General features: G+C 39.4%; 2 protein-coding genes across 3 annotated transcripts; one reads left to right on the forward strand and one right to left on the reverse strand.

Annotated features, from left to right (window-relative positions):
* The first annotated feature begins 8,541 nt into the window (after positions 1-8,541).
* HIBCH (3-hydroxyisobutyryl-CoA hydrolase) lies at positions 8,542-54,953 on the forward strand. Of its 2 annotated transcripts, XM_074145422.1 has the most exons (15): positions 8,542-8,616; positions 9,297-9,365; positions 9,560-9,602; positions 10,361-10,501; positions 13,051-13,135; positions 14,034-14,114; positions 16,223-16,275; positions 30,802-30,880; positions 35,890-36,035; positions 36,932-37,018; positions 39,003-39,061; positions 40,380-40,461; positions 46,096-46,215; positions 47,188-47,221; positions 52,279-54,953. In XM_074145422.1, exons 4-15 carry the CDS (start codon positions 10,364-10,366, stop codon positions 52,392-52,394), a joined length of 1,080 nt encoding a protein of 359 aa, XP_074001523.1. In that variant the 5' UTR covers positions 8,542-8,616; positions 9,297-9,365; positions 9,560-9,602; positions 10,361-10,363; the 3' UTR covers positions 52,395-54,953. The 2 variants fall into 2 exon arrangements, with proteins under 2 accessions (XP_074001523.1, XP_074001522.1); XM_074145421.1 differs by lacking the exon at positions 9,297-9,365 and having other exon boundaries at positions 8,549-8,616.
* A 3,127-nt stretch (positions 54,954-58,080) lies between these two features.
* On the reverse strand, positions 58,081-58,344 carry C3H2orf88 (chromosome 3 C2orf88 homolog). The gene has a single exon (XM_074145423.1). It carries the CDS (start codon positions 58,342-58,344, stop codon positions 58,081-58,083), a length of 264 nt encoding a protein of 87 aa, XP_074001524.1.
* Positions 58,345-72,089: the final 13,745 nt, after the last annotated feature.

Genomic DNA, 72,089 nt, shown 5'->3' on the forward strand with positions numbered 1-72,089 from the left:
AATATTCCAAAAGGCTTGCAAGAGCTACAGGGATTCTAATGGTGGCACATGAAAAGGAATGCACAGTCCAAATGTGTTTCATGATTCTCCTGCTCAATTGCTCAGTTGGGGCCGGGGAGGAGGGAAAGATTGTCATTAACATTTCAGATTGAAAATGGATTTTTCTTTATTTTTTTTTTTTAGACAAAGTCTCTGCTTTCTTAGAAAATTGTTAACTTTAGCATAAACCAAACAAAATATGTTTCTTCTAGCTGCTGGCCAGAACTTTCTCTTCTTTAATTTTTTTTTAGGCTACAAATGTCAATAAAATTACTTTTCAAAGTGTCTTAAATTTACAAAATAATGTCCCAGGCTAATTCTACATGGTGCTACATCTCCTAGGCAGAAGCACAGTCTTTAATTCAAGCAACAGATTTGTGTGCTTTAATATCTTGGCAGGTCCCAGATTGAAACCCTGCTGTTAACTCCTGCAGTTAACCATACAATAAAGCATCTTCTCACTCCTAGAGCCTGAAAAAGTGTTTTTAGCAACAGTTCTATAAGGTAGTGCCTGCATTTTTCTTGGCAGACAGAGGTGTGTCAAAGTATGACTAAATCACACCAAGTTGCATGTTATTTCTGAAATAATTATATATTCCCATATACTGCTCTTAGCAGTGTGAACCTCTGTCCCAGGCTGCTATCGCAGAGACAGAGAGTGAGCAAGAGAGGAGAGACTGCCCAGGTCTGGACAGAAGAACCAGTGACATCATGAAATCCACAGGGCAGACAGAAAATTGAGGTTACAGAGCAGAAGTAATGACACCAGAGACCGTGTATTTCCTTGTGAACAACGTAGATCTGTACAGTGCCCTGCCACAGCTGCCACTGCCTTTCTTCACCAAGCAGTATATCCCTGGGGAAGTATATCCACTGAATGAGGGCTCCAGGAACTAAGTACTCTGTCCCTGTTACTACAATTCCAGGCCTGTTTATGATCCAGATGACCATACTCCTTTTTAAAAAAACAAAGAAACAAACACACACTTTCCCTTCTGACTTGCTACACATCCTCTCCGCTGGGTTAATAATTATACACAATTCTGGTAAATGGAGTTGCATTGAACCTAGCACTTGCTCACAGCTACCCCATATTGGAGGCTGGTAATTTATACTTACAAACAGAATATATCTGCAGCAACGAATGATATATGCTTATATTTTAATAGCTTAAAGGCCTCTATTTATTCTTCTGATCTATTTTTTTCCTGATTTTTATTTTCTCCAATCTGCTCTGCTGTCCTTTGCATCATTTGTGGCATTAAATGAGATTTCTTTCCCTAGGCAATGTTCTTCAAAGGCATTATTTTATGAACAGTTTTAGTTGTATTCCAGAATTAAATAAAACAGTCATTTTGAAAAATATTCTTAATATTGATTTTTAAAATCAACTGTAGATCTTTTCAAGTGAAAATTAATACCTGTGTAAGGTGTCAGATGAGGAACATGGAAAGGTTTGAATACACACACATCCATTTAATAAGATACTGACTGTCAATGCTGTCAGCCAAACTGCCCTGCTGAAGAGCCTCACTTTGATTTAAAGCAACAAATTCTTAAAATAAACATCTGAGATGCTCTCTGTACTCATCAAATCCCTGGACTATCAGAAAGCTACTAATTAGCATCAAATGCTTTTGTGCTTATTTCACTATGATTTTGACTGAAACAAAATGAGGTAACTAGGCATTCACTGTGACCCCCGAGAAGGAACGGTTTGATACCAGATGGTTCAAGACCAGAGCGTGTCACATTCCAGCCAGAAAACAGATAAAACAGGGAAGCCAACAGGAATGTTACATACAGCACTGAGCTCCTAAAATAGATTTTTAATGATTCTTAATGTTTGGGTGGGGTTTTTGTGGGTGTTTTGTTGTTTTTTTGGGTTTTTTTTGGTGTGTTTTTTTTTTTACTGCTTCTTGAATAATATCATTCCACCACAATAGATCATATAAGGAAAATTTTAGGCTAACAGTAGTTGGCACGATAAGCATATAATCTGCATTTAAAATCTGATGTACATTCATTGATATAAAAGGTATGAAAAGCACTACCTTTAAAGTTAACTGAATCAATGCTAAATGCGAGACAGAATTACAAGCGGGCCAATAGTGCCTCAAAATGCTACTGACAAAGGAACTACTGCAATGTTTTAAAGTAAATCAGTCAAGTGACATAACTTACTACTTGGAATATTGTTCCTCCTCAGGGTGGGTATGTAATTCCAGTAGATTATAATTATGAGTTACATAAGGTTCAGTGGAAGATTATAAGGATATATTTAAAATATTAATCACCATTCAGAAGTAAGACTTTTAAAACATCGGGATAATTAGTTCCATTAAGGTGACATCTCTATTGATACTGCTCTAGCTCTTGCTAACATAAGTCCATCAGCTGATCTTTCTGTTGTGTCACATGCAAATGTGTTAATTAGGCTTATTCACAACTTCCTTTGTTTCTGCGCTGATTAGTGTAAGGAGTTATGCCTACATTTTTCATTCCCGCTCTAGGGTGGAATCTCCAGAGCTACATGAGATGGGCTGGCAGGGGGGGAGGCACTGAAGCCCAGTGAACTGAGCCCAGTTCCCTACTGCATTGTACCTGTGCAGTCCTGGCCTGTGAAATGAGTCTGACAAACTGCTGTATCTTGACTGGAAGATAAGTTGCCTTGTGACAGGATTCACATTCCAGTTCTTTTCCATGAAGAAAGCTACTTCACAGGCCTAAAATCATTCAAATATGAGGTTTGAGGTTTCTACTCACTAGGAGAATATTATATGCCCTATGCAATATTTCTTAAAAATCTCCTATTCTTTGAGAGTCAAATTTCATTAACTGGCTGTTATTGCATCTCTTTGAATCATTACAGACCACAGCCTGATATAAGATTCTGCATCAGTAATATATATGAGAAGTCTGATGCTGGTGAGAAATCTAGTCAAATTTATGGGTAGAGTTTTGGATTGAGAAGAATGCAATTAACTAACTCAAGTTAGGACAAATTTGATTAGGATCACATATTGTAAAACCTGTATTCCAGATAGCTAAGTCAAACCAAGTCAGAACCTGAAAGCTGTTCTGTACCCTTGGTTCTTGGAGTCTATCAGAGGTGTTTCTTAAGAAACAGCAGTACCACTTTGCACTCTATACCACAACTCTTACTCTGTTTTCCTGTACTAGTTTCACTGCTATTTTCATGTAATAGAAGCAAAGCACCTCAAATAACATCCTGTTAACATAAATAAGCTTGAATTTAATTCCTTACAGAAGCACAAATTTAGAGTAAATCTTGAATTAACTGATATTCTGGGATAGTGCTATTTCAAGAGGTCCAACAGGGATGGTATTTTGAAATACAGACCCACACTGTGTGAAAACCACATGCCTTTTTCTCTTCCTACATACAGGCAGCTCTGACTCTCACAGAATCAAGCACATACATCATGAGCAGAACAAGAGACATGATGACACAACAGGATGCAATACAAATATCATTTGCTATGCAGACTCCTGAAGTCTTCTAGGCAAGTTTCCCTGAGTGAGGAGTGCTGGCTGCCACCAAAACATCACCTGCACTAACAGGAAAAAAGAAACTTAGTTTCATTCTTTCCAGACCTGGGATACTGAGCCTTAAGAACTAATTAGGCACCCAAAGACAGCCCCAGCAGTAAAATATCCTTGGGGGATTTTTTTTTTTTTTTTTTTTTTTTGGTCCACTAGAAGTAACTGTCCTATCAACAGAAAATTCACTTTCCCCTGGCCCCATTCCCACACACACTCCCTACAGCTATTTCCGCCCACGCTACAGCTCTTTTTAACTGTGTTTAAAAAGCTGAGAGAGAGAAATGTGCTGCTGCTGCTGCTGCTAGTGCTCCTCCTCCTCAGGTGGGCGGATTGGTAGCTGGTCAGTTTTCTGCAGCATTTCTCATTGCTGGATGCGTGGGAGGCCGAGAGCAGGAAGGGAAGGAAGCAGTCCTCTGAGGAGGGGAGGCATATCAAAGCAAGTGGGAAGCAAATAGCCCCTTCCCACCTGCACATATGCAATTATATGCAAATGAAAAACTAACACAATAGATCGGCAAGCAGAGCTTTCCAAGATGTGGCCCTAAAAGGTATGAAACAGCTTGGGTCTCAAAGCCAAATTCAGGGGTGACCGGATCTGTGGGAAATTCGCATTTTTCACCCACGAAGAAGAACAGACATGTGGGAAGGGAAGAGAGAAAGGGGGAGGGAAGCAGGCGTTCCTTACAGTTATGGTTTTGTACGTAGGTGGAGGGTGGTTGGAGGGGGGGAGTGACAGATTGCTTGTGGCAGCAGGGAAGAAAGATGTAGGAGGGTGTTTGCTCGGGGTCCTGTCTAACCCAGGGGGTACTGGCAGCAGGGTGGATGCAGCGTGAGTGGTTTGTCTAAGCCGAGGTGGTGGGAGGGGAGGAACCCACTGGTGGATGGACCTTGCCTGGGGCCTCTCTCCCAGCCTCATCCACAGGGCAGCGTCTGCAGCAGCACCCAGCCACCCCCACACTTTCCCCAGCGCCCTCTGAGGCCAAAAGCAAATGGAAACTACTTCACTCACGCAGTTTCATTATGGATTTGCTTTCATCCTTTTCCAAACACTTTTAGTTCCCCACTGATAAGATGCAAATTAACTAGTGGGGAAAAAAAAGGGAAAAAAGAAAAAAAGGTTGGTTTCCTTTTGCCCTTTCACACACTTTCTTGTTACAGAAGAAATTCACCACTGCATGCCATTAGCTGTGCCCTCATCCCAGATCTATCAGACGTTATATGGATGCATTATCTGAGAAGTGTCCAACTAAAAGCCCTGGGGAAGGCACTCTATTCCCATGGGATTGCTCACGTTACAGACAAAAACAAAAATTTGCTTCTCCATATTAAATATGTGTTTTCTGTGTTTCAGTCCTTCCCTGTCCTGCCCTATTGTTAGAGAGTGGAGAAACAGATTGATTTTCCACTTATTTTAAGTCTCCTTCTACTCTCACTGACATCAATGGAAGACTCTCCACTGCCATAGTAGATGTCCACGACGGACCAATGAAATTTGAACTTGTGTCACCTGTGGAGGTGTTTTAGAATATTGTCACCTGAAGCTGGACTCAGAAAAAACAATCCGACGATTGCTTGTCTGTATAGTAATAACCAGTTAGCAGGGATGAACTGGAAATTTTCCCATTCTATACCTCAAGCCTTCACAGACTAATTTTTCCTTACCTTCATACACTGTAAGGATGCACTTACTACCCACACATTGAGAAATTAGATGCTAGCTGTTAGACCAGCAGAGGAAAAGATTAAATTTACAGCAAGCCTCGATGCAGGAGCACTGGACATGATGAAGTACCTGTAACATTTAGTATCTGTCGTGCTGAACTACACTGGGAGCTCTCAGAGGCAAGTAAGTGAGAGGTAAAAATTAATGATTAATTAGGGGTATATAGGTGGCATACAGAACACAGCTGAGCGGCTCTTTGAATCTTTGGGAGCAAGAGCTCCCACATCATGAAGTTATATGTTGTTCTGGAAGAGAAACAAAAAAACCCCAGAAACAAAACCCCAAAACATCTGCTCAACTCTAAAGTCCTCCTACAGTCTGCAATTTGTTTTCTCTTTTCAAACCTGCTGAATATACTGCCAGGAAATTTCTCCAACGGGAGGAATTACAACCTGCCTATCCTTCTGGCTATTGTACTTATACTTCCTGAGTTCCTGGCTTGTTTACTAGGGATGCTGCTCACCCCTAGTATATCCAGTCTCCTGCAGCCCTCTTTGCTAATAGTAGTATCATCCATAAACTCCAGGGTTAAAGGTCATCTCATTCCACTTATTCTCATGCAACTCCATTATTTTTACTCTTTTTCCTATTTCTACTTATAGAAGTCTTTCATTTACTTGCTAGAAAGCACTTTCACTTTGATATTCCAGTCTGCAGAAAATGGGACGTGCAGGAGGACTACTAAAAACCAGGGTGATATCTGAATTACTCTTTCGACTGGCTTTTAGTCACTAAATGTCTGGCAGTGAGAAAATTGCGATTTTCTAACACCTACCACCCTCCCCTTCAAATTATAGGTAAATTCAAGCCATCACCAGCATGTTTTAAAATGAAGTAGAATGTTAGGCTCAAGGAAGATGGCTCTTCTGTCACCACCCCTTCTTCTTGAAACCAATTGAAAAAAAAAAGGGGGAAAGAATTTAAACATTAGGCATAAACTCAGCATCAGCACAGTGGGAAAAAAATCAGTAGCTGTTGCAATACAATACTTGCTGTTACTTCATTGTTTACAAACAAGCAGGCCCCACTCTTGTTCTAAATCAAACATACAGCTGGAAGACAACAAAGAAAGGGTCTACACCATTATTCATACCGAAGCTGGGGTGCAAATACATGGAGGGAACAGATTAAAATCAGCATAAGTAAAAGAGGAATCAGACCATTGACTTCTATTTTGCACTCTAGAAACAGACATCCTGTGTAATCATGTCCTGATCACAACCTTGCCCATGCACACCAGGTGCAGGTAGAATATATTAAGAGATTTTTAGGGGTTTCAAACAGGCTTCACCTGCTCTTACTCAAGGTTGGCTTCCACACACTGATTTCTTCCTTCGCACAACACTAACAAAAAGATTACCCTATAGAAAGGTTTTGTTTGTATTTGTCTGTGAAATATATAGTCTTTCAGACGTAGGATATGAAGTACAAAAATGTTACCTGCTTATCAAACTCACGGTAATTTGGTTATGCCTGGATGAGAGATGCAGAGTTACCTCATCCTCATAAATAATTTTAAAAATACAAAGAAAGGTTCCAATTTGGCAACTGTGATAATTTGGTGTCATTTAGGCTGGTTTAGATTTAATTGCATGGTACTTGCTCTAAAACAGCATATATGGCTGTATATACTCAAGATGACATTAACAGGCTGCATCTTGATGATCATATAATCTGTAGGTAAAAGTTCAAATAGTCTGGATTGCCTAATGAATTCTGCAATTAATTAGTTCACAGTAGGCAGTCTCCCAATGCCTGCAGAAGCACCTCATATCCTGTTCTCATTTTTTGTTCACAGCGTACAAGACAGAAAATTGAGACTGCATAATACAGAAATGTTCTGTGTCTTTTTTTGTGCCCATTTAGTTTGATTAAGATTTTTACAACGAAATTTAATATACCCTGAGAGTTACTGCAATGGAAATGCCAATACAGATGAGACTGCCGTAAGCAGGGGCTGAATCGTTTCTTGAAATGAAGAGCAAGGTTGCCCTCTGGGGACTTCTCTAGACGTGCTTCTGAGGTCTGGGATTTTTTTGTTCCAGCACAATAATTTTGCTACAAGCCTTTAAGGTTGTTTTGGTTTTGTTTTATGGTTGTTTTTTTTTTTTTTAATACATATGTGAATCAAGACAGCCACTGCAAAGAACTTCCTACATTGAGAGATGATGAACCTGTATTTCTACCCAATGCACTCTATTGTCATTTACTCTGTGGCTCATTACACTTTTCAGTATCAGTCTCATGCTGGTATGTGGCAACCTAAAAAAACCCGGTCTGACGTAGTTACTGAAATAAAAGTGAATTTATATTATGAACTCCTACTATGATGTCCATAAATTCTCAAATGCCTTAATCTTTTGGTTTTGTTTTTTTTTTTAAATGGCAGTTTTCGTGGTTGCTATTTCTATTACACCGAACATACGCTGTGTTTGAGCTCACAGTTCAGTCCCTAGCTACTGTCGGAGCAGTAACCACCTTAGTTGCTTAATCGCCGTATTTACCTTTTAGGATAACCAGTTTTTTGGTGGGATGCTATGCTAGAGCAGGTCTTTAATCCTAGCTCACCGATCTGTGTGCCAGTAGCCAAGAGGGCAGCACAGGTATGGTACAGGGTGTGAAAGGATGAGGAGAAACGGGCACGTCAGAAATCAAGAAACCGGTTTTGCTGCTGAAAACAATACACCACCGAAATGCGGCTTTGGTCTGCAGAGTTCGGCTCTGAAGGGTAATTTAGCCACAGGGCTTCTTCTCCGCCGTGGGCAGCAGCCACCCTGCTTTGCGCTATTGCTACATACGGCATCGCCTGCTTCACCGACAAGAGGAACGGCCTCACCTCATGTCCTCACACCTGATCCCGGGCCGGGGAGCAGCCCAAATCCTGTCAAGGTAAGGAAAAACCTTCATATAACAACAGAACAAGGGGCCTAGCTGCCTCCTACCTCTGACAGTCCATATGCTGACTGGAAAAGGGCTATTTAAGGGGGGCGCGGGTAGACCGCCCGCCTCCGGGTCCCCTTCCCGCTCTCCCTCCCGCCCTCACGTACATGAGGGCGGGAGGGAGAGCGGGAAGGGGACCCAGAGGCGGGCGAGCGGCCACCCGCCCCTCAGTGCCACCTGCTTACCACAGAAAGAGCGAAAACAGCTCTGAGGGGAACGGAGCCCGTCCCCCGCGCTTCCTTCGCCCCCGCGCATGCGCCCTACCCCGCCGTACCCTTTACCTCATGACGGCGATCGGCCGCGCCGCCTGCCGACATGGCGGCCCGGGTGCTGAGGCCGCTGCCCAGGTAACGGGAAAGCGGTGGTGCTGGCCGCCCTGAGGCGCGGAGAAGCTCCCCCGCCCCGTCACGCCTGAGGGGGTTTAAATGGCGGCGGGCCGGCGGTGCCTTGCGGCAGGGAGCGATGGGCCGGGAAGGCCTCTAGCGCTGCGGATTGGTAACTCCCTGAAGCGCTATAAAAATATAATTTAGGCCGAGATGAGCCAGGCCTGGGTTAACTTTCACATTGTAAAACGAGCGTGTACGTCAAAACTAGGGTCGGACGCCAGGAGTTTTGTGCTTTTAAGTAACTGAAAGATACAAGCGGCGCGTTAACATTGGTGCGAGGCTGGTGTCCGAAATCCAGCAAATGCCCTTCTTAACTGTGTCCCTCAATATAATACAAGGGCAATTAACATGTAACCTCCTCATTGCTTAAGTAATGTGTTTCACGGAGTGGGTATCTGTTGTCAGCAACAGAAACACAAGCCATGTTCAAGCTGTTTAAACCCAACCTACGCGTGCAAACACGAGGAGGTGAGGGCAGGTGTGGTGTGATGGAGGCTTTGGAAATGCGCAGGTTTTTAACAAGACCGTTTTTAAAACACTGCTAGTATTTAAACATCTGGAAAAGGGCTATAAATCTCTAAAAGACATACACAGCGAAGCATAAAACATGTCCCCCAAACTCTTTGTCTTATTATTTCCAGGTTCATCTTCTAACTTGAACACATCGAAAACATTAGTAGTTGGCACTGGTATCTGCTACCTATTTACTAGTAAGCAAAGAAGTTTCCAACTGTTTTGATACCGAAATTGTACTCTAATTTTACTTGATTTTGAAAAGGAGAATGTAAAACAATTGTGTTCAGAAATGTTTCTGACAAAGCTTTGCTTAACTCAGCAGTCATATATTTGCGGATTGTGTAGCTGGTTTGTGGTTTTAGCTATCTTTTTAATATTTCTTTTTCAGGCTGAAGCCATTCAACAGGCTGCAAGTAATATTACAACATTTGGTAAGAACAGCTCTTGTTTAACTGAGTTGGAAGCTTTTAGGACTCTTAACCTCCCTGACACAGCACATCCAACTTTTAATGTGTCTGCTCACAATGGTTATGAATGCCATAATTTATTGCTCAGACATAATGTCGTCCACATCTTTGAGTACTTTGTTACAAGTTTCTATTATAGTGTAAATTCAATCTTAATTATTTTGGCCTTATCTGTTTTTACAGTTAGTTTTTAAGTTAGCTTCTCTGTATTCGTTACGTATCATTCAACTGCAAGTTTGAAATCAATTGTCAAAATAATTTAGTTATTGGTTCTCTACTGTTAAAAGTTACTTACAGACAAAGCAATGTGTATGTTTGGTTTTGCAGTGTCAAACTGCCGGTAGGGACACATGGAACTCTCATTGTTGTAATTGTTGCAGGTATTTTCAAAACGTCAGTCTTAAAGAACCATGTTTTTGTTTTGTGAGTTTTTTTAATGAACTCAAATGTCGTTGTCAAAGACTGTGTGGCTCAAAAACTTGTCTGAGGTTTATTACTCTGAAAGACTCAAACATAAAGTGGTTTCAAAAGAACTGTTTAGGAAATGCAAATAATTCTTGAAGTACAGTGGGAAAGCCTTAGCATACAATTCTGAAATGCATGATTTATGATCTTAAATAGTGCATTTCGAGAATATATTTCCATAAACACTCTTGTAAGCATGTTACTCAAAGTATCTAACTGATTACATTCGCTTTATTTATTTGTTTTTGCATGTACAGAAGATGTCTAAACATACAGATTCGACAGCTGAAGTGTTGTTGGAAAAGAGAGGAGGTGCAGGAATAATAACTTTGAATAGGCCCAAGGCTCTCAATGCACTAAATCTTTCTATGATCCGACAAATTTATCCACAAATAAAGGTTAGTAGCTCTGCTTCTACCCATCCAGTATACATTCGTTATCCAAAACCAATTTTAAAATTCAGTCTAACACTTCTTAGTGTACTGATTTGAAGAATGAAAGTCTGTATGTGTGCATTGGCCAGTGAGCTCAGATTTATAGGATGGGAAAGAACAGACAGTTTCAAGTAAGTTAGAGAAGACAAGAGAAACAAGCTGTCAGACAAAGTTAAATTTCGCATCTGGATAGATAAGAGACACCCATATTAGAAGTAGAACTGAACTAAGAGCAAGCAGTGTTTATATGTTCCTTTTGGCAACACCCAGCTGGTCAGTCAGCATGCATGAATCCTAGGCTATGAAGTGGTGCTGCCTCTTGATTGGGTGCATGTTTTGGGGGGAGGCTGCATGGCTGAAATAAAAGATACAAATCATTATGAAGCAAGGTGCTGTGACTGTCATTCCTTAAAGAACTTCTTTATGGTTTTACAGGTGCTGTTTCTACAAGCCAGTGAAGTAATGTGAAATTTTAAGCATGCAAACGGTCTTTTTAAATTTAATGATATTATTTATCATATGCCCAGTCAAACTTATTAGATAACAGTGTTTGTTGGATAGTTGCTCACCTTTTGGTATTTTGGTAGGCAGTTGTGTTGCAAATTTATGCATTCTTTGAAGAACATTGAAAGAAATAAATATTAGATCTGTAGTGCTGACTACTGAGCTTTATTTGAAGCACAACCTTGGAAGGTGGCATAATTTTAAGTACTGTTGCCAGTATACAGAAATGTCTTGTCTCTCTTACCTGGGTACACCTACTTGAATAAGGGATATATAAGTGTAGTTTAAGGTTGGGGGGGGGGGGGGGCCGCACGGGGCACCTGTAAAAGGGATCTTTTTCTCAATACAATTGCGCCACTGCTGAAGTCTTGCACCGTCATGTTTAATTAAAAAAGCAAAACCAAACTAAAATGACAGTCTTTGTACCTAACAAGACATCAAGCATCGACTGGATCAAATCAATTTGTGCACAGATTAGCATTGACTGCAGTCATTTTGACAAAATCTATCAACAATTCAGTGATTCAACAATCTCGGTGGATTGAGAACTGGCTGTGTGACAGGACCCAAAGGGTAATGGTTAATGGAACAGGTTCAAGCTGGAGGCCTGTAACCAGTGGTGTCCCCCAGGGGTCAATACTTGGTCCAGTCCTGTTCAACATATTCATCAATGACCTGGACGAGGGGACAGAGTGTATCCTCAGCAAGTTTGCTGATGATACCAAGTTGGGTGGGGTGGCTGACACCCCGGAGGGCCGTGCTGCCATCCAGAGAGACCTAGACAGGCTGGAGAGCTGGGCAAGGAAGAACCTCATGAGGTTCAACAGGGAAAAGTGTAGGGTCCTGCACCTGGGTAAGAAGGTCAGGCACCAATACAGGTTAGGTGTGGACCTGCTGGAGACAAGCTCCAAAGAGAAAGATCTGGGAGTCCTGGTAGACAGCAAAATGACAATGAGCAAGCAATGTGCTCTTGTGGCCAGGAAGGCCAACGGAATCCTGGGCTGCATAGGGAAGAGTGTGGCTAGTAGGTCGAGGGAAGTCATTCTCCCCCTCTACTCTGCACTGGTGAGGCCACAACTGGAATACTGCATCCAGTTCTGGGCTCCCCAATTCAAGAGGGATAGGGAAGTACTGGAAAGAGTCCAGCGAAGGGCAACAAAGATGATTAAGGGATTGGAGCATCTCCCTTATGAAGAAAGGCTAAGAGAGCTGGGACTCTTTAGTCTGGAGAAGAGAAGGCTGAGGGGAGACCTTATTAATGCCTATAAGTATCTCAAGGGTGGGTTGAAGGAGGAGGGAGCCAGACTCTTTTCAGTGGTTCCCAGTGACAGGATGAGGGGCAACGGGCACAAGTTGGAACATAGGAGGTTCCACTCGAATATGAGAAAGAATTTCTTCATGGTGAGGGTGACAGAGCCCTGGAACAGGCTGCCCAGGGAGGTTGTGGAGTCCCCTTCTTTGGAGATTTTCAAGACCCGCCTGGATGCAGTCCTGAGTAGCATTCTCTAAGCAATCCTGCTTCAGCAGGGGAGTTGGACTAGATGATCTATATGGTCCCTTCCAACTCTAAAAAAATTCAGTGAAATTCAGTGAAATTCAAAAGCAGTTTTCCTTGCCATGCGTCTTAGGTTTACACAGCTTTCATGATTTGGCCTGAAACATTGTTATTGTATCGTCCATATTCCCATCTTCTGCCCCAGTGTTGTGTTTGCATTGAGATTTATGTCCAGCAGTGTTTCAGGGAGTGCTGCCTTTCTTCAGAAATTGAGAGCTCCGCATAGACATTTTTCTGAAATACATAAGGCAGCTCTGCTGATCTCTGATGTCAAGGTTGAATAGGACACAGAAGTGGCAGAAAGACATTTAGCTTTCAAGCTTCAGTTTTAACTATTTTAAGTATGGTTTGATTTGCTTTTTCAAAAAGTAAAATAAGAATTACAGAGAGTATACAGAGAAAGCATTTCTTGCAGAGAATTTAATCTTATGTGGAAATATTTACTTCTTTTTAGACTTGGGAGAAAGATCCTGAAACTTTTCTAATAATTATAAAGGGAACTGGAGAAAAAGCTTTTTGTGCTGGGGGTGACATCAGAGGTAAGGACTATAGTCACTTAAACATTTGAAATATTTTGGCCAGTTACTATTTTTTATTGATTTACTTTATTTACTGTGAGTCAGGTAAACGAAGGCTTGCTACACAACAGTAAGAGAGATTACTTGTGCTGAGTTCTTATCACACCTTGATGTCCAGAAGCTATTTAAGTTATTTGTCCAGAGATAGCTGTCAGGACATTGTATAAAAGAGTAAAAATTGGGTTTTAGTAACTGGTAATAGCAGCTGGTCATTCCTGAGACGAGTAGGTTCTTGTCTCTACCTTTTTCTTCCCAGATTTTCATTAGTGATGGATTCTGTACAAGAAATTGGACAGATCCTATTAGGTAGCTCTGTTACTGGTGGATAATTTGTGCCTGATGTTTGAGATGGCTAGATACAGAGCTGACGATCATGATCAATGTATCTGTGATTATTTTGTAACTATAAACTGTAAGAAATCTTCAAACTGTGAAAATTAGCAGCTGTTTTAAATTTTAGGTAAACAAGCAGCATGGGTTATTGTTAAATTATGTCCTACTCTAATTGGCTTCTCATTTTTAGTATTCAGAGTCTTCAGTATAATCAGTTTTTAGTGAATGTTCTATATATTGATACAAAATATCACAATCAAGACTACCAGACATTAAGAGGGGTTGCACAGCATAGAAAATGACCTGCATTCTTACAAGTATGTGACAGAGTCTCCAGCTTAATAGAATTGACTCACATTTGAGACTTTGTGTTCATATTTAAGTTTGAGCAAATTTTCTCAAATAAAATAAAGCAGGATTAAGTTGCTGTTTCATTGCTGTAGGAGAAAAACTTACCATGATATTTTTTTTTTACTTACATTTTCTGTTAAACTTAGTTATCTTTAGAATTTTTATTTCTCTTAAGCCATCACAGATGCAGGAAAAATTGGAGATAGACTGGCACAAGATTTCTTCAGAGAAGAATATATGCTGAACAATGCCATCGGTATGTTTAATAGCAAATTCTGAAGCAGTACAGTTTTCCTAATAGTGGCTTTGAGTGTGAGTTTACTTTTTATATTTGCTAATCTATAAAAGACTGTGATAACATAATAGAAGTAGTTTTTTTTTTTTTTTACCAAGTTCAATACCGGTAGTGTAGCATCTCATTTTTATAACTTGCATGCAGAATTTGTTTCTTTTGTTGAAGCTATGATGATAGCTACCTTATCCCATCCCATTGTTCTGGGTAGTTATATTTCTGCTATGGTTGAATTAAGTCTTAGATGTAGGCAGTGTAGTTCTGCACTAAATACCATTGATCTACTTCAAAGAAGACCCGAGAAAAATAGGTGCGTGGAAAATCATTAATATTCAGTCAGAAAGCAGAAGATCAAATTATATTAAAGGTTTCCATTTAAATAAACTGCATAAATGAATACTTAATCTAGGATTTAACTGCCTTAGTTCACTGCAAAGAACCTAGAAGTTTGTGGTCTTAAAATAACTAACAGCAAAAGCACTGGGTAAGGTTTACTGGGGTAAAGGATATTAATTCTTCAGGGTAAAAGTCAACAGTTGAGTGTTTGGTGAGAAGAAACTCCTCCAAACATACTTTAATTGAATACAGTTTGAGTTTTTAAACATCGTATCCAGTGTTAGCCATTACAGGAGGAGAGGTGAACGTGTTGCATATCAGTTTAGGTTGACAGAAGAGCATGGAGTTATTAGAGTAACGGTAATTTCTGAAAAGTTGTTTTTACTTCATTTGACAGAATTTCCAGGTTTTGCATGTTTGTCATGTACCTTCCTTGCCTTCATCAAGAAAAATATTTTAAGTTTCATGTATTTGGGGGGGGAAAAAAAAAAAAAAAGTATTACCATGGCAGTTGGACTAGATGATAGTTGTAAGTCCCTTCTAACTAACCTATCCAAATATTGCAAGGGCACATATTTTAAAACTTTGGGTTTTTTTTAAAATAATTAGGGTGTTCTATGTCTATAATGCAAGTAATTATGAAACCTAGATTTTTGATAACTTTGGTATGAGTGTATTCCTTTAAGACTGAGATTTCTGCCAAAAAGATTTATTTATGTCTTACACTTTACATCTTAAAAATACACAGGGGAGCTGCTTTCACAGCATTTGCTATTGGAGAAGCATGCTTCTATAGAATTTAGTCAAAGACTAGCATATAGAGCCCTAAGCATTAGCCTATATGTTCATGTAAGAACAAAGTTAAAAATGCAATTCTGTTATATTTTCTAACTACTAATTTGGAGGATTGAACTGCCTTTTAAAATAGTACTTTTTTAAAAACAAGGATCTATAGTTGCTGCAGAAAAGCTAAGCAACGTGGTTGCAGTAAATACCCATATCAGCAATCTGAGTGAACTTTAAATTTCACCTGAAAACAGTGACTACGAGGCAGCCATTTCATTCACAGTGAAGTTCTGAATCTGTCCATGTATGGTAATGGAAAGCATCAGGTCTTTAGCTTTATGCCTCCTCAAGGCCCAACAGATAAAGCTGATAGATAAAACTGTGGTACTTTAGGACATTATCACCTCGACCTGTCTGTGCCACGTTCAGGGTTGTAATATGCAACAGACTTGGCAAGACAGAACATGTTTGCATTGCAGTAGTTTATAGTCACATTTTGGCTGAAACCTACCAATGCATCTGTCTGTGTAGTAAAGCACTGGAGTGCCAGTGCACACTCGGTGCTGTTAATCCAGGCTGTGAGATGGGCTGAAAGGGAGACTGTTGTGTCCCATCTTCCTACAAAGCTATGGCTTTGTGGCTGTGGCTAAATTGTCAGGTACTCACACAGCAAACAAACTAACATTTGACAGTTGTATAATGTTCTCTTACAACACTCAGAATGCAGTAAGTCAGTAACTGGTGTTTCTTTTCATTGCTTAAGAATTACATTAAGTAGCTTCATTATAAGCTGATATTTTACTTTATATGTTTAATTTACCATTTACTTTCTGTTGCTCTTGCTTAAGTAAAGACATGGGGAAATGTGTCATGTATACAGCTAGTCACAAATCCGCTCTTTTGAAATTTTTTTTTTTTTTTTTTTTTTTTTTTTTTTACATTTCTTACAGGCACTTGCAAGAAGCCGTATGTGGCACTTATTGATGGTATTACAATGGGGGGGGTAAGTTAAGTACCTTGGTATGATATCTGATATAGTTCATTTTAAAGCAACATAATATTCTGTACTTGTGTTGAATAAAGTGCGCACATGACATTTCAAACATTTCAATTCAAGAACAAGCATCGTAATCTGAACCTCTTGTCTCTTGCCCGTCAGGGTAGATTGCTGCTCGTCTAGTGCTTCTGCTGTTCTTTGATAGCTAGTGCAACTGCCTTCTCTGAGGATCTGGAAATTGTGTTGAGAAAAAGAGCAAAATCCTGTCACTGTAGGAAACACCCATCACAAAAGTTTTCAGAATACTGAAGCGTGAGTTTGTACATCATATAAGAGCTGAGAAGAATTTTCCACTGAAAATATATTAAAAATTAGAACTATATAAAAATACAATTAAAGGACAACTCTTTGAAAAATTGGAAAAGTACCATTCTAAGCTGTACTTTAACAGGTATTTATGAGTTCTGTATTTTTGCAACAAATAATCTGGAAATACATCTACTTTCTCACTTCCGCAGTACTTCCAAAACATGAGTGATAAGATCCCGATTCCCCCGCCGTATGGCCTCACCTTATTACTAAAGCAACATAGAGAAGACTCCATCACATTGCTAGTTATACTCAGTGCTATTAACGCTTTCAGTAATTGCTGGCTTTAGACACCATGAGTAGGTAGTTCAAAAGGGCAATACCATGCTTTTCTACATGTTGAATGCTGTTCTGTTCAGTTTGACATCTGTTGGATATATTTGCACCATAGCAGGAAGTAGAATACAGTAGTCTTAAGTTATTTTGAACAGTGAGTTTGACAATGAAGTCTGTCTGCCATATTGTCACTTAGATATATATTGTTTTCTTTCACTTCAGTATGATACAGGTGTACAGTCTATTTAAATTAAGTTTGTCAAAGACAGGGTGCAAGTGGAACACTACACGGTTCATCACCTGTCATGACTCTTCCCTTTCCATCTTTCCTTACACATTTAGTTTTGTCTGTTTTGGTTTTGGTCTTTTCAGCTTGGGATCTAAACATGCAATAGCTCTCTTCCCTTTTGCTTCTCTGCTACCAAGCCCCAAAGACCTAAGCTAGATAGCCATTTCCTCCCCCCAGTCCTAGTATGCATAAATTATTTCCAGCATAAAGACTAGTCCCCTTGTCTTGCAGCTCTTCTTGCAGAAAAAGTTTTTTATTGAGCGTAGGAGACCTGAAGATTTGTGGATAAGAGATAGGGAAGAATGGGATAGACTCCATTTATTTTATGGAGTTTTGAATACTAGCACGGATAGCTATGACAGAGAAAAACTGCCCAGCAGCCAGTGTCTTTTTAGAGGTTCTATAGATTGCTCATTACAGTTGTGGCCTAAGCAGAAATAGAATTTTGTCCTTTGAAAGGAAAGTATTTTTTTTGACTGAAAAGAGCATAATGGAGTCAGATGATCCTGCATTACTAAGACTTTTTATTTCAAAGAGCTTTTAAAAGACAGCAGTTAGTCTGAAACTTAGTTGGATACCCGAATTTTAGTATAGGCTACCCAAATTTCAGTGGGACCTGGCCAGAGTTTAGCTGCCATTAGAGTTTGAATGACAACTTACTTGCTTATCCTGAATTTGACGATACTAGTAACAGTTATCTTCATTTGGCAGTAGGGGACTAGATTTAGATTGAGGAGGTATGCAACCTAATTTAGCAGAACAAGCAGGTAAGTCTCAACTTCCAGACTACTTTTAAACTGATGGTTGGTTTGTTTGTTTTTAAACATTGAGTGCTATTTAATTTGCAATTCCTGTGAGGTTGTGGAGTCCCCTTCTTTGGAGATTTTCGAGACCTGCCTGGATGCAGTCCTGAGTAACATGCTCTGACATGCTCTGGGCAATCCTGCTTCGGCAGGGGAGTTGAACTAGATGATCTTTATGGTCCCTTCCAACTCTAACAATTCAGTGAAATTGTTTATACAGCTGCATTTTACTCCGAGATAATGTCCTTCCTACAGGAGTACATGTTTTCATCAGCATACTTCCACCCTCTCCCCCCTCCACCACCACTGGCAGTACATGGAAGTATCTACTGATAATTTAATAATGGAGGTCAGCAGTAGTATTTCTCAACACTGATTAATTTTTGTGTATGTGTTTTGTGTAGTCTTCTATGCTTTTTCTTTCAACCACTTCCTCCGCCTGTAAGATTTGGTTTGATTCCTCTAAATGGATTAATGCTCACATAGGGAGAGGGCATTAGCTCCCGTCTTTCCTCCACCCTCTTCTCTCACCATTTTCAGCACTGGGAGCCCCATCACAACTTACCTTAACCAAACTTAAGACTTGCAGCAGCTATTTCCTCCTGTGGTACAAGTAGGTTCGCTGCAGTGGGATTTTATAGATTAAAACCTCTACAACAGTCCTTGAACGTGTCATGGCTATACTGTGATCTCACTCAGCTTGCTGTACGAAGTACTCTGTCCTACTATAATTACCCAGTAGAACTGCATTTGTATGAAGGAGTTCTTCTGCTCATGGTATAATTAAATGCTTTGTTTTAAATCACTCCAGTGCTGGGTTCTGTGTTTTTAACACAATCAAGTCATATTTCATGTTTCATATGCTCAAGATCTGGCTATCTTAGTCCCTACAAGTCAGTGGGATCTAGAAACATTTGTCACTTACAAAATACAGTAAATACCTTTAAAAATTTTTAGATTCAAGCCCTTGGCTTTAGAAGCAAGTGGTTTTAGCTTGGGCTTAAAAATCAAGGGACACCTCTTAAACACTGCCATTTCACTATAAACCATTTATCTATGAATGAAAATGCAAGCAAGTCAATCTCAACCTTGCTCAAAAAAGCAGCACTATGCACATGGGGTGCTCTGTTGTTCTAATTTAAAATAAATTTAAAATCACTCAAGTATATTAGAAACCCAGTTATTATGTGCTTAGGTAGTAAAATTTGCTAGTTATGCGCAGTTATCATAGATTTGTGTTGGTAAAACTTGGAATTGTATAAAAAAATTAACTGTTTCCTCTTCAGCATTGTTGGCTAGACGCTGGTAGGTGGCTTTCTTGAGAGCTTAATTAGCCAACAGATGGGGCTGTGGAGCTTGTTTTCTGCATCTTGTCTCTACTGTAGTTAATCAAAAATTGATATTCAGTATAATTGTATCTTTTAATCTTTTTTTTTACTTATTCAGAGCAGTAAGGTCAAGTGACAAGTATGTTTGATGAAGCAATGACTGCATTTTACTTAAAAAATAGTGAAACAAGTTATAAATACCACATTTACTGCTAAATGGCATACACTGTTGAAGGGAACACTGGACATGTACTCTCATGTTACTAAAAACTACTATTCAGATTATTTTAGTTGACTTCTATCCATAGATTTTTATTTTCTCAAAATGAAATACCTGAACAGCAGACAAGAAATGCAGAGTATTTAGATTTTTTATTTTTTAATATTACTGTCTGTAAGTGAGACCATATGTTTGGGCTTCTTGATTCTAGAGAAGTCCCAATCTTTTCTTGAGTTCTTTGGAGATGAACAGAAGTCTGTTTTATAAGCTCAGTCTAAATCTATGGTTTTAAATAGGGCTTTGGCACAAAATCTGTTATTGTGCTAGATACTCTAACAGACTAAAAGGATTAATAAAAATGTATTTTAAACTGGTTTCAGAGCCAAACAAAGTACACTAGACAGCTTTGAGAGGTGGCATTTTGGCTGATTTGTCTTGGAATTCAAGGTGAATATTTGACAGCAAAAAAAAAAAGCGGGGGGGAGGAATACAGGGCATACACTGGAAGTTAATGTGGTCCAAGTTGCTGGACTAACTTTATATAAAGCATACTTAAAACTTCAGTGGCATATTGCCAAAGCAGAAGTACATCATTTTCTGGAGGAAAAGCCACTGTTTTTGGTTAAGGGAGGAATCTGCGACTGTGTTTACAAAGTACCCTCTTCCTTAGTAGCATATTCTAGAGTATGCATGATTTAGAAACTTCCTGAGCTAGGCTTTATTTTGGAACCATGGTGCTAAATAACCATCAGTAATCACAGTCACTTCTCTATTCATCTAGTGTTCATCTACATCTTACATGGAGTATCTTTAAGGTGACTATTACAGAGTGGAATTTTTTTAAAGAACTCTTTGAGTCTGTTAGTCACTTGGGTAGTAATGTCAAATATGTTGAGCTTTAGACTATACAGAAATATAGAGCTGAGAGGAGTCTTGGGATTACTCTTTTGCACTCAAGGCAGGGTTAAAAATAGTTAAATGATTGCAGATTTTCACCTGATACATTCAGAATTCTCTGACAGCAGGAATTCTATTTTTTTTCTAGATTTCCTGCTTTAGTGCTTAGTTATTCTTTCAAGGTAAGATTCCCTAATGTCTAATTTAAGTCTTTAGTATGTATAATCAATATATTCCTGTCTCAGTCACAGCTCTCTAAGAGCATTTTGAGATACTCACATTCCTTGCTGCTAGCTATATCTCTTTAATAGGGATAAGGATAGTAATTCAGCCTTTACTATAGTTAAGTCTCTTGGTCTTCTTGCAATCCTCTGGAATCTCTCCAATTTGTGTACTTTACAGTTCATTACCAGAGACCAGACAATATTTCAGCTGGAGGATTCATCAACACCAAGTAGAGCAGAATAATTATCCTCCATACATCACAGAGATACTCTGTCACAAAGAGTCCATGTAAATAGCAGCTTCTCAAAGCATCAGGTGCTAGGGGACCACCACTTTGGTTATTCTTAAAGCCATTATTCTTACCTCCTTGCATAACAAACTTCCATCCCAGTGCATGTCTTTATCACTTACCTTTTACCAATTTTTAAATCTTCTTCCTTGAACAGAACTGGTGTGTCGAAGAGTCAGTCTCATGGAGCTATCCTTTTCCTCAAAAACTACAAAGGAAAAAAAAAATAGTATTCATTTTCTCCTTCAGGAAACCCAAGCACTGTATTGGCTGGCATTGCCTTTTATAGCTCACAGCATCAATCTGATTAGGCTTCCCAGGTGGACTGAATCTAGGCTGAGTGGGTACACTTTGGCCCTTTGGTGCCTGCTGGTAGAGACTTGGCTGTAGCAGGATACCTTAAGTAGTTCTTTTTGCAACAGCATTGCGTTATTATTTGTATTAAGTTCATAGTTGCTATAAACCCCTGAAAAATGTCTAGGTGCTTGTTCCATAGAAAACGTAACTGTAATCTCTGCGTACACTAGAAATGTAGTATCTAGCAAATGCTTTCCAACAGCTAAATTAATATGATGTTTTCTTGACAATGTTGTTAGAGGCTTGCTACAGGTACCATGGGGATTCTGTCAATATAGTTACAAATGTCTAAACTTACACTTCAGCAGGATTTGGTCAACAGTTCTTATTACATTACTATTTCTTATCAAGTAAATTGGTAGTGATGTCATAAGCAGTTTGTGTGTTACACATTTTAGTCAACAGAATTCCAGTACACAAAGGAGCTGGAGTTGAGCAATAGCTGTCCTTATCTTGTGCCATTTTTATCCAGATTATGTGGCTGTAACTCTTTAGGAATGTTCCTTTCACTACCAACATATATGTAAAATTTCTGGCATACATTTGCAAATAACATTTTTTCCTTGCTTCTTCCAAAATGGAATTACTTGGTTTTTTGATTGCCTGATGTTCTGTAGTCAGGACCAAAGCAGCATAAGGAAAAACATACCTTTGTTACTGCTGCAGATAAAAACCAAAATTCTTTATTCCCAGGCTTCTCGAGTTAGCCTCTGAGTTACAGCTGGCTGGATTGCAGCAGTAGGTAGGGAGGAAGGAAAGGGGGGAAACATCACAAAGATCCAGTGGCCCACAGTCTGAATCTGCCCACTCCCAAAACCAGTTCCCAGTGATGTAAAAGTAGGAGAGAAGAGTCTGCCTTTGCTCTCTGTGCCATTTGTGGGTGTGGATGTCTATGCAGACAGTCTTTCCTTCTGAGCAAGTTGCCTGGCATTTCTGTCTATCTTTTCTTGCAGACTAGTGAAACAAAATCATTGTAAACATCACACCTGATGTTTGCCTGTTCTTTTCCATAAAAAATACTTAAATAAACATTGCGATCCTGTATCTAAAACCAAAGTTAAAATCTTGTATATCACTGAATATTGGCATTTCAGTGTGTTTAGCTGAAGTGACTGAAAGAGGAGGGTGGGAAGTGTAAAGACAACAGACTGCTTTACTTCACCATGATCTCACTTGAACTATGAGCTATTAATAAAGAATCTGCAGAAAAAGAAGCCAGACAAATATGATGCAATAATTGCAGCTGCTACGTAAATGTTTAACTTCGTTAGGTGTCTTCTGATATTCCTCAGGCATATGAAATACAGTGGGGGGTAGAAACTCCCCTTTTTCCTCCACATTATAATATATCTCCCCATCTGTTTTTATTTATTTGCTTTCAGGATGTATTCATATAAGTTGTGTGCATATAGTTTTTTTACAGAGGTGTAGATAGCAGCATTTGAGACTAGCATTCAAAAACTAGGAAACATTAGAATTAACCATATCTAAAATCTCATATTTTTTGCCCACTTGTGACACAATTTTTATTTAGAGGAGTGGGTATTCATGAAGTGCACAGGTGGATATTACTCATAGAACAAACAGCTATTCATTTGTTGTTTAATGTGTGGTGCAAATTTTATTGCAAACTATAGAAATTATGCTTATTAGTTATTAATATACATACATATCACATGCTTTGGGTGACTAATGTCAGCATATAAAAGTTCATGAAAAATTATTATTTTACATAGCACAGCACTTCTATACTGCAATAGGCATTATTAACCCTTTTAACCCTTTTTATTAGCGAGTAAACTGGAACTTAGAAATGTCAGTGCTTCTTGAGACTTCTCCTGATTCTTCTTTTTCTTCCTTTTTATAAATACATCATGCCTCTTGTCAGTCATCGTGCTCTGAAACTTGAACATCTTTGGTTTGTTTTAATTTATGCTCTAAAATCTGCCCTGAAGTAAAAGTAATTGTCATACTAAATCTAGATAAGCTGCTTTCCAAATCTCTCTTCCTTTCCCTCTCTCCCCCCTCCCTCATGGATGTGTACCACACAGAAGCTTGCGTTCTGTTTTGTTGCTAATGCTTCAAAGCTAAAGGCAGCTTTTACTGTAAAACAGAATGCAGATTTTGCAAATAGTTACTTCTTGCACTTTTAAACAAAGCTCTGTGAGGTCGACTTGTGTACCACTTAGCTTTTGTAGTATCTGATGTTGAAAACAATGCCGAGACAATACTAAGAAAGGATTCACTCTTTACTGATATTATAGTATATTCACCATCTGGCACGTTGGTCTGCCTGCTAAGCTCCTGCATGTGATCCTAGGGACAAATGGCGCACTTCATTTTGTAGCTAGTCGGACTATAGTATCAGCAGCTCTTGACATCAACAAAAAATAACCATTGAACGTTCAACGATGTACACGTGATGTTACTCCCCAAAGGGCTTATCATAAAGCACTGTCTTGAAAACAAGTATTTTAAATTTTGGGTCAGTACTGGGACAGCAAGTAAAACTCCTCTCCCCTCCCTCTCCCTACTCTACAATGACTTGTTTAATGTACACTATGAAAAAGAATGTGGATGCCACTATTTTACACCCAGAAAAGAAAGGCAGACTTCCTGAATGTACGTTGTACAGCTGTTAGTATTATACAGCTGCACTGCACTTAGTATTTTAGAATTACAGAATAAGTGTTTGCATTCCTGCATAATGTAATGACATGTAGATCACATCATAGAGCAATCATCACTTGTCTACTCTGGGACTAAAGTTTTAACCTGTATTTTCTAGATTATTATATTTTTTTTGCAACCTGTGTATGTTTAAAGGAGCTTTTATTTGTGGTTTCATGGAATGCTTTTCCTACCTCTGCGCTGTTGACTGTCATTGCAGAGATTTTTGTGGGCTTCTGCACAGATTTGCTTTTTCCATTTAACACCAGACTCTCTCTTGCTAAAGTTCCACTATTTTCTGTAGTTCTACGCCTTCATGTAGATGCTTAGTCTCATATTGAGAGTTATCTCATTATTTCCCTCTCCTTCCCTTTATTATAGATCAAGGAAAAAAAGTTCTGAAGAGAATTATCTTTGCCTGCTTCTCCATCCTTTCATATTTCTGCTATTTTTTCTCATTTCCAGACTAATTTGAATGCTTATTTTCTCCTTGAGTTAGTTTTAATCTGTCTTACATTTTCTAAGCTCTTTTTCCTGAGAAAAAGTGCTTAGAACATCATTACAAAATCCCCTCAATTCACTCCTGTCATCCCAAATAACTGTGCCCCTGTTTAAAGAAAGTTATGTTGCATGTGCCTGTCTTTAAGAACAAGAAGTGTTTTAAGATAAAACCTAAAAAGCTTAGTTATGTGTTGATGCAAGTTGCTGAAGTGGGTTCCCTGCAGACATTAAGATGTGATGAGTTGGAGATACAGATTTCTTGTAGTAGCTACATTTTTAGCTGATACAGAGGGACAAAGGCACAGAGCTTGTCTTCCAGAATTTTAGAAATAATAAAAAAAACACACTATCTGTTTCTGAATATACGTGGCCATTTATGTGCAGGGAAACACTGGGGAATAACACTGGGGAAAAAAGAATGCTTTCAAATTTCACACTAGAAAAAGTTTCACTGGCTAGTAATTAATTACTTTTGCTATAGGCTTTTCAGATCTACATCTTCTTACATCTTCTCTTTTCTTTCTGTTGCAGCAGAAGTCTTGTATCCATAAAGAGTTCTGCTTCCTCTGACATGAAAGAGTGTTTTTTAACAGACATAGCTGACTGTTGATGCCAGGAGGTTTTGTAGGCTTATTAAATGTAAGTCTTAGAAAGTAATACACAGTAGCGAAAAAGAAACAAAGAAAACATTCTTAATTCTGGAAAGAAGTTATTTCAGAAAATTCTGAGTAATCAGAAAGAATTCTTGGTAGAAGTTTTTGTTTGCATCATGGTTGTCGAGCTGCAGTGTCTGTAGGCCAGACTGGACCATGAGACCAAACTGTTTAACCTGTTGCTTTTTGCCTTGGAGGAGCCAACACACGTGGAAAGGGAGGCCATGGAACTGCAGGCACTCAATTCCTGCTGCAGAGGCACATGTTTAACTGCTACCGTGGCTTCTGTATGGTCTGCCATGTGGAATCACAACACTGGTGTGGATGCTCACCATCAGAAGACCAGATCAGTCCCTGCAGATTACGCAGGGGAAAAAATGTGGCTGTTGCAGATAACTACCCTAATAAAAAAAGTTTGAGATCATTGATAAGTTTTGTGTGGTAGTAGAAAAACAAAAACAGGGCTTTTAAAAATTCAATCTAAGTTCTATTGATAAAGGACACTCATTGTAGCAGCATTGGTGCACAGAATGGCCTCTGTATTTTTTTCCCCAAGTTTCACTGTAAGAAGAACCTGCCCTACATGATTACTATTAATGTAGTTGGATCAAATCTGTTTAAATAATTAGGAGTCAGGAGAACAGGACTGAAACATCAGCTACTATTACAGATAATCTATCTCCAGTCAGCTCGTTGTGCTTCTGTGTGTCTGTAGGAATTTGGACTGAGAATAGCTAATACATAATCAGTGTGTGGAAATTAATATTTTATATTTAAATTATATTACATTAATATTTTATCTTTTAAAATACCACACTAAATGATTCACAAGTTCACAAAAAGCACCGTTTTTAATGATATTTTTTAAATACTTGTATAGACTTGATTTATATGTTGTCAACCAAAGAAAGTGATATTCTTAGTCCAGATTGATCTGTTATGCTGCGTTGCTCTGGTTCACTAAGTCAACTTGTCTGTTAGTATTTAGAGATAAAAATGGATTATACTCTTTGGAGTGGTCCATAACATCAATGATGAACGAAGATTCATTTTGATTCAGTTTAGGATTTGCTGCGTCTGGATGCAGGGGATATTGCTTTTACATCACTGATTTTTGATCCAACATAGCTATAAGCTCCTGATGCATCCTGAATCAATTCCCCTCGCTTACTTTGCCGTCTAAGGCTTTTGCAAACATTTTTGCTGCACCTCAGCTAGTTTTACACATCCGTATTCAGATATATTTGCTCTTTGTTGTGTTATCCTCAGTTTGTTTGTTGATTGCCACATTTCTGTTGTGGTTCTAGCCCAACCAGGAACTGTATTCACATGCAATTAAAAATGAGTGTAATCATTGGATGTGGACTGTTACAACAGGACTGTCACTGCAGACCATGCTAATATTGGTGTTACCATAAAATTGTTTGCTTCAACAACTAAAAATTCTTTATCAGCCTAGTGAAGATGAAACAAGCAACATTCCTGAAGGCCTTTTCTGTTTGTATTTCTTTTACTCCGTTGCTTATGCTTCCTAGGCAGTGACTCCTTTACAGTCTGAGTTAGGTTATTAGTAAATAGACAAGTAAATAGACAAGTGTGATCTACTTTTCTGTATGTGAACAGATGTTTATGTATGTCATTCAGGAAGGACATATTTATTTTGCTCTGTATGGTTCTCTGTTGTGGCCCTCAATTTCTTAATAACTTCCCTAGATGTGATGTGTTTTTCGATTTACTAATATGGGTCATTCTCAATATAAGATAATACAGCCTTCCAGCTACAACTTAACATTTAAGATTTATAGTAGCTGTATTCTGTTTCTTCATCTATCAGTACTTTGCACCTTGTTTTTCATTAACATAGAAAAATACTTTTAATAAGGTTCTGTATTCATCATGAGACAAAAATGGAAATCAATGATAAATGTTCTATAAACAGTCACATAATTACTTTTGAAGTATGGCATTCAGTAGGAAATCGTGTATGGGAAGAAAAATTCAGATACTCTACTGGCTCTTTCAGAAGCTTGTTGAGGAATTCAGACTGAACTGCCTATAATATTATGTGCCTCCTTGAGGTGCACCGAGTCTAATAGTCGAGTTGTAACACCCTGTTTTTAAGATTAATATTTTAGCATCCATGTAGTAATAATTTGTAATTTATAGAAATTATATTAAATAAATATTATATTAAATATATAATTTATATAATTTAATAAAAATTATATTAAATATAATTAATATTAAATAAATCTGTAATTTGTAACCAAACACCTTCATAGCCAGTCTGTCTCCAGTAGTACATTGTCAGACCACCATTTCTACTCTTATCTATGTTTTTCATTAATTCATGTATAAACCCTACTGAAGATTGTTTAGACGGATTGCTTGTTAATTTCTTAACTCCTTAACTTCTATTCTCATTCTTTAAGTAGCCTTTACAAAATTCAAACATTCATCTGTAAGTGGAAAAAAAAAATCATGCCAGTATTAAGATAAAGTATCTGGATTAAAAAACAAGCCTGATTCACCATAGGAATCTATCATCTTGGAAAAGTCTGAAGGAAGACATTAGCTTTAAAATATATTTTAAAATCATGAAAGGTAGGACAATGACAGTGCAGGATTTAGTGTATTTTAGTAAAGACATTATAGCATCAAGACTTGTATGTGGGACTGGAACTATTCAGTGAAGTGAACACAACCCAAGTGCAGATAATTTAATAGTGTGAAGGGCCTCCTGGGTGGGACTCTAGCTGTGTAAGATTTCAGTTAAATTTAAAAAAAAAATAATTACAAAATACAGAAATGGAGGAGGAGGAATGCTTTTAGACTTCTGACTGGAAGAGTTTGTTCTTAATACTGTTAAACTAATAAGCATCTATCCTCTGTATTAGATGGAGAAGGTTAAACACGCAGAGTGGATGTGTTAAAATAACCATTTGGGAAGTTGCAAATAAACATACAAAAGCATATGATCATCAGTTTAATAAATTACTGAGTTTTTACCCTCAAAGGCATTAACTCATTTTTATCTCCTGATTTTATTTTAATGTTGGATTATTTAGAAATGATCTTCAAAGAAGTAAGGACATATTTGCACTGTTTTCTTTATAAAGGATAAGAAGCAAATACAGTTTTAGTCTTTTAAATATGCATCTGAAATTATGCTCTTATCTATACTATGAAACTGGAAGGCTATCTAGAAACCAAATCCAGTTACGGCTCAAGCACTCCAGAAAGTGAAATCTGATTTAATTACTTCTTTCAAAAGAAAATTACCTCTTTCAACTTATTATTATTAAAACTCTACAGTTATTTTTGTCACTGTAAAAATGAACAGGCTTGGAAGAGAAACTCTCTTCATGGGGTTCACGCTCTAGTCTTTCTTAATTAATACTGAAGCTGAAAATCTAAGTCCTTATGCAAACTTCTGATTGTCTATAAAATATGCCAGAAAAAATGCTTTATGATAGACAGTATTTGTATTCTTAGATATGCGATTAGAAAAAATTAATTTTAGCATTAGAAAGAGCAAAATGGGCATTGTTTTTTTTATTTCATTATCTTTATAAAAAGGTCATTATTGCTGAACATGCATAAAAATAACAGCAGGCTTTACCAAATGCGCTGAAAATATGCTGTTATGATATTAAAAAATAGTTGGAACTGAAGAAGTCACATTTCCATTTCATTTACAAGTTCTAGAGCTGTTTTAGGAGTGAAGATAGCTTTACACGTAGCTTTTGCCCTTGCTGCTGCTCAGGTAAGATCTACAGCCTCTGACCAGCCCTCAGGTGAAAGGGCTGAAGGACAGATAAGGGATTATACCCTCTGCAGATAAGATTCAGATATTTGCTCAAGTCCCATTTGCCTCCTTGAAACAGCAGTACTTTATGTGTATAGATTTTGCTTAGTCTCTGGGTATAAAATCAAGTAGGATAATCAGTTACCTTAAGTGTGCATTTCTCAGGATATTAGACTGGAATCTTAAAAGCTTCATACATATATATTAAAATCCAAGACTGACAGATACTCATTTTACAGAAAAAAACCCTTGAAGATCTTTGCAAATTTGGTCATGTATCACCCTAATGGAATAAGCAGTGACAATTAATTTGTTGCTTGGCAGAGCTGTAAGAGAGGCCAGGGAAGAATGCATGAGAATGTGTGAGGACATGCATGCAATTTCTATTAAATTGAGATAACTTTTTGAAATTTTAATGTAAACCCCACCCAAAAATCTTTGTAGATAAGCAAAATGAAAAGATGTTCTGCTATCTTCTGCTCTTTCCTTAAAAGCCTATCAAATATGTCAATGCTGGTCCAAGCAAGTATCACCCAATTAATCTGACTGTTTTTGATGGAAAGTATGAAATATTGTGAAGACAGGTAGCCTTAGCTGGGTAAAGTGCCATTTTTCTAGTATCTAAAGAATTAGAAATGTTACTCAAAAATCTATTACATCTTCATTAGACACTGACTTCTTTTGACCAATGATATTTAACGTATCTTAGTTTTAATAGAAAAATTGAATGGATAGAAAGACTAAGCAAAGGGAAATTTAACATTGAGGAAAGGAAATAAGCTGAAGCAGTGGAAAGGAAGAGAGAGAAAGTATTTGTATGAAGAAACTTCTTTTGAAATGTTCAGTGGAGTGTTTTGTCTCCAGGTAGTATCTAACACATTTCTGTTGACATGTATCCTGTAGATAAGCTTTGAGAAGTGAGACTCCCATTACTCATATGGTGTGGTTGTGCCCAGTGATCCAAATATTCTTGGATTACTTCAAATATTATTACTAAATAACTGTAACTTTGTCAGATAACCATTTTTCTTGAAATTTGTCAGTTTGCCTCTGAGCATTTATCTAAATTAAATTAATTTTGTGTGAACTGAAAATGCATATTTTTATTGGGCCTTGCTGCTGCTCGCTGCTGAAATCAGAAAATATTTGATAGACAACACCAGGAGCTCTTCTGCTCTTGAGGGAAGCATCTCATCAGGAAGGACTGCTAGAGAAGAGGGCTACATACTTATAAATGTGAATTCTATTTATGACTTGGAGAACAAAAGACCCCAGGTTAAATAAGTGAGTTTATAATCACATAGTTTGAATTTTTATTAATAATGTCAAGGGCTTTTCCTGCTTAAAATGTTTCTGTATTGATAAAGTAGGTAATTATCACATTATAAGAATAGTTAATTATTATTTCTTTTAAAAGTATTAGAACTACAACTTTGTGCAATTCGTGTATATTCCAAAAGTATTGGCATTTTTTTGTTGGTGGTTTGAAGTATGTGCAAAAATTATAGATGGGATAACATTAGCAAAAGGATGTCAACTCCCTGAGTAGTCTAATGGAGAAAATGTGGTCACTTGTTTCTGTTGCTGTCACTTGTGGGCTTTTGAAGTTAATCTGCGTATGACTCATCAATCTTTTAAAGTATAGTATGTTATTTCAGCCAAATCTTGAAGGTAATATGATACTTTATTGGTTTATGAACTGCCTTTTAATATTTTGTTGAGATGTGCATAAATCTAATATTATTTACTTGTAGAGCAAAGTGACAGGTGCTTTACTTAGCATTATGGTTATGATTATTTTACCAGTAATTTTATAACTCTGTCTTTTGCTTGTGCTACATGCATAGGGAGTTGGCCTCTCAGTTCATGGACATTTCCGAGTTGCTACAGAAAAGACACTTTTTGCAATGCCAGAAACAGCAATAGGTAAGTATTTTAACAGATAATTATTGTTTAAAGTTTCACTGTTTGTGATTGTGATTGTGATTGTGATTGTAATTGTAATTAGGATGAAATGTCTTTGGCTGAAAGCAATAGCAGTAATGAAATAATTTTTAAAAGGAATTGGAGATGACCGTATAAGGAAAATATTTTCTATTAAATTAATAACAATTTACCTGTATTCTGGGAATTTGATCATTGAGGTTTTTAACTTGGGGTTTACTGTCTAGACTGACACAAAGACTGTCAGGATACAGTTTTTTAAAAAATGGATCTGAGGAACTAGGTCTTTACTACAGATGTAGGCAGATAAAGTATGAAGAGCCCAGTGGAAGTACGTCAGCTTTACATTTGGAACTCAGTATGAGTCAAACTGGCTGTTCTACAAGCTGATCTGCAATGTTAATGAGACAAATTTTGAAATTCCAGCTTTTCTTGTAGATTATTAATGCAGACCCATTACGGTTGTGTACAGGTTGTGTAAAGGTCAGATCAAAGTATCTTTTTTTGTTGTTTTTTTTATTTATATAGCAACATGTACCTTGTGCTTTCTAATGTTTGATCCTACAGCTTCTTTGTCAGCTCTGAGGTGTACAAAAGAAAATGTTGTGTCTCAGAGCTACATGAAGATGGTGGTAGGATTCAAGAAGAGTCAGTCAGATTAAAGTGACCCCTCCTGTGAAATCATTCACATTTCCCTTCAAGAAGATCCTGGCCCCAACAGGGTATCCACATTATTGTCTGGCATATATACTCCATCAATGCTTTCATCAATGTCCAGGTCCCTTCTCTCTGCTTATCAAGAGTGTTTAAGAAGAATGCTTAAAACCTATAACCTATCCTGTGTTTCTCTCCTGCAAAATTACCAGTTTCTGCATCTTTCCAAGGAAATGCAGCTGACTGATGGTTGCAGTTGTTCTTATCTTTATATCCTTAAGCGGGAGAATGAGGCTGGTCTGTAATATATGCCCCTTTTGAAAACATTTATTCAGAATAAAGAACCTTATCTGGTGGTTAAACGGTTTAAATGGCACCAAACATGGTGCTATTAGGTTCAATCTTAGTTTCACTTCAAAGAATTAGTTGTAAGAAGTAGTCACCATTATTTTCTTAAAAGAATTTCCAAACAGTTACATAATGTTAAAACTAAGAAATAATGTAAAAAAAAATATATATCAGGACTAAGTTCTGAAACGATAATAAAAGTTATAAGCTTGTGCTTTTGTTGATGATAGTTAAAGTACAACAGTGTCATTACAACTAAAGTTAAAATACACACTTAGCTAATGACTGGATTTTTAACCAGTGGTGCCCTGGTTAGTAGTGCTTAAAAGGTCTAGCATTCTTCATATTATGAAAGGATGTCTTACACATACTATCTATTGTTTACTGCTATCTGGCCTTTATGAAACATTTCACAAGACTTATTCTGAAATTCTTAAAATATTAAATGAGCTGTGAGTGTCAAGTCAAATAAAACATAATAAATCCCTCAACTATAAACAAGCTGACTATCATTTTAACTCCTGAAAAAATATTAGAGCAATTCCTGCTAGCTGATAAATGTCATGTAATTTTTCTGAACAAATAAGTTTGGAAGGAGAAAAACAAAAACTATTGCAGCCCTCCAAATATTTTTCTCTGCTGAAGGAAAACTGAGTAAACTAAATAGCTCAAGCATTAATACAACATGAATTTGCTAAACTCCTGAAGTTCATAATCAGTTGTTGTACAAGAAAACTATTTGAAGGAAACATTTATTTTTTAAAAAACTAAACAGGGAGGTTCTTTGGCATGTAAAATTATTCTAGTAATAAGGATTCCTTCTTTGCTTTCTGCTTCAAAGGTAAAGATATGAGTAGTCATATTAAAAAAAAAAAGATGTACTTTACATACATTTCTTGTGTTGACAAGGATTTATTTAAACAAATAGACTGTGAAAACATGTAAAGGAAAAGCTTAGAACTTGCTTAGGAAAGAAAGTAATTAAAACCCTTTTAGGATCAATTAGAAGTAAAACCACTGAAATCTGTTTGGATTTAAGGGCTTAGCTGTTTTGATCTCTGTGGTGTATGTTTCAAATGTCTAGCTGCCTAGATACTGTATTAATTGATTTTTTTCATATGTTCACTTATTTCAGTAGGCATTACACCTTTTCTGTGAAATGAAAACAAAGCCGCCATTCAGCTGCTACATTTTCACACAATTACTCTGCATTTATACACCGCTATAAATAAAAGGATATAGATAGATATGCAAATAGAAATAAAAGGCAGTTCTAGATTGTAGGGGTTTGAAACTGACGTAGGTAAGATAAAGCACTGGGAAGCAGCTTAGATGGAGGAGGGTGTGGAAACACCACTCGTGAGAAGAACAAAAGGTGAAAGTATATTTTAAAAGGTAAGCTTTAAAGTGATGTTATAATAATAGTGGACACTTTCTTGTATATCCCTCTAAGTTTTCAGCTTTCTGTAAGTCCTTTACTAATAAATCTCCAATCACCTCTGCAAGGTAAGGCAGGAATGTAGTAGTGCTACCTTTATCTTATGCTTGGCAACTGCAGGGTTTCACAGTTGGGATTACAGTGAAGTGTGTTGCATCTGTCTCAGAGCACAAACTGCAAGTCAGCATTACAGGCATAGGTTTTTAGCCTGGTCAGCCCAGCAGACATTCAGTTCTTCTCTTACCTAAGTAGGGATTTGAGAAATAATCCTTAAATGCTATCAAAAGGGAAAAAAAAATCAAGTATGTGCAATACATTAAGAGAAACCCAGTAGCAAGCAGAAACATACAGGAAGCATCACTGAGAGAATTAAGAGGAATATGTAGAACAGGGACAAGAGGAGTAAAATTGAAGAAGAAAGGAAGACAGGGATCTTGAAACAGATAGAGTAGAAGCTGTAGTGGACTATGTTTATGCAACCAAGTAAGTTTAAAGTGGATTAGTTACACCTTCGCTAATCTTGTTTGTAAATTCCTTAATAATTAAAGAAACCCTCATTTAGTTTAATTTGCCTCTAAAGCAACTTAAGCTAATAAAATTCACGGTTTATTTAGAACTAATTTCCCTTTGTATGGCCATGTGGAAGGGCCCTATAGATCCCAATAGGAAGATGGCTTTCCCTCTGGAAACTTAGTGGAGCATGGGGAGAATAGTACTTCAACATCAGTATTTTCATTACAGTAAAGAGGAACAGGTTGTTACTCCTGTAGTCCTGGTGGATGGGGAGGATAATGTGATTGACTTTTTGCTTTGGAGGGCATTTGTAAGAGAAGTTTCATTTCGAAATGAGGGGTTTTTTTGCAGTAGTAGGATATCCAAGAGGAGACAGATGAATGGAAACATAAGACTAAATGACAGTCTTGGCATCAACTTTATAGATATGATGGCTCAAATTGAGAAGGTAAAATGCAGAGTAGACTATTCAGAATGTGAGTACAGATGAAAAAGAAGGTAAGTGATGAATTTGGGTTAATACAGCTCAGGGCTTTTAAAGGGTGCCAAGAAGACATTTGACATTTTCAGAGAAGAGCTGTATTTCTCCGTAGCCCATGGGATGAGGAATAAATGAGCTAATGGCAACACACACATCAGTGGGAATGGGAATAGAATACCACTATAGTGATGCAGTAGATGCAGCAGAACTAGAGGAGAAGCTGAGAGATGAGTGAGAACATAAGGCAGTGATGAACTTCAAAGATTATTGAGAAAACAAAAACACTGAAGAGAAGCTGTCTGGAAGAAACCTCCCTTTGATTCCGTCCAAGGGGGAGAAATATTCAGGGACCACTAATTTCCCACATCTTAAAATCCTTGTAATGGGGTCTTTCTATAAAACATAGATTGGCTCTTTTGTGATTGAAAGCAATTACTTGTGAGTGAAAAATTACCACCTCTCAGAACCCCATTTAAACTCCCTATGTATATCTTAATTTTCCCAGTTAATATCTGTGCTTTTGCAAGTGTTTTCTGAGTTTTTTATTGCTCATTTGTATTCTTTTTCATTCATTTTCATGTTTCATTTATTCTCTCAAAGTGAAAAAACCACCACCACACCTTTAATTTCTCCAAAAGACTTTCAGTTTCATGAATGCACCATTAGTGATTATTTCGATGTAGTAACTGGACACTGCTTCTTTCCATTTTGATTTCTGAGATTGATGCAGCCACCCTTAAGTTTTCTTAAGTTTGTTAAAATTTACAAAAAGTGTTTGAATTTAGTTTGTAGGTGATAAATGTATAGAATAGAATAAGGTAGATACTGAGAAAGTGATGATTTTAAATATTTAAACTTTTATAAAAGTAGTTGTATATTTTTCAATTACAACTTTTAAAAGTCTTAAATTTTATTCACAGCTTTGAATTTTTAAAAATTACTCTGTAGATTTAAAAAAATATAACTGTAAGACAGTCATTAAACTAGAAAGCTTTATAATTTTTTTAAATTGCAGGTTAGTCATAATCCTGTCAAAGAGCCAAGCATTAGGTCAGCATCTTGTGCCTCTACCTTCAGGAATACCCTGGCAATACTGTTGATCTATTAATGAACTCTCAGCCCCAAAATTTGTTCAAACTTAGCTGTGTAAGAGGCACTTCTTCATTCTTTGGTATTTTTATCAAAAGTAATAAAGGATCTCACAGAAAGAGCAGCATCCAGTTTGAGTTTGCACAAACTATTTCACAGTTCTTGGTGGCACTTCTAGTTTTTGCTGAGGCATCTAAAAATGTCTCAAGTTGTTAGCAAATAGAACCAACACTATTGTCTGGTATATGCTTGTAAATTATGTGCCAGTGGAAATGATACAGTTTGGAAGGTGTTCAAGAGTTTGCTTTTAGGAAGGGTTTTGATGACAGAGAAATGTCAAACCAAGTCGAGGAGAAACGGGCAAGAGAGCCATGTCTAAGTCAGGGAGATGAAAGTGAGACAAGAAGAAATGACAAGTTCCTTTCCCTTAAAGTTTTTTTGTTTGTTTGTTTGTTTTGTTTATTACAGGCCTTTTTCCTGATGTAGGTGGAGGATATTTCTTGCCAAGACTATCAGGAAAGATTGGCTATTACCTTGCACTAACAGGATTTAGGCTGAAAGGAAGAGATGTACTAAAAGCTGGCATTGCTACACATTTTGTAGAATCCGAAAAGGTAAGCTGCTAATCAGTGCTAGCAAGGGTGCAGCCTACAACCATAATGAAAAGTTTCAGTTGTGCAGCACACCAATACACTTTTACCAACTTGAGTGTATGCAGAGGCGCAATTATATTAGCTGGCCATGCTGGCACTATGAACAGGGACCGTAAGGTACTCTCAAGCTGTCATTATAAAACTTGCCAGCTGGCAGCAGCTTTGCTTGGAACAGGGAGTAAATGTTGCTGTCTTCATGATTCTACTGAAGGGCATGATTTGCAGAGCATAATTGAAGTTGCTTGAAAGATTGTACAATTTAGACAACAGTGCCTGAAATTTGATATTATACACCTGCAAAGTTTTTAATCTAGGTAACACCCCATTAATGTGTTCTTTACCAGGTCTCCCTAAGAGATATCCTATTTGTTTCTTACAGCGGCTGTAAGAAAGCGTAAAAATTCATATATTTGAAAATTCAGTCATAATGTTCCAGTAAGTTGCATGGACATAAGTGAACGAGAAACAATTACTTCTTTTTGTTCTCTGTGTAAAGACCCTTGACTGTCATTGTGGAGCTGGTTAGATACTATTTTGAGTGTAGCATGGTTGCCAGGCTCCTGCTCTTTCCTCTTGGACTGTTGTAGGCTGCCTTTACCTGCTGCAGCTGTAGCACTGCATTGAGGGGCTGTTTGGGAAGCTAAGTTCTTTGCTGATCACTGCAGAGATAATTAAATCCAGATGGTTCTACAACGAAAGGTGACCTCTGACTTCTTGTTTTGCTTACTTGGTACCTCTTTAAGATCTACCTGAAAGTTTATATACATATATACTATGTAGTACTATTACCATAGCAGTAACAATCCAAACAGTACATTTTGTTTGACTTACTTTTCATTAAATCTCATTTTTAATAGCTACCTGCTTTAGAGAAAGACCTGATAGCACTGAAATCTCCTTCAACAGAAAATATTGCAGACTTATTGAACTCTTACCATGCAAAGGTAATCTGATGATTTACTGAAATCAAGCAGAATTGTTAAATATATGTAAAAACAAATTCTTTTTTATTCATGCTACTAATAATTTGTTTTATGGTTAAAAAATAATGGGTTTCCAAACTCCTTGCACTCTATAAAATACTAATTTGCAACACTAAGGCCTACAGCGGTCAAAATTAAAATGTCTGTCTTCACTTCTTATTCATTTTGGATAACCCTCAAATTCCTATTGTGGTCAGCTCGCTCTCTCTTTCTGTGTAAGTTTCCAGCCAGTAGCATGATCATGCAGAAAATACATTGCTGCTTAATTTTCTCCCCATTTTTCTTGGATTTCTAGCACGCTCTGCAGAAGGCAAAATAGATAGCCACTAGCAGACTGGGAGGTGTACCTCATGGCAACCTGGGGTGGTAGCCTGAAATTCAGGGATTCTGACAAGCACAAATGACAGAGGTAGAAGAACTACTGACCTAGTCCAGAGGCTGCAGAAGTTACAGGGCCAGTTACTAAATGCTGCGCTGCTCACTTGGAAGTGGATGTTATATTTCCATCCCAGAAACTTTCTTGACCTGAAGAAAGGTTTTGCAAGCTTGGTGCATTTGATGTAAATTTTAGCATTATTTTGATGCAGACTATCTGCAGTTCTGCAGACTTGAAGCCTGAATTTCAAGTCTCAAATTGTTCCTTTAATTTCTCAAATATATTATATGTTTGTAACCTTGAGGTAATTGAAAGATTGTGAGTAAGCACAGCAGTTATCAACAGGATAAGTATTAGCAGAGTGCAGATATGTTGAAGGGAAAGCATCTGAGATCTTAAAGCAACATTTTCAGGGGGAGAAAGGTGCTGTTTTCCCAGTGGACAAACCCATAGTTCTCTGTTGTGATTTTGGAGGTGAATGTAACCATCTTGATAATACATAATTAATATTTGTATTAGCCCCATGTAATAATGGCCATGAAAGTAAAAGGTTTTGGCTTTACAATCAGTTTATTCAGTGGCTATTTTAGCTGTTTTGGTGTGCATTGTGATTTTATTTCAAAAGAAAGGAAATTTCTGGAGTCAAATCGGGATTCAATGTATTCAGTCAATCTGAGTACTACTTCTCAGTTGTTTGGCTTTTGAGTTAGCAGTGTCTACGCCTGTTATTTCTGGTTTGGAATTACTAAGTTCATATATAAAGATTAATTAGAAAAATAAATGGGATAAGCCAATTTACATAGTAGTACTGATTATTTTGACAAAATAGAAAGCTATTAAGCAACAGTGATTATATGTTGCAGTATACTGCTTTACAAGATGGCATTGAATGGAAAAGGAAGCTGTGTATTTTTAGGTATCAGAGCTGAAATGACAGGGAACCTTTCTCAGCTGCAGCTGCTCTTACTGAAACATCTGCTTATGTCCTAAACCCCTTAATGCCGGCAGATCTGAAACATTTTACAGCCATTCCACATAAGGCCAACATATTTTTCACACTCTAGTTTTCTAAATAAAATTTTGTAAAATGACAGAGAGAAGATAGGGAAGAGAAATGCAAATTTGCTTTGTCATTTTTTAAAAAAACTACATATATATTTGCCTGTATATTAAGTATATTTAAGAAAACCAAACCTTTTTTTTTTTTTAAACATTCTCAGGTTTTTGAGTAGATGTATCTACACCGGCTTTTTAGTGTATTTGAGAGAAATATGTTGATAGATTAATCATGATTACTTGTGTACAAGATAACCACCCAGTCAAATATGCATACTTAGTAGCTCAGAGCAAGCACTGCATTATGAGGTGACATCTTTAGCATTCATAAGATAAAGTGACAAGTTCATTTATACACACTGCAAAATTATAATTCATTAAAAATGTCAGTGTCTTATGAATATTAATGTTCGTTTATGATACGATATTTCTGTAACACAAGTCATTGAGATTTTTCAGTACTGATAAGCTTTTCGGTCTAAAATAACCAATATGTATTTTTTTTTTAAATAGAGCAAAATTGATCAAGAAAAGGAGTTTGTACTTGATGAACACATGGAGAAGATTAACAGGTATTCAGCAATCTTTCTTCTTTTTTACTTTTTTGGATAGAGAAGATAAAGTTAAATCCAGTAACATATCAGTGTTGCACAGATAAGGTGATAGAAACGACATTCAAATTAGCCATTTAAACTTTTTTGTCTTTAGGGAGCTATATCTGAAGTCCATTAAATATTTCACTTGTCAGTATATTAAATACTGACATACTGAGCATATTTGCCTGGTTCATTTCATTATTCAGTTGGACAGGAAATGTTACATAGCACATTAATACTCCTTGGTATAAGGCCATTTCTATGATTCTTTGGAACTTCTGTGTATCAGAAGGGGAAGGAAAAATAAATGAGAGTGATAAGTGAGATCATGGACCTGTTGGAGTGGTTCCAGAGGAGGGCCACAAAGATCAACATGAGCCAGCAATGGTGTGCTGGCAGCTCAGGCGGCCAACCATAACCTGGGCTCCATCAAAAGAAGCGTGGCCAGCAGGTCGAGGGAGGTGATTCTGCCCCTCTACTCTGGTCTTGTGATCAGAGGGCTGGAGCACATCTCCTGTGAGGAAAGGCTGAGAGAGTTGGGGTTGTTCAGCCTGGAGAAGAGAAGGCTCCAGGGAGACCTCGTAGCAGCCTTCCAGTATCTGAAGGGGGCCTACAGGAGAGATTGGGGGGAACTGTTCATCAGGAAGTGCAGGGCTAGGACAAGGAGTAATGGCTTCAAACCGAAAGCGGGGAGATTTAGATTAGATTTCAGGAAGACGTTTTTCACTATGAGGATGGTGAGACACTGGAACAGGTTGCCCAGAGAAGCTGTGGATGCCCCATCCCTGGAAGTGTTCAACGCCAGGCTGGATGGGGCTTTGAGCAACCTGGTCTAGAGGGAGGTGTCCCTGCCCATGGCAGGAGGGTTGCAACTAAATGAACTTTAAGGTCTTTTTCAACTTAAACCATTCTATGTTTCTATAAGCAGCAGCTAAAACTCTTAAAGAAGGATGGCAGTAACTAAGTTTAGAGATGAAAGATGTTGATACCAAACCAATAGAATGGAGTTAAAGATTTGATGTGTTACAAAAACATAGGTAAGACTGATGATAGGAATTAAAGGTTCTGGATAAATGTCAGAGTTTGTAAGTGAGGTTTATTGAAATGCTAGAGATTTGCAAAGGAAGAGGAGATGCCTGTTAACTAAATTACTTAAACTGAACAACAGGGAATACATTTCTTGGAAAAGCCAAATCAGCTGGTCATGCTGTTTCTCATTTCTGTGCTACTAGCACTTCATAGGGAAGAAGTCTGAAGCAGTTCATTCATTTATTAACTAATTATTTTCTTTTAGTCTTTTTTCAGCAAATAGTATGGAAGAAATTGTTAAAAATTTAAAGCAAGATGGTTCTCCTTTTGCCAGTAAGCAGCTAGAGGTAATGTCTTCTATGTTATTTTTGTTAGAGATTTTAGTCTGATTCTGTATTTCCTTCTCATGTGTCAGACTTTAGTCACCTTATTAACATAACTATTATTACATAACACCAGTAGGACATTGGGATCCTCAGGTTCTCACATATAGTCCTGTGGGATTGCCAGTAGTTCTACTCAGACAAGAATATTCCAATACCATCATATGTTGCATAAAATTGCAGTCTAGTAAAAAAACCCACAAACTCCCTTTCCCTTTTCCCCTCCTCGCGATCAGGGGGTTGTTGGTGACAAAGATTCCTTTTGTAGGTTCTCATTTATTACCAAGGGTGAGAATAAAAGAGTGCCAGAACAATTTTCTTCCATTCCAGATACCTCATTTGGGTAAACAGCAAGCAATTTGTCATCACAAAGTATTTTTTGAACTTTTTAATGCATTTCTGAGTGTTAGATGTAATCACTACTCAAAAAAATGTACAGCAATTTTACACACTTAATACACACTTCAGCCTCAAAAGCAGGAGGCAACTTACTCATTTATAAGTAATGTGTGTATTTTCTCTTTTTCCTTTGAAGTATCTGTATTCAGGTGCCTTGTAGAAGTTTGTCTTGGAGCTATTCAAATATTAGTTGCAATTGGATAGAACAGAAGCACTTCTCCAACAAAAGCTTTGTTTTAACTTTGGTTGCAGATCACAGAAGAAATCCTGCTCTTGTAATAAAACATCCATCATCTTCAGACTTTCATTTGAGCAGACGGAATATTATTTTATAACATAATATCATTAACATTAGACATCCTGTCCCAGATAACACAGACACATTTTTGGTTTTAGTTTTTAATTGAAGATTTAACATTTTGTCACTGGAACTCTCAAACCGTTTTTGAGAAAAGAATTTTTAAAATTCTCTTTCTGTACACCTGTACACCTGGCTACATGTTATAGATGGCAGGGAAAGTAGTTATATTAAGGTCTGTTGAAACAGTTTGATAGCATGTTAACAGCAGTCACTTTTGGTGGCTTGTATTTCTTTATAGTAACAAGGCAGTATTTTATTTGTAGATTTTATAAAGTTTAATATAATTGTGCAGGCATATTATATTGATTAGTTTCAGTGGCAGTTGAAAGCAACCAAGTGTTACTTACATTTAGTTTTTCCTAAGTTAATTTCATACGATTTTATGGCACTTTAAAACATAATCATACCTAGCGGAACTTTTAAAAATAGGATATAAGCCTTTAAAGGGTGCGTTTTTCAAAATACAGTTTCTACTACAAAACATGCAAGGAGTACGGAAACACTTTGTTACTGAAATATGTTAACTAGACAGTTTGTTCTGCCACATTTGTTCTAGTTACCCAAACCTGGCTTGACTTGCTTCCTTCATCTGCAGCTGCGTAACTCAGATCTCCCCTATTTAAAACAAACAAAAAAAAAGTTCTGGTTCCTTGTTGTTTAGGGGGGTACATTTGTTTCATATTTGTAATTTAGAATTTAAAACTATGCCATCTACTTCAAATTATGATTTTATGTAACTTTTTTTTTTTAATTCCTGTACAAAAAAAAAGGATCTTTTGTTGCTTCTTCAGTTTTCTTATTTCATGTCTTTAATAGGACTTTATAGCAGCTTTTTTCTTTCATATGATTAGTAAATGACTGTTCATGGAGCTGACAGAAGTTCCTGAACAATTGTCTGATTTCTGTTCAAGAGATGAGACCATGTAATGTGAGTTGCTTCTGTCCACACAGAAATTTGTGGGAAAAACACACCACCAAAATTTTCTAGCAGGTTCAAGTCTTATTAGTGGGAACAAGTACATAAGGTTCAGACAAGTTTTTAACAGCACACCTTCTGTGCAAAGCAGTAGGATTAAGTAAACTCGTAGGATCAGATACTTGATTTCTTCTGTGAAAGATATGTAAAGCCAAAGAACGAAAATGCGTTGAGGGGAAGGGGGAGTTAAAAAGGGATTCAGGTATAAATCTCACTTTTTCCAGGAAATGCCAGTTGAACTGGAGGTTTTGTTTTACTAGGGAAGCAGAATTGTAATTAAACTTAATTATAGCTAGAGGAAGAATGGTAGCTTGCACCCTGGCAGTTGAGCAATTTATGACACCTACAGACAAAGCACTGGCCTGCTGTCACATTGCTCAGAGGAGCAGAGTTCAAAGAGCCCTGTGTTAGAGCAGGGAACACATAGCAAAATTATGACAGTCTGAGATTATCAGACATTATCCTTGATAGCACTTTGCTGACTTGTATGAAGCAAGTCATTTTCCTCACCAGTAGCGTCACAGTACCAAGAGTATGTCCCTACATGTTTCCTGTCACACTGTGAAATCAAGGTTTCACTTCAGTGTCCAGGTACAGGACAGCACATTCAAATGATAAATACAGAAACTAGAAAGATTCAGTAACAGCACTGTGTATGCTTATTTTCTTTGTTTCCCTGTATATTTATTATTATACATATTAGTAAGTTTACGGAATCAGTCGTAACTGAAAGTCTAATACAAATACCCTAATTTGGAGGCACATCTTGGATGTACAAACACCTTTTAGTGTTAATAAAATGGAACTACTAGTTCTGCTGTAATCCAAGTATGCTGTGAGTCGTGCTATCCTAGGTATCCTGTTCTGTTCAATCTGCAGTACTTCTGCTTTTTACTTTCAAAACATGCCTGCTTAACAGGCTTTCACATATCTGATACTAAAGTGGTTTGCATGAATAAGAGGAATGTAAAGTTGTTAAAATTCTGCTTGAAAATGACTTTATGATTTAAATCACATTTTGAATCCAGTTACAAATAGGTAGAAAGCTAGAGTACTAACACACCTTTTGAACTCATAGTAAAATATTTTTAAAGCCTTTTACTTTATAGCATTACCTTGTGTTCAGGATTTACATGAGCCAAAAATCTTTAATCTGAGTGACAGAAGTACCACTTCTAATTGGATGAAGTAAGCATGTGGGGTCAAAACCTGAAAAGCATGCGATGTTTGACTTGGCTTTCACACGATGCTTTCTTACAGCTTTTTTTGGCAGGACAGTACACCTTCTGAGCACTAATACTCCATGATTTACTAGCCTTCATTGTTACTGAATGAATTCCAGTGTATTGCGAAGGATACTGCAGAGGCTAAGAATTAGAAGACACCTTGTCCAGACCTACTGGTCAGGCTGGGATGCAGAAACTCCTTGTTAACAGACCAGTAAGAGAGTGATATATCTGTCCTTACGCAGCTTTTCTGTGATGCTTTAGCTAGATGCTCATATTTTGCCAAAGCTCATCCAGAACCATTGTTTTCTGCAGACGAACAAATGCTTTGGTATCTCAGAAAGTAAGAGATGGGTGTCTTCATCTATTGCAAGGGAATTCATACACCAGACCTCCGGGAAGGTTTTTTTTCATTTGTTTGTTTCAGCTTAAAGAAAGCCTCCCGCAAGGACCCTAAGCGGCTCAGGTCAGAAACTTTATGGGCCTTGGAGACAAGAGGCAGCCACTATTCCAGCTGTTCCTCTTGTAAGGGACTCCACTGAGTCAGTAGCACTGAATTCACTCACCTTCCGATGGTATCTTATTGGAATTTGGGTCTATTGCAAATTCAGCTTGTAGCTTTCAGGATCATTATGCTGAAATCAAGATGGTCTCAAAGATACTGGAATAGATGTCAAATACTTCTATGCAGACTTCTTTGCATTTTAGTGCTCCCCGCTTCAGCCTATCCTCTCTCTTTTTCAGGCTTGTTCCCTAGCACCGATCCCCTCCTCCACTTTGTACAGAGAATTTATTTATAGATACCCCTATGACTCATTTTTCTGCAATTACACCTACCCATTTTCTTTCCTTGTTCCTCTTCCTTCAGCTTCATTTATGGCAGTCCCTCCTCCACCTTCAGCCTCATTGATATGCCATGCTAAGGCAGCTGCTGATTGCACTAGACTAGTTAAGTGCTGTTTTCAGTTCTTCCCCATTTCAGTGCTTTCTTTCACCAGAAAGAACTTGCCGTTACCCTTTCACCTAGGGAATCATCTGGTTTAACCTGGTCTGAGCAAATACTTTCTGATCTAGATGACAAAATGTAAAACTCAAAGGAGAAAAGGTCCAGTACAAAGGTAAAGCCAGCAAGAGCACATTATGGGAAATAAGGGGTCCAGTTAAGAATTGCTATCCATCCGAGACCTAGATAGTGATGTAATTAGAGGTATAGCTGGTTTCTTTATCTGCTGAAAGGTAGCTTGGTGTTAGAGAGGAACTCGGGAAATGCTGACAGTTTGAGCCAGCATTAGTTCTTTCTAAACCAGATTCTCTCTCAAGCGAGCGGTCAACATGCGAATAATAGAATGACAGAACCAGTGCTTTTAAGGTACAATTGCACAGCCTCCTGCTTCTATAGCAATTGCATGTTTTCCAGCTTAACTAGGCAAAATGGGTCACTGCTGTATCAGCTGGTGTCTGGAGAGGGATGAAGCGTAATTGGGAGCCAGAAAAAATGTTAATGTTTATGACTGGAAACCTGCCATTTCAGTCTGTGAGTAAGGAGTCTAATGTCTGCAATGAAAATAATGTAAAGAGGCAAATCTTACCATCTGCTGCTTTTCAGTAGTGGTAAAAGTGTCCTAATTAACAGGAAATATCTATTGTAGTGTGAATAATACAGAGCTTTTAGTTAGGTTTACAGGGGAAGAAGAGTCTTGTTTACAGTAAGCAAACAAAGATCAACAACAATAAGATTTAACTCCTTTCCCCCACAACCCTGAAAGCTTTAAAGCTCAGTTCTGTTTTCTTAACTAGGTTTTTGTCTTTCTCCCCACCTCCCCCTACTGTTTACTGGCATGCTGTTAATTGAAGGATAATCATGAGAGCCAGATTTACAGCATTTGTTTGTGTGCCTTAAACAGATCCTGTTTGTTGCATAATATTTATAGCCTGTAGCTCTGTCAAAAGAAGGCAAGACCTCCAGGCTTCCCATCAGCAGAGCAATGTAGGGCTAAATTACTGCAGTATCTGTTGATCCCAGACAAGAAGCCTGGACAAATACACCTTTATGTTTGATTTCTTTTAGTACTTTTTTCCTTCCACAATTTTCTTCTTAGTATATAGTCTAGCTTTTGCAGATGATCACAAAGCAACTACTTAAATTTTGTGGCTAATCTCACTATTATTACCTCACTACTCTGATGTACCAAATAAAATGTAAATGCTGCACAATATTAATATCAGCTACAATATCAGTAACATCTAAGAGCAATTCAGACTATATATTTAAAAAGGGATTATAATTGCTTGTAAGACTCGCCTTCACTTCTCAAAAGAATCTCTTTGGAAATGGCTTTCAAGCTGCGTTAGATTCTCTGGCTTGTGGTAATTTGATAATAAGTGATGTGACCTAGGCTTTCCACACGTGATGGCATACTTCCCAGAGATCTTGCTTTTGTGCAAGTAAGCTTATGCAAGTAAGTTCATTTAGTATGACAGCATGGTGGGAGGGAGCAGAAGGAATAGGTATCACAGAAGTGAGCTAAGGGAGAAGAGTGCCATCATTTACTCTAAAGTTTGAAATGCAAAAGAGACAGACTTACAAATGTGTCTAAATTGAAGAGAGTAACAACAATTGTTAATGTCTTCCTCAGACTATTAATAAGATGTCACCTACATCCTTAAAGATGACTCTCAGACAGCTCAGAGAGGGAGCTTCCATGAGCTTACAAGACGTACTCACAATGGAATACAGACTGAGCCAAGCGTGCATGGTAAGCAAGCAGCCTTTTTGTCTCTTTCCAGCCATGGAGGGGTAGCAAGTCTGTCAGCCACTTAAGTTTTATATAGATTACATCAAGGGCTCAAAATTTATAGGTCTGGGGTTTTTTTTCCCCCCTAGTATCTTCTTTGTGTTTGTTAGGCTGTCACTTTTTTTTTTTCCAGCTACACGTATTTATATGCAACTCTAAAGAAGACTACATTAATGATGGTCAGATGGGAATGATAGAGGACTTCTGTCAGGAAAAACATGATAATGTTGCAATATAGAAAGTTTTGTATTTGGACCATAATTTTAAAACTCTGGTCTTCTTGAACAGATTTCCTGTTTAAATTACTTAGCTTTCAATGCCTCAGTTCCCATCAACAGGATGGGAATAATATATCACTGTCTTTCAGGAGCGCTGTAATAAACTTAAAGAAAACAAGAGATTTTAGTACTATTTGTAGTAAGGGCTGAGTACTTGGAGAACATGAGGAAGCAATCCTTTCAGTAGAACAGAGTTGCTAACTGAATTATCTAAACAAATTCCTCAAAGCTTCCCCATGGCACCCTTATTAGTTTTTTCACATTTTAAAAGAAGATTCTTATGTATCCAATTAAATGATTTGTGATAATTAAAAAAAGAGTGAAAATGTATTTAATTCTGATATGTTGTAGTGCCTGACAGTATCTTTGCCATATCTTTCCTGGAACTAGTATTGTTGCTCCATTGCTAGCGAGGTAGTTGGAAGTTGGCTGATCAACTACAGTTCAACAGACTGATTTTTAGAGTTGTGGCTGCATTCAAGCAAGAGGATATAGAGCTCTTTACTTATTAAAGAGAAAGTAGGACTAGATGAGGACAATACAAGTGGGATTTAACAGAATCTTGAGAATTTACATTTCAAGCAGAAGTGGAATAGGGAAAGATGGGATAAATAGAATCCATCATGTTACAGCTTGGGTTTTTTTTGTCTTTCAGAGAGGCCACGACTTCTATGAAGGGGTTCGAGCAGGTAAGCATGCACACCAGAAATACTTCTCAAACTTAGTAATATGCAAACGCACTGTTGTATTGCTTCTCTGGAGGTTAAGGAAAGTACATGCAGCAAAAGCCCAGAGAAGCTTCCCAGCTTGCTACAGGGTTTGCTTATTGGACTCTTATATTCCCAAAATTTATTATTTGTTCCAAAGTGTAAAAGCCATGTTGTTTCCTTTGTGTAGTCTCAGTTACCTAATGTTATTTATCCACCTGGTAGCACAGCACCATGAAAAGGTTTCACCAGTTCATTGGGAAAGTTCAAAATATATTTAATGCAGATACTAGTGAGTAGCTACGCGTATCATTTGTGTGCCCAGACTTAGTGTTGCCTCATAGCTGGTTCAGCCAGCTGAAACATGGTTTAAAACTCAAAGTCAAGACCAACTATTTGCATAGAAAACTGTTAGAACAGACAGTACTTTCACCCATGTCCAAAATATCTCTATATGGAGGTGTCTTACTATCAAAAAACTATATATGTAAACTTAACGTTAAATAATTCAGCATTTTAAGGCGTTGGTCAAAATAGGCAGTGGTAAAAGTGGAGCAGCAGCTCAGCAAGTTCATCTAGGGGACAGACTTAGATTCTGTCCTTGATTCTACTGCTGATTCACTATGCAGTTTGTCAAACCCAATGTCACATCTGTTAGAAACTGCAGTAATTATTTATGTACTATTCAGCACAAGATGAAACAAAGCAGAGCCATTTCCTTTTCCGAGGAGCTTACAATACAAAACATTTGTATGAATAACACTTTGGGGTTGAGGGAACCTGTCTTGTAATTCACACATTTACATACTTGAGTATATTATATATCATCACCTCCTCCTCATTTTTTTTTTATATCTGTCTTTATAAAGTAGTCTAAAATCCACTTGAGTAGTGGATATTTGTTTGAGCATTCACTATTAGTAATAATGTATTAAAGATAGCCTGGGGTGAGAAATGCAAAGTTTGTTTATACAGCATGGAAAAAGTTTCTGATTTTAATTCATTAATCTTTAGCACGTATTAGGAGACTCGTTTGAAGAGTTTACCACACATGTTGAGACGTACCTGGTTTTCAATGTGTAATGGGGACAAAGGTATCTGTTCAGCAGTTTATATGGTGATTTAGGAATCATATCCTAGGAATATACTTATTAAGATATCTTTGAAGATGAACAACAAACCAAATTCTCACTCGTAATGCACAAGATCATTAAACCATCTGGGGATGCAGTAAAACACAAAAGCAAATCATTTGTCAGTATGGCCAGTAAATTGTACAAACTGCTTGTAAAGAAAAAAGCTGCAAGAACAGCAGTTGGGAACCTTCTCTTTTACACAAGATAACATAGCAAAGGCTTAACTACATCAGGGGAAGAAAAAAAAAACCCCACCACCAGAGATCCAGCTGCACTGAGGGGATTGCTAAGAATACTAATTTGTCCTTGAAGCACTTTTGCACTCTGCTTACTGCATATATCTTGTTCTCAGATTTGCCTTCTTAAAATTGTTTTTCTTGTTTAAGAGTGGCGCAGAATCTGACTCAAAATCATTTCTAGTTGGGTCTAACCTCATAAAAATCATTATCCTACAATGTGCTGAGCATCCTTTTTACTAGGAAGTAAGATTATTAAGTACTTCACTGGGTCAACCATAGTGAATAAAAATGAAAATGATAAAAATGCTAAGTATTAGTTTTTTCTTTATTAAAACATTACATTCCAAGCATTTAAGAGCCAGCTGTTGACCCCATCTACCACAAGAGGATCTACCACAAAGTAAAGTTAAGATAGAATAATCAGATTTTAGTTTTTGAAGATTGTTTTTCAGCAGCAATGGCCATTGGTCAGGTTTTAATAACAGCTTTTATCGTAATTTTAATAGGCATTCTAGGGAAGTAGTTTTTTTAAAAGCTTTTTAAACCTGCTTTGACCTGAGGTCAAAATTTCATTTTTCTTTTAGCCAGACTGAAAATCTGTTTGCAGTCTTGCCCATTTATGATTCTTGTGATTTGATGTACTAAATAAAAGCCAAAACCCTTAAGGCATAAAATACACAGATCATATTTCATCATATTCCATCAACTTTTTCCCATATAATGGTAAGTGTGGTCTTTGAACACTTCAGATACTCATTTTTCACTTCGATTTATAGAGTAATACATAAACTAAGAAATGCAAAGCGTTGGGTAATTTCCCAAGGACTTTGCTTTTTAATTCTTATTGCATAAGAAGAGTGGTCATTTTTGGAGTCTGTGCTCAAACACATCCAGGTAAACTACAATCTCAGCAGCCTGAGGGGACAAAAATCTGTTAAATTCAGCTCCTAACTATTTGTGCAGGAATGTACACTTGAAATGGAATTGTAAAGGCCTTCCACGTATTGCTGATCCTGCAAAGATGTTATTTCTGTATGGCTTCTGCCCTCTCTCCTGCAGTGCTGGCAGCTGTGAGCCTTACGCTGGGCACACAACCCCCAGCAGTCAGTGAAGATAAGAGAGATTTCATTGCAACCAACAGAATTTTAGGTGCTTAGAAATACCGGTGTTTTGACTGCACTAAATGAAACTAAGCAATAGAACACTAACTGAAGTCTGGTAAAGTCACTGCTACTGAACAGAGGAGTTTAGAATTATTTTTTTTATTTTTAAAAAGGTAAAAGACCACAAGAACAAACCCGTAACACAATGTCTATGTTTGGTTACTTTTATTGTAATGAACTCCCTTAGCTTACCTTAGAAGTCTTCAGAATTTTTGTTCCTTTCTTGTAGTGATTGATATCTCAAGCTAGAGAAATACAAAATATACAGAAGTTAATGCAGAAAGGGAATATATTCACGATACAATTAGAAAAAAAAAGTTTTAACTCATACAAGATTGAAGATTTAATTAGAGAGACCATTATGATCATTCAGTTTATCCACCAGAGTAAAACTGGCCACAGACCCAAACAGAAAGATTAACTTGATTACACATTAGTGCCATAGAGTGGAGAATTATCAGCATTTACTGTGGTATTTCAGAGTTGAAAGTGTAGCATTTACACATGGACTCCTCCCTCCCCCCAATTTAAAGCACCTCTAGTCAGTGTTGTCTTTTGTGGATAACAGTTAAGATTATTTTAGCCAGACTCCAAACTTAACTGAAGTTGAAGAAAATCATTAGACAAGTACTGCTCCGATGGAATAAATGCAGTTGATTTGGGACAATTATGTATTTTCATCCAAACCAATCAATGGCTTCACATCATAATATTTAAAATTAACTTGTAGGAGCATAACTTTTAAGTAAGTTTCCCAGTTGAATTGCCTAGTAAAATCACTCTCTTAAGCACGTGTCTTTTAAATAATTGCCCACATGGATTCTACTCTCTGTAGAATTACAGCTTCTATCTATGTAATGGGATTCTTTTCAAAATCAGTGTTTATTTCTATCCGAGGAGTCCTTAGCCTTGTATTTGTAGGTAAATGGGCACAGGGCTCCAATTCTCCTTGGAGACACAAGCTGAAGAGCTGTGATGCCTATATGTCTTCAGCCACAGAAATATTAATTAGAGCAGTTGTCATTTGAACAACATTTATTTTCCAGGCATTTCCCAGTGCTGGTTATAGAGGGAAAAATTAAAAAGAAGATTTCAAGTCACATTTTTTACCACAAACTGCCATAACACCTGTCTTCTAACAGCACACAATCTTTAGGGGGGCATTCTTTCCACGAAACTTGAAATCCAACCCCTTTGCACATTTCTCATCCCAGATAGTTCTAGTTTAGTCACCAAGAATGAAATCTGTTTAGAAAGACATGACAACTTACCTTAGCTACTAGTCTTTGAAATATCTAGTCTCTGTGAGTGCCTTTCACCCATGTGCCTTTAGAACCATCCTACTCTGAAGTCTTCATCAAAAAGAATGAACAAACTCTATTCTCAGCAGAGGAACCTGGGAGATGTTTGCTCGCCCTCCTCTGTATGCTGTGGGCTGTGTTGGTCAGGAGGTCTCCCAGGACACAGGTGCATCTCAAATCAGGTGCTGATATCACGCATCTGAAGGGGATGTGTATTGAGGAGGGATGTTGTGTGGTCAGTGGATCCTAGAGGGCCACAGTTGCTATAGCTGTTCTTTTTTAAATCATAAAAATTTCACATTCTGAATAGCACCTTTGTGGGTTTTCTTGGAACCACAAAGGTACTTGGAAGGCCACTCTGGAATTCCATTCATATTGCTCATTTTTACACACAAATAAACTCTCTCTTGTCTTACCACTTTTTGCTTGTGCAGCTGTTCTTGCTGACATGCTATCAGCATTTCTGTAACATAAGGAACGCTTTTTGAGAATTGGTATTTTCTTGTTACACTTTTAACATGCAATTCATTCACTGATGATTTTATCTTCAGTGATGTGTGTTTCCCAGGCTACAGCGTAAAGTATACATAATAAGACTATACAAATCTTCACACTTAAATCTACATAGGTCTGCAGTATCTGTCAGTTTTTACAAATAAACATTCTTGATTTTCACACAAAGATACTCTGCTTTACTCTTTTCTCATTAGTTATTTTATTATTAGTTCATATGATGTGCTTAAATTAGCTTTGGGCATTTAACACCTACTTTGAGTCGTTTCCTATACTCTACCAAGAGTCAGATTTTGCACAGAGATGTGAAAGCCCTTGCCCAAAAGAAGCATTATGCATACTGTTCCCAGCTTTCATGTGAAAAAGCAGAAGACAGGCAAGAGCAATAGGTCTAAGAGAAAGCACTAATTTCAGGTCTATTCCTTCAAAGCTTGGGATACTTCTGAAGTGATCCACTGTGCCTTGTATCACCAGGCAGCTCCCAGATAGGTCTTCAGACAGGTCACAACTAAGTAATTTTTATTACAGTAGAAATAGCTATGTTACAACAACCGTGTCTCCTTCAGAGCGTATTGATTCTTCTCCCCCATGCATTCACTGTTTATGTCTGTCTTGATGCAATCTGAAGTCATCTTAATTAGAGAAAGCTTACAAGTAACTTTTGTGTTTTTATACTCCACCTGACAGTGCTGATTGACAAAGACCAATCCCCCAGATGGAAGCCAGCTGCTTTAGAAGAAGTCAGCGATGAGTTTGTGAATGATTGTTTTAAGCCACTGGGAAACAACGATCTCAAGTTGTAAAGATCAAGCCTATTGACATCTTATACATCTGTTTAATTCTCTGCTATAAAAGTTAATAGTACTATAATGAAGTTTGACAAGACTCCTTAGCTAGCCTGAGCTTTGTAAGTCTATTTTTTTTGCATTTGGGAACATTCTCTTTTATTATGCTGCTGTAATGCTGGTTAATAAGGGGAAAAATTACTTCAAGGCAAATTGTTATTTTTACTGCTTTACACAACGATTAACATTTAATTTTTTTAGCATCAGCTCTTGGTTTAGGAGGAACCTTTGGGGGAGACAGCATAGTTAAGGGATGACCTAATAAGCAAGAAGTCAGGAGACCTTTGTCTGTCACTGATCTGTTAAATTGGGATTATGCCTCAGATTCTTTTTTAAACAATGAAAATAAAATATACTTAAAGCTTTAAAACAGTCGGAACTACAAAGGAAAATGCAAGACATGCTGAATCCATGGTGTTAAGTAGTCTTTTAAATAAAAGGTCAGACTGACGCATTATTAGTCTGAGAGCAAGAAATTGTTTTACTGATTTAACAGTTGGTCAGTATTCAGTCTTGCTACGTGATGTAGACATTGTTTCAGATGTCAACATATTGCCAGAGCCTAGAGCACACTTCTGTTTGCTTGTAAACCCAGTTTTTCATGATTTCAAAAATTGCGAGTTTTTCCTGATCTTACAGTGGTGAAGACATAACTGTCTCAGACCTTCCTCTGAACACTGAACAGCACATTTCCTGGTGATGTTAGTGATTGTCTAATGATTTTAGTGGCAGAGCTCAGCCTGGCCCTCAAACTACCGGTGGCTGGAGCTTTATCTACACAAACAGGCCTGGGTTCCCGTTTCCTTGTGGTGATGAATATCCCATCTGTTGGGTGGCAAATCCATGAAAAGTAGGGGGAACACAGCAATACATACCGAAGATAATGAATAGGGGAAAACGTGAAATATCTGCTGCTACATGGATTGTAAACTTTTATAACACAACATATCCTAAAAAGTGTATTTGTTGGGATCAAAATTTAAATGTGCATCAAAAAACCCTCGTCATATATGCATTAAAGGTTGCTGGGTTCTGATACTAGGAATACTTGCCAGAGCCCCTTGATAAAAGTATAATCTTTTGGGGGGTCTGGGGTGTAAAATTAATTTTTCTATTGTGTATGCAACACATAGCTACTAATCTCTCTTCAGCATTATGACTGCATGCTTTTTTTATGGTTAATCAAATCATCTATCAGTATCTCTTCCTACTTGTTTCTATGGTTATAGGCACGTCACAAATACAAATTTTGGGTTCTCTGAAGATGAACCACTGAGACTAAAGGAAGAAAACTTTTGTTCAGATAACGTAGTCAGTAATCAGCACTGGGGAATCAAAAAGTCAGAGCTACAGCAGAACCATTACGGAGTTTCCGACATTGGGCAGTTTTTATTACCAACAGTAATGGTCTACACTGGCTTAAGGCTCCTTTCTTCCTAGAAGCTGTTGCCTGGAAACAAAATCCAGGAAATACAGGCATCAAGGTGAACTACTAGAGTGACTTTCAAAGAATTAGAGGTGAGGAAAATGGAGAGCAAAATCAAGAAATACAGCACCTTGCTTTGTCACTAGAATCTTTAAGATAAAATTGTTAAAATTTAAGCTGCCGGTTAATGGTACCATGTACATATTTGTCATGAGACAGTCAAAAGCAGCTGAGAGATTTCATTAGTATCTCGAGGGTAACTTCTGAAAATGACTTGAATTTCTACCTCATGCTGGTTCTGTAAGGAATGTAAACCTCCCCCCTTATTTTTACAAATTTTTATATGTTTTAGATGTTTAAACAATGGCTATTTTTAATTTATTTTTAAAAATTGGTTCGTTCCATTGTTTTTGTACAAAAGGAGCAATCTTCAGGAACTATATTTAATGAAAAACAAAGTAATCCCCAGGGAGTAGGGATCATGCCTTCTCATCTGAAAAGGCCTTAAAACATTTTAGCAAGAGTATACTTCTGAATCAATAAACTTTGACTTGCATGTTTTTACTTGCTTCCAAAATTTATGTGAATGGGAATTATCCCAAACTCGTGGTAACAAGACCCTGTCCAATCTGTGCATTTTATCAAGTAAAGAGTCTTACAAGCAGATGGTAAGTTTAATTTTATTTGGTCCACAAGAAAGTATATTCCACAAAAATATTGTAAAAATATATTGTAATGTGTTTTATTTGGGAATACTGATGTGTCTTACTACAGAAACGTCACTTTTACAAAGTTGTGCTGCAGTTAATGTGTTTTGAACCATTATTAGAATATCAAGTCAGTCATGTAGTACCCACTCAGACTATACTTATGTTTCCTGGAGAAAATACAAAGCAAATGCATTTTTAACTCCTAAATAGAAGTAAATGGTTTTGCAGAGTATGCCAGTCCCATACTGGAGTGCCTTTATTACACAAAATCAATTCTGAGATCAGTGGCAACTTAGCTGGAAAGCCACTATAAGTGGCTTTATAAGACTATAGCACAGTTTAGAGTAATCTAATGATAAATAAACATGTAATTTTATTTAGGAAAAGAAGTCTTTATTTTTATTATGCATTGTGCCCATTAAAAATACAGCAGAACTCTGGAATGAGATCTCCTTTGATCTCTCACCAGGTTGTAGTATTGAACAGTTTCTTCCTTTTTTTTTTTTTTTTTTGTTAAGGGTAAGTGCATTATTTATTAAGGACAGCCTCTTGTAAAAGAGATTACTTTCCTGGTGAGAAGTTGTCTCCCTGTCATTTGCAAGCTTGTATGCTTTCCATTTGCTGCCTGCTTTCCCTGAAGTGCCAATGTCATAGAAAGCATCGTAAACCAGCTGGAATTGCACTTCAGGCCATATTGAAGCTGCCGTAATCTTCAGGCATTAATAAGGGAAGACAAGCTTTGTGGTGGCAGGTAAGTGACTGTTTGGACATAACAAGCAGCAGGTGATTCAGTCGCTACTGCATTGTGGGTGGCTCTCTGAGCGAGCAGCTCAGCCCTCCCACACAGCAAGTACCCCGAAGGGAAGCTCACTGTGATGCACATTTAATTATACCTGGGTAACTTTCTCCTTTGGGGGAATTTTGAGAGTTTATCAGTATGCTATGGCTTAACTTGAGGCTATTTAACGTTATTTTATAATTCTGCGTGCTGTTGGACCGTGTGGTGGCAGGCTGCCAATGGAGAAGCTGCTTTCAAAAGTGCATGTGACACTCTGACTCCAGAGGAGTGCCGGGTGCTGAGGCGACATCCAAAGAAAGGATTTAAGACATTGCGACAGCGAGCACTGCAGCACCCAACTCCCCGTGGCAGCCACCAAGGTACAAGGGTCAACACAGATACACCTTAACGTACTCTTAAAGCGAGTGCGGCTTTCTATCTGCTATTCACCTATCTGGCAAATAACTTCTATAGAGTTTGGGCTCCTCCCCTCCCTTTTATTTATTTATTTTATTATGGTCTTTGGGACCATAATAACATTCTTGAGCCAAGACTAATGCTACAGAAAGGACGTCCTTTGGTGGTTTTTTTTTTGTAATAAAACTCTATTTTAGCTATAATAAGAGTAGGAATCTTTTTTTAATACTGTGGTTAAGCAATGTCTTAATTAATAAGTACTGATCTGATCAGTGTTTTGCCTTTGCCTTTTAATTCACCCTAGTATACGGCATGGAGTTTTCTTAGATGGAGCAAAGGTAGGGTATGAATTGATGTTTTACACACTTCAGAGCTTCAAGGAACATCACTTTTAACAGTGGAATTTAAATGGTCCAGAATACTTTAGTTCCACTTTGCGTATGGCTTCAAAGAAAACTACATTGCTTCAAAGTAGATGACATCACAACAGAAGAAGATTTTTTTTCCCCTTTTTCAGCAAAAGCCTGAGAACAGTCTTACTAGCAGGGTCTGATCAGTGTGAATTAATGAAAGTCTTGTTCTTTGTTACAAAGAACTATTTTTTGCTATTTACCCTTGATACAACCACTTCTCCAATACAGGGGAATTTTAAATAACTAAGTTTGTGTCACAAAGTTTGCAAACTAGCTCAATTCATAGACTGTCTTACGTTTGAGAATAAGCTAAAAATAACGATTTGCATGGTCCTCTTTCTGCTTGCTTACCGTGGCTTGAAAATCATGCTTTGGATCAGTTACTGTGTTCACCTTTTAAAAATAGTAACAGTTTTTGCCAGTATGGAAAGCATTTTGCTATAAAATGAAAACATAAAATGGAAAGCACTTTGATTTAGGAAAAGAATACACATCTTTTAAACTGGCTGTAACAAAACTGAACAAACAGGTGCTAAAACACCAAGCTTCTACAAGGCATCCACTTTGTATAAAATGTCAGGAAAATTTTAGCTTTAAGATGACTCTTAAGTAATTACTCCCTGGTTTTTTTTTTATATCTCAAATGCTAGTTATGAGCACAGCAGGTCAGACTGCAAGTCCTGGAGAAGCAGGGTGCAGTGTGTGGATGGCAGCTCAATGAAATCGGTAAGGAACATAGCCCTTTAGCTTTGGGCCTAAGGCTTATTCGCTAATTCAGTGCAGTGCTCAGGCTGTAGGTTTCCGCAGCTCAGCTTTGCATCGCCGCACACAGTTTTACCAACGAGTAAGTGGTGAGCCTACAGAACCTCAGGAAGGCGTACTGTCCCAAGGGTGTAACTTCAGAGTGAAATTTTCATGTAATGCAGCCATAGTTCCCATGAAATACATAGTCCTGAAAGATTGCTACGCCTTTGAAGGTTCATTTCAGCAGTTAGCATCAGTAGTTTTTGCACACCTATCTGGGTTTAAGTAAAAAACAAACCAAAACCAAACCTCCAAAAGCCAGCACCCTGACACCAAAGCAAAAACCCAAACCACAACAAAAAACCAAACAGCTTTGGCTGAACACAGTGATCAGATGTAATTAAACTTTCTAAGTGCAGGATTTTAGAGAATAGCCTTCACGCGTTTACAGAATCCAGAGCATCTGTTAATTATAATGCACTGTTTACCAATATTGTAATGTTTCTCACTGGTTCGCTTCAGACTGGAAGTTGAGTAGTATCATAACCCATACGGTTCCCTGAATACTACTTGGTTTTATAAAATGCTTCCTATCGCCTTCATTATTTTGTGGCTTACAGATCTAGGCAGGTCAAAGAATCAAAGTAAAATTTATGACAGCAGTTACCTTTCCTACATGTAGACCTTGGTTTCACTTTAGCAAAACGCAGACAAATTTACCAAGCATAGAGAGTTCTCTTTTCACCTACAAACAGGCCACTGATTTTTTACTCCATACATAAAAATAATCCACACTTTGTCCTTTAAGCATCTTTGGGTCCTCTGTGGCAGTGCTTGTATGGTTGCAAGGCAGCCACATTCTTGTCTTTTTTTTAACACTGATTTCTGATCACATTCAACACATACAAGGACAGAATATACTCAACATACGGCTGATAACAAATGACGCTTGATTAATAGATTCTACTGTGATCCAATTAGATCTTAGCAATACAGATTTAAAGGCAAAATTTTTCAGCCTCTCCTTGCAAACACACTCGTATAGCGGCATTATGCTGGAATCACAGCTGATTTTACTTTATTTGCACTAGTACCAATTACAAAGTGCTTAACAGACAGGACACCCGTTGCGAAGACAGTCCTTGCCAGTCAGGGCTCAGGGCACGTCACTTTCGATGTAAGGGATGTCGCTATATTTGCTTTCAGTCACTGCCCACTGTTTCACTGCCTGATCAACGATCTCACGGGAGAGACGGTGTGCATAGTCTAGCACTATCGTGCTTGATGGACCTTTCTCATCCACCTTCACCGCTATCAGCGATGATTTCTCCCCAGTGCATCCTTCATTACCTTCCCTGATCCGTTCATCCTGGATAGCATTTGAACCTGGAAAGGCATCCTTGGATTTGATGCATCCCATGGTACATTTGAAAACGCAGCTGCAAAATTCAGTTCAACAGCATGTTTTGATAACCTGGAAATGGTTTTCTTGTTCGATGCACAGTGTTGCTGCTTCTTGCCAGTGGTTCCAGTTATTTTCAAAGAAGAGAATGTCCCCTTTTGTGCTTCTTTACTTCTGAAGAAATCTGTCAAAACAGTGTTTCATATAAATGCAGTAGTTTGCCATTCTCAGTGAGCTCAAAATCAAGCTAAATTCACCGCAGACGCTTGTAGAAGCAACTTCAATAAATCTCTGCATGGTGTACATAAAATGTTTTTATCACGAACATCCATCTACTACAAGTAGGCAAAGCTTGACCTGAATTCAAGCTGCCTTTGAATGCAATTCCCAGTACGTGATGCAAGCCATCTAGGAATGTAAAGGTCCTAGAAAAAAAAACCCAAACTGTTTCTTCCAAACTGACAATGCAGTCGTAGTTTTCCTGAGTCTGTAAACAAGTCCTGTTAAACCCCAGTGACTGCTGCTGCTGAAAAAAATAAAACCCAAAACCATCCCACAGAAGCATCTCACAACCACCACCTAACAAGAGCCTTGTGTCATAGCTGTGGTACACCCTTTGGGCAGGAGTGACACTAATTCCCAATGTCACTCTGCTGTTGCTCAAGGAGGCTCGAGTGTGCAGTCATGAGAAGGCATTCACGAGAAACAAGAGCTGCTTCTTGGTTTTTCCCTTGCGAGGTTTGTGAAAGCAGCAGTGGAGTGCCGTGTTTGTTCAAGGCAGGTCTGACAGAGCCACAGCACCACTCTTACTAAAGCAGGACAACTCTAGATCTAGAGAAGGGAGAGCAAGGAACGAAATGCCTGGAAGGGTCCCTTTGTCAAACTCCTCAAGAATCAGAATTGGTCAGCCTCAAATTCTGGTATACGTTTTTTTTTGTTTACTGGCCTACAAAGCTGTTTCTCAGGCTACTTTCTCTACAGAATCTCATGATATGCCCGACTTTCTTTGCTTGGCATGAGCTTACCCGCTTATCAGAGTTAATAGACTGCCAGCCAAAATAAAGACTGTGCTGCACAGAAACCAACTGTTCCCTACAGCTTCACCCGATGACGTTGTACTAAGGTCAGCCAAAGTTAAAGATTTTTTTGTAAATAGCCTTTGAAAACATCATCATGGCAAAGATGTTAAGCCTTATTTATTTGCTTTATATGCTGAGGGAAATAAGGGCTCCGATCCAGTAACCTGATCACAGGCAAATATTTGCAGAGGAAATCAATCCCATTTGCAGGCAAATGATGCTTCACAGGTAGGACGGGACTTCCCCAGTCCAACAGCTGACTCATGAGAACCAGGCTGATGGTGACAAGCTTCTCTCCTCTTTCTGCTAGTTGATGAAAACATCGCTAACTGTTTAGAAAACAGTTCGTGGGACTGAAGTGCCAACACTGAGAAGCAGCGGTTGGTGTTCCGGCAGAAAGTCAGACCTGAAGGGCTTCTGAAGCCACAAAGTATGTACAGACATTTTCATACCTTTAGCTTTGTATCAGAACATTGCAGCTTTTTAGAGAAATGTCTGTAAATCACTTTAATAAAATTCAGTCAATTTCTTTTGTGCATAATGACACGCTGCAGCATGTGCCAGTGTATTTTAGAGTAGGCAATATAGTTAACAAGCCTGTAACATAAACCCTGATGCTAGCATTTGTAGTTTGACCCAACAAAGAGGAGAGCTAAGCTATCAGCGAGATTTTTACTGTAATGACTTGTTATTAGATGAGTAAAAGGAAGGACTCCCTTCACTGCACAAGAAACCACGTTTATCCCTAAGGAGGTTTCTAAAAAACCCATGAGCTTTATACCCGTGTCTATCAACAACATACATTGATGAAACTTAAAATGCTTACAGAACATGCTTACAGACCAGAGGCCAAGGAGATGTCTGAAAGCAATTCAGACATCTGAATAATTCAAAACTTTCTAGTAGTACTATCTTTTGCATGTGTAATTTCAGTATTTACTATTAATGAAACATTAATAATTTCCACTTGCTCTTCTTGACAAATATGTAGCTCGAAGTATCTAATATGGCAAAGAATCACTAATAGCATCTATAACCCAGCATTGCTGATACCTGAAAGCTGCAGACTTTATCCAGCCACACTAATTGCAAGCTTCACTGGGAGGTACACAGGTATGCCATCTAATCCCTTCTCACTACGCTACTGGTGACAATTAGAAGTTTTAGATTAGATGTCATGTCCTCCTTAGGCTTAGTCAGAGCTGTAAATACTGTAGATGTAAACCTCAGATTCCCCAGCCATATAACAATGTATTTTATGAGTTTCATCTGTGACACTTTATTCAATGACTATTCAGATTTGAACTTTTTATCTAAGTTTGGAGTCATCTTCTTTTATATGTTATACCTTTTTGTGCTTTTTAAAGGAGGTCTGTTAAATGGTAGGCAGCTTTAGTTAGTATTTTATCATTGTTTTAAGATGTTTTCATCCTACAACCAGAGATTTCCTTTCCCCTTCTGTTAGGGGACATCAGCAGATGAGTTAACGTCTAGCAGAAAGGAGGGAACGTGAGTAGAGGGGGACAAACACCTCAAAGCAGGTAGGAAGAAATTCCATAGGTCAGCATCTTCCTCTGCGGGATTTACCTCTATTCCCACCTTGTTACCTCTGCCTTTTCCTTTGGGCTAAATCAAATGTTTGTCTGCCTGTCCTACACAGAGGAAGGGGCAGGCTATAAAACTTCTAGACAGCAAGGCGTACAAGACAACTAAATTGTTCCAAATTGATTACTAGTTGAGCTTAAAAGCAGGGTTATCGACCCTAGTTTAAATTCTTGACTGTTGCTCATTTCATTATTTATACAGCCCGGTACTTTCCAAGTCGCTGCAGTTAAGTTTTATACTTTGCCCGCTCTGCTTGAGTTAATAATTGTTGGCACATAAATGATCGCAAATGAAGCTGCCTTTAATGTTCTGACTGCTTTCTTGTTTTTTCTGACAACCACCGCTTGCACATACACGGTGAAATGCTGTTTAAATCCTCTCCACCTAACTCATCTACAGAGTATTAAGTTCTGACAAGGATTTTAACATCTCTAGCTTTTCTCACAATGCTCACACCCTCAGAGGGGGTGGGGAAAAAAAAAAAAAAAGGCAGCTCATTTTACTCACAGAACGATATTTCATTCAGTAACTGCACAAGGCAAAATTATCTGATAGGAGTCTGTTTCTTTCAGTGTCCAAGCTCTAATCTCTTGCCAGTTTTGTCTCAGAAACCACTGCATAGATGGTTCGAGGCTCAGGCCAAAACCTCTGCAGATGCAGTTCCCCACGTGACAAGTTGCTGTGCTTAGCTGCAGGAAGAGGTTAGGGAGCTGCAATCTGCTCGATTACACTGTCAAACAGGAGTTAAAGCAGCCCCATCACATGCCTTAACATATCTTCTCTTTTTAAATTCCCATTTTAGAGTAAGTGAAATGGTGATTTAATTCATCTGAAAAATACAGGTTCCTAGTTGTGCTCAATTTCAGTGGACATATAGTCAATATGCTTTTAAATACCTCATTTAACTTCAATACTATAAACACTGTTTATTATTTTAAGAAGAGTCCTGCAAGCAATCAATTCCCTTCCATGTCCCTGGAATGGACGTCCCCGAGGACAAGTTCAGGTGTTGTTTCACCTATTATGTTATTTACTACATGTGTGCCCTGTGGTAATACAAGGAGAGAGAAAATATTGAGGGAGTGGTACCACATACATAGCTGAACTTACCGTGCATGAGAGGACTAAGCAGTCTCTTTGCTGACCTGGATAAGTGCTTCCTGCCAAGGTGAGTTCATTTCTAACCACTGAAGGAAACAAAACAACGATAAAAGGATGCCTGCAATTCACTGTTATATAATATAAAATACAGGAAGAAAGTATTACTAGCATAACTGCAGTTTTGTTGAGAAAAACAAGACTTTTTAAAGTATTACAATCATCAATAAGAAATAATTACAAAAGGATAAATGCGAGCTATCCAAAAGTAAGAGTTTTGCCTGCCTCTCTGGTATATGATGAAGACAGGCAAAAGAGCAAGAGAGCTGCTGTTACGCAACATCTCTAGCTATCACAGGCAAGTAAGTTCCTGCTACCATGTAAATGGTTTCCATCCATAAGGCCTTTGAAAAAATCTTGAAGTTCAATGCTACACTGCAAGGAATTGCTTTCTATAACGCTTTCTTTTATAGCGGCCACCGGATTAAAAGTAAGTCATACTTTTCAAAATAGCTTAGTGCAGCTTTGCCCAGTTGAACACAGTGAGTAATTTCTGCTGTGACAGAACGAGGCTTCTCACTTTCCAAACTTTTAGGTTCAAACACAACTCCTTGTAACCCTCCTTCGGCCAGGGAGGCTTTTCGTTTTTTCCTCAGTATCCAGAAGATGCGCTCGGTATGCTACTGAACTACTTACCAAAACCGTGCCTGCTTTTAGCAAGTTGTCCCACTTGTCCCCAGTCCAGCACAGACAGCTTCACGACCAGGACTCTGCAAAGGGAACCAATAAATAAAACTTAGCACAAATGAAGATGTCAAAGTCACATCTCATCACAAAGTCAGATGAATCTGTCATGCCGGCCTTGCACAAGTCTGTTTGCCTGTTCCCCCGCAGTATTTGACTTTGCCAAAGGATGATACAGCACTTAAGAAATCAGATTGAATGGCAGGCTGCAACAATTTATACGCAGCACCTAATCCTGGGCGTACAGAGGGGCCACTGCTTGGGCTAGTGGCTCCCGTACTATATGCAGGATGCCAACCTCCTTCCACAGCAAGTCCAGTTAAGGACAGTTTCAGCAAGGATATAGCAAGGGTAATACGCCAGCATCTGGAGCACCCCATCTTTTGCCTAAGCTTAAAAGTTCTCCGGTTTTCCCTTCTCCCTCTCAGAGCTTCTGCTGACACCTGGACCTTCATCATCCAAGTGCACAGGGAGAATAATCAGATAATCACAGTGCTGTCATAATCCTGGAAACAATAAACATTACTCTTTGTAACAAAGATATTCAAACTCAAGGCAGATGACCCAACTGAGGTACCAGCAGAGGTAAACCAAACAGCATTTGGGCATCCAGACCTCTGAACTGCACCTAAGCACATTAAATATTTACGTCCTCTGTCTAATAATGGAGAGAAACAGAAACGCAGAACATCCTACATCTGCCATTCCTCTCCCTAACAAGGTGGGATGGTATTCAGGAGGATACATGATATTATGCTTGTGTATATTCTGCAGTTTTGAACACAGCAATGGCACGTAAATGGTAGAGGGATGAATCATTCACTTAGTGCACAGCATCACCTCCGTCGCGGCAGGACTTAGAGGCTCCCCATGCAGAGCAGCCCCAGGCAGGGGCTCTCAAAGCGGTCCAATCCACCAGTTTTATACTTCTGCCTCTCCTTAACATCCAGTTTTCTGCAAATCCTACAGGGCAGCTACACTGGAATAATGTTTATTACAAATTCTCCTTCTAACCATAGAAAAATGAAGTTTTAAAAAGTGAGAGTTCTTTTAAGACAAGCACAATCCCCAAGATCCAGCTACCTTCGGCAATCGCTGAAATACCTAAATATCCCCCCAAAACAACTCAGGAAATGAAGAGCAAAAAATGAAGCTCTCATGCCTCGCAGGGCCGTCCTCTCCCTCTCGCATCGCTTACTGCCAGCAAGAGATAAGAGCTACAGATTGGAAAGGGCTGGATGCAGGAACCGCAAACAACTGCTGTGCAGGATTAGCATGTAAATGAAAGTCTCCTGGTTATCTGTCTCAGGGTACAGGTTGGAATTTCAACGGCTTGAGTTTTTTCCCTCCTATGGCCAGAATTGGTAAAAATTTTGCAGGCTTCTAGGCCAGTTTGTAACTGACTGGGGGAACAACACACTCGTTTCTCAGAATCAGGCACGACCTCTAGCTTACTTCAAAAGGCTTTTCAGTGAAAGGATCGTTGATGTAGCAAGCAAAGGTGAAGTACAGCAAGGAACCTTTAGATGAAAACACCAATACTAGCAATGCCAGCAGGTACAGTCCTCAGCAGCCATAAGGTTAGTTTTCATCCAGGAAAAATGTCTTGTTAAAAGTAAAGAACATTGTGTGCTTGGTAGCTGTCTGATTTCATGAAAGTAAAACTGTACCCAGTCAGTCTGTCCTGAAATCCTCCCTCCTCCCTCCAGTGCAGCGGTTTATTTACGGGAATTGCACGCAGCTCGGAGAGCAGCCTGAAGGCAAGAGGGGAAGATGATGCTCAGAACTTCTTACAGGTTCTGCTCTCGCTTAACTCAGCTGCTTGTCCAAGTAACCGTACATACTACCATTTTGGAGAAAATACGTACAACGGATTAATTCTGCTTTTTCAATGCCTGGTGTTTTTTTGCCCCCAATGTCTCAGAATACAGGTAAGCAGACATTTCTCAGTAGACTCTGCCAGACCGTGGACAAGGGAGAGTTATTAACTTAACGTGCCCTCACACAAACAAGAGTGGGATGCCTAATGTTTATGAAAGCCTGTTTTCTGGATAAGTAGGAGCAGACCAATGGTGTTTCCTTAGCAAGTGAGGCCTCAGAGCAAGGCTATAGAAGAAAGAAGGGCGTGAAGAAGATGCAGAGCTTCTCAGAAGCTCTGTCTGCAGGAAATTTAGCCGAAATTGAAGGAACTCAAAACACAGAAATTATAGAGAAATGCCTTGGTTCAGAGGAAGAAAAAGCTAATGGTCACAGAAGAGATCTGAAATTCTCTAAGAACCCAGACCCAAATACAAAATAATGCTCAGAACTGGTGAGTGAACAGAGACAAAACATAACAAATGGATATGAAGTTTGTAACACAGACCTGTAGCTGTTTCCTTGCCCTGCGTTAACATGGAAAGATGCTGATTCAACACATCTTTCAGCAAAGCCCACGATTGTTACAATTATCATCCCACCCTCTGTATGTATTGGCTGCGAATCTATAGCCTGGAGAAGACCCCTACAAACATTTTCCCCACAGCTGGGAAAATGCAAGGCGTACCTCCACAGGGTGTCAGAGACCCCAGCTGAGTCCCACACCAAGGTTATACCCCTTTAAAGCATGGCACTGGGTTGAAATGAAGCAGCCTGTTGATTTATCACAATGCTGTGACGCTGTTTTGAATGGAGTAGAAACTGGTATTTTCCTATATATAGCACAGAACTTCCATCCCAGTAAATCAATTGTGCTGTCACAGCCTACCTATTAACAGCACACCTTCAGGAAAACGTTAAAACACCTAGCTACTTATACTCATGCTAAAAGTTAGGCTCTAGCCCTGTTTATAAAGTATATTATACTTTATATATGTTTATAAAGTATATTATATATCTGGGCTGCATAGGGAAGAGTGTGGCTAGTAGGTCGAGGGAAGTCATTCTCCCCCTCTACTCTGCACTGGTGAGGCCACAACTGGAATACTGCATCCAGTTCTGGGCTCCCCAATTCAAGAGGGATAGGGAACTACTGGAAAGAGTCCAGCGGAGGGCAACAAAGATGATTAAGGGATTGGAGCATCTCCCTTATGAGGAAAGGCTAAGAGAGCTGGGACTCTTTCGTCTGGAGAAGAGAAGGCTGAGGGGAGACCTTATTAACGCCTATAAGTATCTCAAGGGTGGGTTGAAGGAGGAGGGAGCCAGACTCTTTTCAGTGGTTCCCAGTGACAGGACAAGGGGCAACGGGCACAAGTTGGAACATAGGAGGTTCCACTCGAATATGAGGAAGAATTTCTTCACGGTGAGGGTGACAGAGCCCTGGAACAGGCTGCCCAGGGAGGTTGTGGAGTCCCCTTCTTTGGAGATTTTCAAGACCCTCCTGGATGCAGTCCTGAGTAGCATTCTCTAAGCAATCCTGCTTCAGCAGGGGAGTTGGACTAGATGATCTATATGGTCCCTTCCAACTCTAAAAAAAAATTCAGTGAAATTCAGTGAAATTACTGTCCTCCACAGGTGTGAGCCAAAGACAGACTGCTGCAGATGACAAACGGGGATGCACAAATCTTTACAAGCAAGAAAGCCCCTCCTTCTGTGGTCTCTGGCTGCTGCCCAGCCTGGGGATCCTGCCAGAACTGATGAGCAGCAGCAGGAGGTAAAACAGTGGATCAGTATCTCAGTCTGACAGGGTCGCGCTTTATTGTAGTAACCGTCACAAGATTCAACTACAAACATATGGAGCTGCAGATCATAAGGTATGGATGAGGTACATTGCTTTGCTTTGTGATGCCCTTACAAAGGCAAAGGTCCCACTGGATTAATGCAAATGAAAGTCAGAAGGAAGGAGATGGCCAGGATCTGCCCAGGAACAACTGGAGAAGAGTACAAGAAAAGCAGCACACAACCCCATCCTGTTCTTTAATCTCCATATACTGAAGCCAATTGTAAAACTAGGAATCGGAACTAGGAATGCAACAGAAGACCACGTCTCACACAGAACATGCAGGAAAACACAGGCCCACGTTTTAAAATCACAACTTCGTTACCAATAATTAGCAGAAATCAGCTGAGGAGTAAGAGAACAAAATGAGAAGTTAACGACCAAGATTCTCCAGCTATTTAAAAGCTGCCCAGAATTACAAGAGAACTGCATCAGCCTGAAAAAAAAAAAAAAATTTAAAAAAAAAAAATCACTCTGTCTCACGGCTCTCCCCCAGTATTTGTTTTCTTGAATTTCATCGCTCCTAACGTGCCAGCTTCTACTTCTAACGGAGCTGCCGCCTTCACGCCCAAGGAGCGGGGCGGCCGGCAGCCAGGCGAGGCAGTCGTGGCCCACGCAGCCTGGCAGCATCACTGGTTCCCCATCCCCACCAGGACCCTGCCACGGAACCACCTTGTCCCCAGAGACACGAGCGTGGTGAGGCTCTACCCAGCCCCTTGTGCGACACGTACAAACCAAATTACATACAGAATTTTCTCAGCAGAACATAATGTTCAGAAGAAAACGAATTTGTGTGTACTTAAAGGTTAAAAATACCACTCTGTTAAGACTTTCACATAAATCCCTGTATTTTTCTTTTTCTTTTTCTTTTTTTTTAAATTACTATATTTAGAAACCTGATTTGGACTCCTACTTCCTGAACTATGAGAAAGCACGCGATGTTTCTAAATGTTTTACAATTTTTGTCATGGCTGATCTTACACCGCTAAACCTGTGTTTTACAACGTGCCAGATCAAGGTAACCTTCCCTGTACCGGGTTGTACCGAAGCGTGGGAAAGCCAAAGCACGGCAGAGCAGGGGCCGACAAGAAACCCTCACGCCACCTCGAAACCCTCACGCCACCTCGGCCAGCAAACGCAGTTGTCTCATGTCATCCCTGAAGCAGGAACGCGGCTCACAGAGAACCAGCCGCACCATTTACCATCCCATTCTCCGTCACCCACATCGCTTTACAGGGTAACCGCCTCTTCTGAGGCAACCCCACGGGTGCCCAGCTGGAGCAGCAGCACCTCTGTTTTGCTCGGTTTTGAGGACTTTGTTGCTAGTGACCCCACTGCGAGGTGACGGGAGGAGTAAGGTGTCACCGCTGCCTGTCCTGAAACACCCCACCTCAAAGCCCAGCTCTTCGTCCTTTCCTCCGCAGCACAAGCTGAGGACGCTGAAGGCCAGTCCTGGCCACGGCCACCGCTCACCCCGTGGGTCACCACCCGTCGTGACGCCTGCGAGGGGACACAGCCTGTCCCTTCCACAACACGGCGCCAGGCTACCCGCCTCCTCCTAAGCAAGAAGAGACGCGAGAAACCCGTCTGACATACCAGCACGGTGGGGGCGGTTTAAGTGCAAAGAGCATCTTGCAAACGTGATCCCACCAGCACGCCTCCGTCCACCGAGGAGAAACTCCTGGAGAGGGATGCTCCTTCCTCCAAAGGTGCCAGCAGGATCAGGCCCTCGTCCCACCAGCGCCGCGTCCCTCAGATTCCTCTGCCTGAACCACAAAGATGCGAAACCACCATCAAAGTCCACGTTGACAACAAACGCTTCTGGGGAACCAGCCCGCAAGCTCCCCCCCCTGCCCCAGCCGGCACGGCGGGGTCTCCCGGCGGGCAGGGCCGAGCCGACGCCCTGCCTCCGCCCCGCACCGACGGCGCCGCCGGCCCCCTTCGACACCCAGCACCCACCGCCCCACGGCCCTCTCGGGGGAGCGGGCAGCCGGCCCGGCCCCCCTCGCACAGGTACCGGCCGGGGAGGGGCCCCCACCCGCCGCCGCCGCCGCCGCCGCCGCCGCCGCCGCCGCCACTCACGCCGCTCCGCTCCGCCGGGCGCTCTCCGCCCTCCCCGCGGCACCGCCGGGGCGGGGAGGCGCCGCCACCGCCCCGCCGTCCCCTTCAGCAGCGCCGCCGCCGCGGCCCCAACCTGCCGCCCCGCCCCGCGCCGCCCGCAGGGACCCCCCCTCGGGGAGCCCCTCTCCGGGGACGCCCCCTCCGGACCCCCCCCCAGCCCGCGGCTGGCAACAAGGGAGGGTGGCGGCAGCGGGGGCCGACGTGCCTCAGCGCCGGGATGGGGCCTGCGATTAAATTATTAAATTTTTTATTTTTTTTTTTTTAGAAAAAAAAAAAGAGGGCAAAAAAAAGGAAAAAAAAAAAAATTCACCCAGGAAAATCGCCTCTCGTTGGCTTCTCCTTCTTTTAACCGAGGGGAAGCGCTGTTAAAGGACGGCGTTGCCAAATAGAAGCCCACGGTTACCGAAATCGCGGGTTCGACTAAGCCCTTTGAGGGAGCACTGACCGGGCACAGCGCGGCGAGAGGCTCGGTGCCGGTGAGTGCCCGGGAAACCCGGGGGAAAGGCCGGGGAGCGGGCCTGGGCCATGCGCCTCCCGCGCTGCCCTGTCCGGCAGCACCGAATCGCGCCCAACGACAGAACGTTAGTAACCGTACCCCAGCTTTTTAAGAAACGCCCCCACCCATGAAGAAAGCTTCCTGTCTGAAGGAGCTGAGCAAACTAAAGTAATGCTTTTAAATTTTTCTAAAATAAAAGCGGTGCTAAAAATGAAAAAAAAATATTTCTCAAGAGAGGCTGTGGACCTCCCGCCTTCGGGGAGCCTTGACATCAAAGCCACCTCGGGCACGGGTCACCTCAGGGAGGGTGCCCTGGGACTCACGCCTGGCTGGGGCTGGCCAGCAGCACCCCAGGACGTGGCAGAGGTCTCCTGGTGGCAGCTGGTGACCAGCTCTGTGCTTGGGGACGCCAGGCTCACGCTGGGCCCCGGTCCAAAGGCAGGGGTCTCATGCCCCGTGGCGGAGGCAGCACCCTCTTTAAACGCCGGCGCTGAGCTGTGGCAAAGTCCTCCTGTGGATTTAGGCAACAGTTTTATTGTCTGGTAGGTTTCTAACCTATTTCCAGTGAGGCATCAGCCAGCCGAGGCATTTACTGCAACATTATCAAAGCCAACGAAAACACCCACGCTGGTAATATTAGTCAAGAAAAATGCTATTATAAATGTAGCTGCTGGGTCACAGAGAGTCCATCGCGCGGCTGGTCCCGGAGGGGCTGTGCAGGAGAGACGGGGACTAGACAGGCACGGAAAAGCACATGCCCCGTCCCTCCGTGACGGGCAAACCCCAAGCCCCCCTCCCTAGCCCAGAGAGCTGCGGGGCAGGGAGCAGCCCACCACCCCTGCACGCCTCCACAAACAGCATCCAGCTGTGCGGGCGAAGGGATCGCTGCCTACGGCTGTTGTGACCATTCGACAACAGCGTGCAATATCACACTCGTCACTCGCAAACAGTCCACCATGAGCGTGAATTGAAGAAAAGGCATATTTACTAATTCCTGCCTTCGGGGCCCAGAGAAAGCATTTCGCTGACAAGTGCTGTGCCTGGGGTTTGTATGAGATGCATTTGCTGCATCATCTCACCTAAGCACTAAGGGGAACCACGCCGCCCTTAGAGACCAAAGGGGGAGTTTCTGGGGTTATCAAGCTCGGGGTGCGAAGCTCAGCCCTCCCCTCCACCAGGAGGTTCCCAGGGAGGCAACCTCCGGTAGCGGCACCGGCTCCCGTTCCTCACACATGCTATTTTTTAAGCGATGAGCTCCCCAGGCAGCAGTAATCCCCTTGGGAGCTAAGCACGTGTATGCAAGCGTTTGCAGGAGCAGGTTTTAGGAGCTTGACCCAAAGCCTATTAAAGCTGGAGGCGCTATATTATCCTTTGATTTCGAGGAGCTTTGACTCGGGACCCGCTGACCTGGGTGGATTTTGGTCTGATGTTTTTATTACTGGTTTAGTTCTCCTCTGGGTGGGTGGGTGGGTGGGTGAGCATATCAAATAAAATCATAGCCCTGAGAAATAAAACAAGACAGAGTAGTGGAAAGGCATGGTTGCCTTCCATTAACACAGCAGTATTATTACAACAGTGATTTTTAAACTATATACAGTTTTTAAATAAAAATTTCATAACTAAACCATGACTATCGTTACAGTGGTTTACAAGCACTGTGCTCTTTTTTATTCTAGCCTGGTTTCTGAGCCAAGGCTCCACTTTCAACTTCAGCTTTTCAGCGAGTGCAGTTCCCACCGAGTCTCAACAGATGTGGGGCAGACATTTCACAGGCTGCCTTCCTCTGCACGGCACCGGCTGTAAGTACATCAGCAGCACCCGATTTGATCACTTCGTTACGTCCCAACAGCTAATGACTGTACGGCACTTGTGCACTCCTCACCTCCCTGTGTCCGGACCCGACAACAAACCATTTAGTCTGAGCAGCAGCACTTCAGTGTAAAGCTGGGGGGGGACACGACACGACAGGGAGTTAAGGAGAGGGAGGTACGTGTGATGAGGATTTCAAACCGGTATTTATATCTGGGTGCCAAAATATATTTAATATTTTATTAGCTGTGGAGTATGCAAGACAGCTTATTATGTTTGGCTCAAGCAAAGCAGTCAGTCTTTTTAAATGCGGAGCATCCATTTGAAATGACTAGCAGCAGGCACAGACCAGGCAGTCTATGAAATATTTAGCTCGTAAAGCATTTCAACATGGAAGGCTGGGGCCAGACATAGATGCTGTGGTGTTGAAAACCCCAGTGCCCAAATCTGAGGTAGCCAGTCGCCCAGAGAGTGGGGCCACGGGTCCCCAGGGTCCCCAGGAGCCAGGGCACAGGAGCCCCTGCTGCGCACAGACTGGTTTGGGAGGACACCGGCACCGAAGCCTTTCCTGGGACTCGGTTTCCCAGATCATGCTGCCTCTTACAACCCCTCTCCCCAATTTGAGTGGCTGAAAGCACTTTCCTGTAGGGGTAAGGAAGGCAGCCTCCCTCCAGGAGAAATCGTTTTGAACCAAGTTTGACATTTTTGTTGTCATAAGATCTGATATTTATTATTAGCTATTTATATTAATTTATTTACTTATTAGAGTCTGCTAGATCTTCCTATAAAATACTCCGAATTCTCTGAATGCTTGATGTTCCCTGCTCTGCGTGCAAGTGACAACCGCTTGGATGTCCCCAGAGGGATACAAACACTTCCCGGTAATAAGGTGCGCGCAGCATAAATATGCTGGCAAAGGGAGGAAAATGCTGCAAACTGAACCAGGGAAGTCACCGAATGGTGCTAAGATAGGCATTGCTGGAAGGGTCACCGGCTGCCAGGCTAGACGATAGCTATAGCTGTGCTGAAGTTTCAGAGGGACTTTGGTAAGAAAGCGCTAACCTACTGCTTTTGGTGCAAAATTTGTCACTTGCCAACCTCTGTACCAGACGTG

Source organism: Numenius arquata, chromosome 3 (assembly GCF_964106895.1).
Source record: "Numenius arquata chromosome 3, bNumArq3.hap1.1, whole genome shotgun sequence".
Lineage (NCBI taxonomy): Eukaryota > Metazoa > Chordata > Aves > Charadriiformes > Scolopacidae > Numenius > Numenius arquata.

Coding starts and splice junctions, on each gene's coding strand:
- HIBCH (XM_074145421.1), top strand. CDS start 8,585: ATGGCGGCCCGGGTGCTGAGGCCGCTGCCCAG. Junction 14,115..16,222: donor TATGCTGAACAATGCCATCG/GTATGTTTAATA, acceptor CATTTCTTACAG/GCACTTGCAAGAAGCCGTAT. Junction 16,276..30,801: donor ATGGTATTACAATGGGGGGG/GTAAGTTAAGTA, acceptor CTACATGCATAG/GGAGTTGGCCTCTCAGTTCA.
- C3H2orf88 (XM_074145423.1), bottom strand. CDS start 58,344: ATGGGATGCATCAAATCCAAGGATGCCTTTCCAGGTTCAAATGCTATC.